At 38.2% G+C, this 72089-nt stretch overlaps 2 protein-coding genes, 1 long non-coding RNA gene and 1 pseudogene across 3 annotated transcripts in view; 1 reads left to right on the top strand and 3 right to left on the bottom strand.

Annotated features, from left to right (window-relative positions):
* Positions 1-32252: 32252 nt before the first annotated feature.
* On the bottom strand, positions 32253-34811 carry LOC137730948 (tetraspanin-8). The gene is made up of 2 exons (XM_068469967.2): positions 34131-34811; positions 32253-32761 (listed from the first exon to the last, which is right to left on the bottom strand). The coding sequence occupies exons 1-2, from the start codon at positions 34632-34634 to the stop codon at positions 32462-32464; spliced, it is 804 nt and encodes a 267-aa protein (XP_068326068.1). The 5' UTR covers positions 34635-34811; the 3' UTR covers positions 32253-32461.
* A 7427-nt stretch (positions 34812-42238) lies between these two features.
* LOC148690183 (uncharacterized) lies at positions 42239-43255 on the bottom strand (annotated as a pseudogene).
* A 3197-nt stretch (positions 43256-46452) lies between these two features.
* LOC148690182 (uncharacterized) lies at positions 46453-49483 on the top strand. The gene is made up of 3 exons (XR_015957586.1): positions 46453-46839; positions 47246-47691; positions 47787-49483. It is a non-coding gene; the product is annotated as an uncharacterized LOC148690182 (long non-coding RNA).
* A 22309-nt stretch (positions 49484-71792) lies between these two features.
* LOC137732863 (uncharacterized) overlaps positions 71793-72089 on the bottom strand; it is a 708-nt gene continuing 411 nt past the window's right edge. The window contains exon 2 of the mRNA XM_068472124.1: positions 71793-72089. This exon is cut by the window's right edge and continues 78 nt beyond it. Coding sequence (XP_068328225.1) covers positions 71793-72089 — 297 coding nt within the window.

Genomic DNA, 72089 nt, shown 5'->3' with positions numbered 1-72089 from the left:
AAATAACTAAAGAAACATAACGTAAATGTACGAGAACAAGCCATTTAAGTCGCATGAATATGCTCCTATCAGCGTTTCATAAGTTGTGAATTCAATTTGTTTAACTGTTTGATTGATAACTTATTTATGTATGTTTATTGAGAGTGCACGCTTAATTTTCATGCATGAATATGACGCTAGAATATAAGTGAGTTTCACCTAATCGTTACAAACTTATATTCACAAGTAGTAAAAGTTGATGAGCTCAATTGCGTTAAGTAAATTCTTGGCATAAGTTTCATGCAATTCATAGTAACGAGTGCTTCGTCAATGCTTATGGTTTTCAAAGAACTTAATGATTCTTGCTTGTATCTCTATTATGCAGTTCATATAGGGAACTTGTGGGGAATGCTTTGGGTTGTCGTATGCAATCATCCAATTCAATAACGTTAGGAAAATCTGAGGGTTAATTAGTGCAATTCACGGTTAATCTGGGGCGTTGAGAATTCATGGTTTATTGAAAAGCAATTGGAAATCGTTTTATATGCAAGTATAACATGTGTGGAGATGAACCCCTTAGCTACCATTCATCCATATTTTCATCATATTCATATTTTCATTCTGCCTTTAATTACAATCTGTTCATTTAGTTTAATTTCGTCAAAACCTAAATCCCCCTTTACTTTATTGTCCAATTTAGTTAGAAAGTGTCTTAGTTTGTGTTTATAAGTGTTTTGATTCAATTTGTTACACAAATTCGTCCAAATTCACCAAAGTGCTCAAAACTGCCCAGAAAGTGTTTTTAAGGCAGTTTTGAGTGTTTTGGGTGATGTTTGAGTCTTTTGATTTGTTTTAGTGTTTTAAGTGTTTAGTTTCGCATTCTTTGAGTCTAGGTTAGTGTTTTAAACTTTATTTTACGTTTTTGAGTCAGTTTCCAAGTGAGTTGCAATCCCTCCTAATCCCCGGTTAAGAACGATCCCTACTTATACTTATACTTATACTACAATTGTCAAAAAGAGGGTTTAATTTGTGTGCGTATAATTCTCGCATCAGTGTTGTAGTTTATCGAATACCATTCGTAAATCCTTCAAGTGATCGGATCTCTTCTTGGTCTTGGCAACTACATTGTCTATGTAACATTCTATGTTTTTGTGTAGCATGTCGTTTAATATCTTTTGCATTGTGCGTTGATATGTAGCTCTAGTATTCTTCAAGCCAAATGGTATTACCTTGTAGCAGTAGATACCTTTTGGAGTGCAAAAGGCTATTACTTCCTTATCTTCGAAAGCCATGTAGATTTGATTGTATCCATAAGAGTCGTGCTTGACTTGAGTTCGCCAATGGTTAACTCGACGCGGACCATACCTATTACTCTTTGTCCTCCTTGGTTGAAACCTTAGATTAGTAGGCAGCTTCAGGTCAGTTCACCCACCTTGATGCCGATTGTAGTCATTGTTGAAGATGATTGCATCATAGGCGGCACAGCATGTAGCGTATTTATGTGGCCGAAGCTCCAGGCTTTTTTCCTTTCTTTGTTGCATTTCTTGGTCGTCGGGACTCGCCAAGATCACTATTAGTGTTCTTCCCATCTCTTTGGGCAATTGCAGAGCCTCCTTGATGCTAAAGTAAGACACCAGGCTTACTTCTGGTATAGGAGTTTTTCTTCCTCAACGATGACAGTTTTTCCTTTTGAAGGCTCTTCTATCTCTACTTCAACCATGTGACAGGCAGCGGTAGTGAACTGTTGGAAAAAATCCTTCGGGAAGTACTTGTGCAAGGAGACAGGAATGCGTGGCTCTTGCTTTATAGGTTCCCCAACGTACGTCGGCGTAGCAGCTCTTGCGTTTCTCTTGGGCTTCCTATTGTTGTGGCGATGGTGCTTTTTAGCTTGTTCCACCTTTTGCTTTGCAGCTTGTGGTTTTGGCTTCCTTGTCCTTTTGTAGGTCACCAATGTCCACCCTTCTTCATCATCGATAAGTGCATTTTGGTCACTTGCCCCTAATAATGGCTGTGTAGGAGGTGCCGTGTTGCTTATGCATAGACGGGAATGAGCATGCGTTACTTGGAGAGGCACGGGATGAAATGATCCGAACATAATTGCAGTAGTGTGAGTTGTGGCTAAATCTTGAAGGTCGAGTTCAATTTGCCCTTGTTGTGCTAGCTTCATGATAAGCTCCTTGAGGATGAAGCACTTGCCCACCGGATGGCTCACGATACGATGATATTTGCAATACCTAGGATCGTTAACGTGATTCATCTCTTCGAGGTGTTTGTACCTAGGTAGCTCGATCACCATTTTCTTTAGCAGGTCGTCTAGTATTACGGCCACGTTAGAATCCGAAAAAGGGTTCGTCTTTTGCTCCAGCTTCTCTAAGGTGTTTTTGTACCTATCTTGGGTGTGAAAAGGCTCACCTCTTTTTATCTCCTTCGCTTTGTTCTTGGAGGAGATCTTGATGGGCGCAGGGGAGGTCTTGATAGTGGTAGTATTGACAGTAAAAGCTTCATTAGCAAGCTTCTTCCCAGTCTTGTCTACCTTCGAAGCGAACACCTTGCCCTTCTTGAAGTCGGTGATTAGCTTCTTTTTCCTATAGTTGGCGATACTCAGCTCCATGTCGTGGGAACAAGTCACTAATTCCTCAAATGTCCTTGGTTTTATACCTTAAAGGATGTAGTGTAACCCCAGTACATAGCTTGAATGCACATCTCAATGACGGAGGTTTCAAAAAGGTGATCCTTGCAATCTAGACTTAATGAATGCTATCTGTTGATGTAGTCGACGACCGATTCATCCTTCCATTGCTTCGTACTCATTATCTCTAGCATGTTTACGATGTGGCGAATGCTATTGAAGCGGTTGAGGAATTCCCTTTCAAGTTGGTCCCAGCTGTTGATGGATTTAGGCACGAGGTTGGTGTACTAGTCAAAGGCATTACCTTTTAGCAAGCACATGAACTGCTTAATGAGGTAGTCTCTCTCTGTCCTCGCGTTGTTGCAATTTTCAATGAAATGGGCAATATGTTGTTTAGGATTGCCCTTTCCATCGAATTACATGAACTTTGGCGGCCGATAACCCTTTGGCATCCTTAAGGCATCAATATTCTTGGAGTAGGGCTTTTAGTACAGCACGGAGTCATGCGATCTTCTTTGGTACCCTACCTTAATTGTGCTAGTGATTATCTCCTACAACTGTTGGATAGAGAGAGATATCCCATGAGTGTTGTTGCTTGGTCCAGTTTCTCATTCGCTTTCTCCACCAAGGGTTCTTCTTTTTTGTCGGTTTCCTCCTTTGGTGGATCAACCTTTAGGTCAGTTTTGTCACCATGCTGCATCTCCAGACGGTTGATGAGCGTAGCAATTTGCAAGTCCTTATCTTCCACGGTCATTCTCAGTCTAGCAATTGCTTCACTTATTTAAGCTAGTTGTTCCTTGACAAAAGTGGCGCCAGTGGTCATGACTTGCATGGCTATGGGACACGAGCTGCTTGAATCGACATCAGAAATCAAAGACTCAGAGTCTTTCCTCCTCTTTGGGCCCTTGGCGAGGCCAGGGTGATCACATATTCGTGCCTCAGGTGCTCTTACTCCTTTGGCAGGGTTGATGGAGGGGATGGAAAACACGGCAGAGAAAGTTCTTGCATTGCTTTGGGGTTGTGATGCCTAAAGTGCCACCATTTGGGGCAAAGATACCCTTGTTCTTCCCATTGGTAGCGAGAACAACTTGATCCTCCCTTGATGCAATTTGTGCTTTTTGCGGGTTTGAGGACAGAGATAAGAGGCAGAGAGGTCCCACTGGGCATGCCAAATTTGTAAACGCGAAAATTCTGTATCAAATAAAACGAGAACATATGTACAAAGTAGACTTGTATTGATTTGAATTTGTAGGTTACAATCTCTGTTTCCAACTTTTCCTCTGATTCAGTCTTCAAATTTGTCACATCCCGGCCCGGGGTAGATCACTTCCCGGGCTCGCTCCATCACCGTAGCACGATATTGTCCGCTTTGGGCTTACCATTCCCTCACGGTTTTGTTTCTGGGAACTCACGAGCAACTTCCCAATGGGTCACCCATCATGGGATTGCTCTAGCCCCCTTCTCACTTAACTTCGAAGTTCCTACGGAACCCGAAGCCAGTGATCTCCCAAAAGGCCTCGTGCTAGGTAGGGATAGGAATATACATATAAGGATCACTACCCTGGGCGATGTGGGATGTCACAAAATTTGATGTAGATGCGTGATTGTTGATCTAAGGGTAACGATGACTTGATCTCGGACAAACGGTCCAAGGGTAGCGATGACTTGATCTCAGACAAACGGTTTAACGATTGCTTCAAGTTTTGAGCTTGAAAACAACACGTGGATGATCTTCACCTCAAGGGTGCAGCAAAGGTAGTATTTGATGCGGAAGTTTGCTGCTTCAAGGGTCTTGGCAACTTGATCTTGAAACGAAAGTTGCTACAAGTTTATAAGCTTATAACAAAGTCTTGAAGGAATCGTCATGAGCGCTTCTTGATTCTTCAAGGAAGTGCTTCGGCTTTGGTCGAGAGAAAGCTTTGGTAGCATATTAGTCTTCAAAGGTTTGGCAGAGGTTCTTCTGTGTAGAGATTTTTTGACCTTTATGCTTGTGGGATGACCTTGTATTTATAGGCTTGCTTCTCAAGGCTTGCCTTTGGGATGATTTTAGGCATGTTTTGTGTCTTAATTTCAGCCACTTTACTCCATTGGTTGAATTTAAGGATCTTGTTGCCTATTTGGTGAGCAATCTTCAATTCTTACTTGTTTTATGAAGATGCTTTAGTTTTCTTTCCAGTTCTAGGATTAATTTGATTCCCTAGCTGAATTTAAGGGGGATTCTCCCTTATTGCCCAATTTTGGAGAAGTTTTATACTTCCTTCGCTTGATTTGTGCCACATGTCATTGATGACTTGTCCATTTGTGATGAGTCATTTGCCACGTAGAGCTTTGTGATGCATCATTTGTATGCAACAAAATTTACATGTTTACAAATATCATTTGAAGTGCTTAACTTCTCTCATCAAAGGTTTTTTCATTCACATGCATTTCATGCCATTATTTCCAGTACATTCTGTCTAGTGGTTTTGTCTCGTCAAAACTTCTTGATACTTACACATGTGCTGGGCACATACTTTAAGACAATCCATATGAGTTATTTGACAGCTTTTTCCAGAAAATGGATTTTAAGCCTAGAACTTTCCCGATTACTTTTGCACATGACACGTGGCTTTTCTTTTCTTATTTCTTGTAAAAAACAAGCCCTCAAAACAAGCCCTCTATTTATTTTTGAAAGAGTTGTTTTCATCTTGTGCTATCTCTTTGTTCTTACTCGAAAACCCTAGCCACAAAATCACACTCATGCACCAAAGACGCACACTATTACATATTAGGGTAACATTGTTTTTTTGTGATTTTGATCATTGTTTTAGTTCAAGCTTTTCTAGTTTCAAATCTTTAAGCTGACCATTTTTTGGATTCACATCAGTTTCATCTTTCAAGTGCTTGACTGGTGAAACTGACTAGACATCGAATCCTGATTTGCATCAACTTCATCATAACATCATTTGCATGAGTTGATTTGATTTCGATACCACAAGGTGAAGAGCTCAAGAGGAGCTGCCACTTCATAAAGACGCAAGGAATCTACCTCGTGAATGGCAAGGTTGCACAAAGGTATAAGCTTCTCCATAGATTAAGATCTAGGAATTGAGCTAGTGTGGTTACTTTGTAAGAATCTTGATTTCACTAGTGGATTGGATTTAGTGGAGAGTCCTCAGTTTTTTAACCCAGAGGTGGTTTTTCCAGCCAAAAGTATCCCATTCAATATATTGTTTTTCTCTTATACTTATCATACCCTTGACTTGTGATTTATGTTCATCATTATTTGCAAAGAGATAAGTCCATACAACTAAGCTTGTCAAAGTTAAAACGTGCACTAAACTTGATCTTAGTTAACTTGGAACATTTTAATAAACTAAGCTATAATTTTTCTACTTCCGCTGTGAGTAAATTAACATATTTGATCTTAGTTGATGACTGTTGTTGACTAGTCAGACAAGCACATGTATAGATTTTAAATTGCAAGTTATTCCACATGGTACCAATTTTAGTATATATACCTCTGAGTAAGAAGAATACAATAAACATTGAAAAGCATTATTTCTCCTTGGCACCAGAGCCGAGTTAGAAAAAAGAAAAAACATCGAACCCTAACTAGGTTGGTACTATCGTGCCCAGTGCAATACTACTACGCATCTGTTCCGACATCAACAACAAGCAACTTACATCGTTGTTGCCCAAGTTCTTTATCTAGTCCCTCATCAACTACAGCGAGCGACTCAACGTCGTTACTACCTATGTTTTGTCAATTTTCCTTATAGCCGATTCCCACTACAGCCCTACCAAGTTCTAATTCTATGCTAACATCAAGATTAATGGCTGAAGAGAAGAATGTTGGTTTCGTGGTTATCCTTGCTACTATTCTAGTGTAGGTGCAGTCGGATAACTCAAGTTTCAACATTGATATGGTATTGCGTGAGAAGAAGTATGATTTGTGGGCTCCTCACATTCAAATATATATCGCTGGAAGGAAGAATACATGACATCTTCATGGGTCTATCAAGGCACCCAACAAGGATGATCCTAAATATGATGATTGGTTCTCTGAGTATCAGAAAATCAAGAGTTGGTAATTGTCTTCAATGAAGCTGTTATGAAGCGATATATTTGATTGTCTACTTCGAAAGCAATTTGGGACTCGTTTAAGACAACTTACTTTGATGAGAATGACGAGGTTAGAATCTACTCTTTGAATTAGAAGGCATCACATCTTCATCAGAATGGCCGACCTTTGTCTACCTATTTTAGGGAGCTAACTAAGGTTTTTCGGGAATTGGACCACTTTAATAAAGTGACCATGGAGTGTGAGAATGACATCAAAATGCTTCACAAATCGATTGAGAAACAACGAGTCTGCTTGTTTCTTAGTGGTCTTGATGATGTTTTTTATCAAGTGCATGAAGAAGTGTTGCAGAAGGATCCCCGCTTGGGCTTCAAGCTTCTTATGCATATGTTCGGCATGAAGCAGATCGAAATGAGGCAATCAAGACAAAGGTTGACAAAGATGAACCTTCTCCTATGGCAGGTAAGACTTGTGGGCCTTTCTAACAGTCTGACCGAGGTGGTCAGAAGGCCAGGCAGGACAAACTCGCACTAGCCTGACAAGCCGGGACCGTCATTGTGGAATGATGGGACATCCAAAAGTCGTTGTTTTGAACTAATTGGGTATCTCAAGAATTGGGATAATACCCATGATCCTCATTGCAATAAATCTTGAGCCTCCATTGCAGAAACCAAGAATGATTCATATCATATAGTGGACAAGGCATCATCTATGATTGATGCGGCAAGTAATGATGGTAAGGCACTCAGTATCTCCAGTCTTGTTACAAATGATATGTGGATAATTGATTCGAGGGCTACGTACTGAACATATGACTTGTGATTCTAAACAGGTTCCATCACTAAAAACCTCAACCCAAACCATAGTCAACGTTGCTAATGGTAAAGCTGCCCCAGTTATAGGGGAAGGCACTGTTTCCTTTTCTGATACCGTGAAACTTGATACTGTTCTTGTTATCTCCTCCTTAAATTATAATTTGCTATCCATTGCCCAAATAACCCTTACCTTCACTGTTTGATTGTTTTATTTTATTTTATTTTTTAATAATTTTTTTGCCTTATTTATCCATCCAATTAATCAGATAGAGTCGCACATCGTGTAAGGTAATGAATGAAGGAGATAAAGAACATAAGTAAGGAAAGTTAAACAGTTTAATTGTATATAGTCAAGATTAATTAATTAATTAATTATTTAATCATACAAAAGGTTCGTATTGGGCTTTAGTTAGTTTTGGATTTCAGGGCTCGAATGAGTTTTGGTCCACAAGGACCATTGAGTTTCACTGAATAAAATCATGGGCAGTAATGTAATTTCATACAAACGAAATTTTGTTGATTTGCTTTTCCTTCACCCACTTATCATCATAGCATCCCACCTACTTCCTATATCTACCCCATGTTTTCACAAACCTTGCCAAAAACAACAAAAAAAAAAAAAAAAAAAAAAAAATAGCAAAAAGGACTGCTCTCACATATGAAGTGTTTCATGTGTGAGATTAGGCTAGTTTTTATTTTGAACAGTAGAGAAAATGGAGGGTTGGCAAAGAGGAGATCGAGTGAGAGTGAGTTCTAAGGTTATTTCATGTGTAACATTGTGCCAAATTCTCACAAATTAGCTAAAGCTATAAACTATGTAGATAGCTATTTCAACATGAGGTATAGTTAACCTATGGTGCAAGGTATTGTAACTTTTAGGTTAAATAGCTAAAAAAATGAGTTGAACTAGTCTCTTGCAGATGCCCCTAATCCTAAAAAAAAATGAGTTAATCCGTGGTGCAATGTTTATGTGGATTTTGTCTCTGCCAGGCGGCTCTCGACCAGAAAATCCGTGGGGGTATAGAACATTGCTGAAACAGTATGCATGTAGAGTCAAATGCGTGCTCAAGTAGAATCAAAACTAGTGAGGTGATACGAAACTTTCAACAAGCATTATATGCATAACCATATGGCAGCCACGGGCTAATTCATATGTAATCCAAATGTATTGTAACTTTTAGGATATCATTCTCTCTCATACATGGTGTGGTAGAAACTAACACATAAATTAAATCCTATATATTATGCAATCGTAGTACGAGTAAGTAGGGATCGTTCTATTCCGGGGATTAGAAGGGATGCTAATCAACACAAATTAAACTTGTAAAAATGAAAACTAAGTTAAACTAACATCAAAACAATGAGGGGGGAGATTTTGGACAAATTTAATGAAAACAAAAGTAAATGGCAGCAAGTAAATTAAGTTGTGAATGAAATATGGATGAAAGGATAGCTAAAGGATTCTTCTCCACACATGAATCATATGCATACAAATCGATTTCCAGTTATTCTTTCTATAAACCACGAATGACAATGTCCAAAATTAATTGTGAACAACACTAATTAACTCTTAGATTTTCCTAAGTTCATTGAATTGGACTCAGCAACAAAATTATTCTTCTCAAGTTCCCTAACTATGAAAAGCATGATAGAGATACATCTCAAAGATCAATAATTTCGGTGAAAATCATAAGTATGAACAAAGCATTCATAACTATGAAAAGCATGATACTCTTACCAAGAATTTACTTAAGTCAATTACGACTAGTGACTTTTACTACTTGCAAATATAAGTTCACAACGATTAGATGAAATTCCATTATATTCTAGCATCAAATCCCTGCATGCAAACTAAGTGTGCACCCTTAATAAACATACAAGAATAAGTTCTCTATAAAGCAGATAAGTAAATCACATTCATGTTTTATGAAATAATAACTGGATGTAATCAATTTATATAAAACGTATCATTATGGCTTCGACTTCACCTCTAACTAAAATGAAACTTAGTTATGCATGTTCATCATAATTGAAAAGCAATCTAAAATACACATTGAAACTTAAAACAAAGAAAGAACTCTGAAAATTCCAGCAACTTCAATGGATGAATGGTAGGTGCGGCCCTCTCTAAATCTCTACAAGATACATACATACATACATACATACATACATATATATATATATATATGGGGGGTGAAACGGCTTAATCCAAGGAGGAAAAGGTTTTGGCATTTTGAATTATTTTAGGACTCTAAAAATCATGTAGAGAGTGTTGGAATGTGATTAGGATTCTTCCTTGCAGCTGGAGATAAGATAAGATTCGATAAGATAAGATAAGGTTGGATAAGATAAGATAAGATAGGATAAGATAATGTTCCTCTCCAACTAGGATTCCTCTTTCTTGTGAAATCCAATACCTTCCAAGCCTCAACTTTAATTTCTCCAGATTTTAGCACATATCTAGCACCATTTAAACACCAAAAACGTCCGGCCCATATGCTATCCACGCATGCTATCCAATCCAAGTCCAAAACTGCTCCAAATTGCTCCATTTGGCTATTTATTGTCATCTTTACCAACTGGACCTACAATAATACGAAAATAACTTAAATTACCAAAATAAATGGAAATTAACTAAGTAAATGCAAAGAAATAAAATAACAAAGTCAGATAAATATGCTCTTATCAAATTCCCCCACACTTAACTTTTGCTGGTCCCCGAGCAAAATAAAGAAAACAAAACAAAACCTAAACCTTCCAACAATTGTCTCAGGGATTTCCAATGAAACATGACATGTTAAAAATCATTACTGACATACATTTTAGCAATCTTTACTCTTCAGCTTATACCACTCATTAGCTTGGAGAAGTAACATCTGAATCGCCTATATTTCCTATAATCTTAAGAGTAGATTTTGGTTGCTACGTGAGAAGTTTTAAGTTCAATTCTCGCCAAAGACGAATTTGAACCACATTATTGCTAGCCCATTATGAGGCTAAGCTCACCCCCTCTCCTTAATGTAGATACTATCATTTATTCGGGAAAAAAAAAAACACTACAACCTTCTTCGATCAAATATGAATTCACGTTCTGCGAACAAGTCATTATATATTGAGAACCATCAGACTTACATCAAAGGGGAAGTAACATCTTTATAGGTTCTTGGTCTATATGCTAACTATTGCATTTGATCATTTTGAGAACTCACATCCTGTTGATTTCATTGCAGGAGGACACTACAAAAGTCAGTCCAATTTGTTGATTGGCTCTGATTGCTTGATGATTATGATTAAATTGATCACAATATATAAATATATATTATACTATATATTTTTTTCTATTTTTTTTTAGTACATCGATATTTTTATACTAAAGGGAGGGGAAGTTTGACTAAGCCACACGATGTGCAACCTAATTTGGTATCAAATTCGTCATCCACGAGATTCGAATTTAAGACCTCTCACTTCTAAGTGAAGAGGAATATCAACAGACCATAATACTGAGTGGTCCCTATTATGTCTAATAACTTACGTTTTATCACCCATTGGTCTTTATATTAATCCTTTTGGTTGCTGCTGTATTGCCTTGCTTCACTATACCAATATAATTTAATTGGACTGTTTTTTTTGTAGAGAGTTGAAATAAGAAATGTTTTTGGCATATAAATTTTATAGCATCTTTAAGCTGTGGGGATTATAAGAGAGGCCTTTGTGAGGAATATTATTATTAAAATTAATGACGTATTTTAAATTGTGGGTGTTTCTTTTATTCATTAAGTTACATTAACTTGTGCATTATTTATTAATTTTTAGCTTTATCTGATAGTGTGCAAATTCCTACACGATCACAATTCGTTTATGGCAATGACATTTTTACTGTAAATATTTTGGTTTGGTGGAGTTATATTATTTTCGTAATATGGCTTTGATTATATTATGTGATTATTTACTTATATGAGTTTATTCTTAATCTAGTAGACGTCATCACTGATGAATTTTTTCCAAATGAATTTCAGAATATCATTCAAATTGTGGGTTTAGAAAAATCTCGTGTACCGAAGTCTATTTGCAGGGATGACAAGGAATTATGGATATATGACAAGGAAGTAAGAAGATGAGATGATAAGAATTGTGAATTGGAATCGTGAGACATACAGGGAAGTACTCTTTAGCTGTTTTGGTAAAAGAAAATTATGCCATTTGATTATTGAGTACCCTCATAATTTTATGGTTTTCACTTAATCTAATTTACTCAGCATATGAACTTTGGTAGGGCCTGTAGTTTCTGCTTAGTTAATTTATAAGTAGTTACCATTTGATAAAATAACAAAATGAAACACTTGTGGTGTCACATCCCGACCCTTCAACTCCGAAGATATTGTCCGCTTTGGCATTCCCCGCCCGAAAGGGGGCTACCGCACGGTTTTGCTTCTGTGGGCCGGTACTCAGGCCGAAGCCCAGCGCCTGCCACACCCCTACTGGGCGCCCACAAAAGGCCTCTTCAAAGTTAAGGAGCCAGGCATGGACATATAAGGCCAGGACTCGACCCTCGTGTGGCCGATGTGGGATACTACAATCCACCCCCCTTAGGGAGCCGACGTCCCCGTCGGCCGTAGCCAACGACAACGTCACACACCGAACCAGCACGAGTCCGGCTCTGATACCAAATTGTCACATCCCGACCCTTCAACTCCGAAGATATTGTCCGCTTTGGCATTCCCCGCCCGAAAGGGGGCTACCGCACGGTTTTGCTTCTGTGGGCCGGTACTCAGGCCGAAGCCCAGCGCCTGCCACACCCCTACTGGGCGCCCACAAAAGGCCTCTTCAAAGTTAAGGAGCCAGGCATGGACATATAAGGCCAGGACTCGACCCTCGTGTGGCCGATGTGGGATACTACATGTGGTCCTTAATCAGTGAATAATTCAAGTAATCTTATGAATTTTGTGTTAAATAAGAATTAATCTTGAGCATTTAATATGCAAGTTAATTTGAGAAATTATTGTACTATCATAATATTATGTTTTAAAGAGATTCCAATACCATGAGCATGTGGAGGTACGTGTGAAGTTAAAAAAATTTAGGAATATTACATCAAAATATTACTTCAAAAAGATAATGTCTGGTTGAGTGTGATTACGTGTTTCTTCTCTAGGTGATGGAATGATACCAGGGAAGTGAACATAGAAAATTATAATGACGATCCACCATGAAAGATGAATTCATTGAAAAGGACGCATATGTCTTCAGAGAAAAGTTATATAAGGTCATTGCCGAGGCATACTTTGAACACTAAATATATTTGAAGTACTATTAATTAGAAATTGACGTCTGGTGAGTTTTACATTATTCTCTTTGCATATGGCAATGCATATTAATTGCAACTCTTTTATTTGTCATGACATTTTAATGTGATGTATCGGAGATATTCTAACTTGACAAGAGTTGAGGCTACGTGACTTAAAAACCTTTCAGTTACATCCAAATGCATAAGAGACTAATTTTGTCTATTAATGAGATTTTCAATTCGTTTAAAGCGTGCAACTAATTGATATATCAATGTCTCTGTACTGTATTTATATAATCAAAAGTATATTTTCATGTATTTTTCATGCTTGAAATTATTTTTAAATTGTATGGAACTAATAATGATATTGCCTTTGAGATTTGTTTGATGCTTAAGTAAAAGCTACTATAAATTAAGGAGAAGGTGAAGGGATTTTTAATGACCCTTGTGACAAGTGAGATTATAAGGACACGAACTGTGTGCTAATGACATTTACAAGGAGCTGACATGACATTTATACTTGAAAATGTGGGGGTATTGCTATGTTTCCGTAAGTTCATCTATGACCTGTGATCATTAATATCATCTTATGTGAATATGCATGCAATTTTGAGAATAATTTCCTGTCACTTATTTTATACGAAAATGAGTGTGTATATTACCCTGTGATATTGAAAATTTTTTTTGGTGGATCCTTGATTTGCAAATTATGAATATAGCTTGATTTATTTGATCAATTGTACAAGAGTTTGCAAATAATATATTTGAGCAGGTTCACTAAGAAACACCAGCTGCTAATCTTATAAAGAAGACAATATGAACGACAAGAGACGAGTTCTTTCTATATCTATTATTGAGCTGTCCTACTCTTTGTGGAAAAGACCACTTTGTCTGGTTTGAGATATCCCACTATTTGTAGAAGAGATTAGCTGGTTCATTGTGTGTGATATCATAGCTATGAGGGTATTAAGCTAAATGCTTGTGCATATGTACTTGATATAATTGTTTTGAGGTCAGAATTGGATTTAGCTAATCCTCTAAAACATCCACTAAGCTAAATGCTAGTGATGAGTATGACATCGAGAGGAATGAGACGTATGCCTATAACATCGGTCAAGAGTGATGGTAACCCAACCTATGTGAATGGAGATCCTATGAAGTAGGTTCATATGTGTAAGAACAAGTCAATTGTTGATTGGGCGTGCATTATCAATTTATATCTAATGTTATTATTGTTGAGAGTATATTCCTATGGTGTAGATAATGCAACTACAGTAGCGTCCAAGGTTGAACTTATGTTCTTAATGAATACCATAGCCTATATATGGGTGGTGTGCTTGACTTTAGTGCACACTTGATGGATTCACTTATTTGAGTGTGGGAGTGGGGCCACTTCCTATGAGAGCTTAGGAAGGTTCTCTAGAGCACTCATGAATATCTAGGTGGGTGTATGCCATATTCGCGCCAACCTGCTAGAACATGCTCGATTCCGAGGATTCAATGTGGATGGTTAGTCTTATGATTCATGCAAAGAAATATTGGTTCATAGAAAATTTAATTTTCACCAAATTTCTATGAGTTATGGCTAGGTCATCCTAAGGCTGGTTCATAGTCCAAAAGACACCAGTTCTGATGCGTTGGATTCTCATTTTCCTTTGGTATTTCCTTGTCCTCTTTAAACTTGTCTTACTCAAATTCCTTTTGATATTCGATTTGTATTTTGAAGTATGTGGGGAATTGTTGGAATTTTTTATTGGGCATTTCAAAATACAACTCCTCATTGATCATGTTAATATCATTCTTAATGATTTATTTTAATCTCACACTACTAAGAATAACTTCTTGGGTGACGAAGAGGAAAGCATCGTGCGAAGGCCAATACCGTCGTTGGAAACATTGGGCGGTGAAGAGTGTATCGCACAAAGCTTGTGATGTCAGGCATTGCGTGACAGAGGGAAACTCTTCGTCGCACAAAATGAAGATTGCGTGATGGAATTAGTGGTCACTGCCTGTACCGAGCGAAGAAATTGGGGTTCAACCCCCAAACTCTTGCACGATAGACATACAGATTCGACCCATAAACTCTTGTGCGACGGATATAGAGCCGTCATAGTAAAATTTTAAAATTAGTTTTTTAAATAATTTATTATTTATTTATTTATTTCATTTTTCCTTTTAAATGTTGCTAATATTGTTTTATGTAAAAACGAATTATGAAACTAAAAATAGAAAATGTAAAGAAGAATATTGAATTAAAAAATTATTGTAAATGTACATACAATGGAAAAAAGTATTTTTAAATTTGAAAACAATTTAAAACAAAACTAAAAAAGGTAGTCTTCGATGTTACAATCGCCGACTGGTGGTGTTGCTGCTGCGTCGGAGGGCTAGGAGGTCGTAGTTGCTACGGCGGAGGGTTGGGAGGTCGTTTCTGGGGGTGGTTCAACATCGGGGAAGTGAATGCCATAGATTTGAAGTGCGCGGCATATTTGGTTCATCAAATTGTTTTGGGCCGCAATCTTCTCCTTCATGTCCGCCACTTCAGATTCAGCATTTTGACCTCTTCAGTTCTCTGCCTGGAAGATGAGGTAGACGGGTCCCGAAGGCAGGCTTTCCCAAGCCCCCAGTGAACATTCCTATGCCGATGACCAAGGGTCTGATCAAGTGTGTCTGTCATGATCTGAAACCTAGCATCCTCAGGGGGGTAACACCTCTTCGATCGGGGTCTCTTGGGGAAGCTGGGAAGCCACCTCCTCCAGAACGGTCTGGCCCTTCTACACCATGGTGGACTAGAAAAATGAAAAAAATAAATTAATCTGAATATAAATATAATTAATATTAATACTAATTCAATATTAAAATTTTGAAAAAACGTACATGAAGCTGCTCTGTCAGCTCATCCCCGGACCAAGCGTACACCTCCTTGAACATGTAAATTTCAGGAAACTTTGACCCCATGAAAAAATTTAAAATGTGTTAACATAGATTACCAATTGTGTAATAAAGAGTAAAAAAATTGAAAAGCTTAAAAAAATACATGGTTACCTTACGTCGCTCCTCCAACCTATAAGAGAAGTGTCGTGAGCCGAATCTGTGAAGAAGTTTCTTCTTCAATCGATTGATTGAGTTTGCCTTCACTTTTTTCTATTGAATTAATAAAAAAAAAAAAAAAGAAAACGTATTAGTTTAGATATTTATAACAAATGAATGAAAAAATGAAAATTTTATTTAAAATTGTAAATTTTTTATTAATATAGTAGTGAAATATATATTATACGTACCATGTGTTTCTCGTATTGAAAATAGCCGCAGAGCAACGGTCCACCAACTTTATAGGGCACCCAACTACTAGAGTGACCTATGGACTGTCATATAGCTCATAATGCTTGTGGAGGTCGCTCTTCCATTGAGTGAACCTACCGGAGCTAAGGTCGTTGATGTACTGCATTTGATTGGCATCGAAGTTGGAGAGCTCATAGTTATGCTGCAAAACTCAACAAATAAATAGTAGTTAAAATTTATAATCTTTGTATACTTTAATAAAAATTTAGTATTTGAGATTGAAAATACTTACCAATAATTCATGAAGAACGACTTCCTTGACTTCTTATGGGACAGCTCTCCATGACTCCCACCTGAGGGGCCAATGACTCCTGATAACCGAGTCAACATTGGTGGCCAACGCACTGTACTGCTCCTTTGTTACAGTTGCATGATGTTGAGGATCCCACGTAGTGGTGATCTTCTCGATCGTGATGTGAGTGGTCTGTGCTGTCTTAAGTAGCCTACAAAAGCCCCTGATTTTTTTTTGACCTACCAAATTAAAAAAGTAAACATTAGACGAATTCTAGTTTCTACTGAAAATTCGGCAGAACCTCCCCTAAAACTATAACATTTCCTAAAACCTGGAGACAATATAACAACAAAAACAACACGTCCACCCAACAATTCAAATAGTTTATACCAATTAGGGATGTTAAAACAAAATTTACAACTTGTTGATATGACTTCAATTTACTCAGTGCTACTTAACAATAATTAATATAGGTCAAAATAACAATTCAAATTAACTAGCTAGCATGCATGTTATTCTATGCACAAAAGGGATCATCTCATCGTTGACAAAGAAAGACGTAAAACATGTTGATTGCTATTTAGGATAGCATATTCAGAAGAACATAACAATCTTTTACAGCTATAGATCAAACTGTTCAAACCAATAAAATCCACATCAATTTTTCTTAGTAAAATTAGTTGGAAAAATGGTTGTGTGCGTGTGTGTGTGTGTGAGACAAACAGTTCAAAATAATAGAAATACTCTAGTTGAAAGATAGCTTAAGACTGGAAAACATTTGTATCCATTAATGGAGACTATTTTGAATAGTTTGCTGTCAATTTGCAAGCCAAAACTTGAGAAAATATTAGAAAGCACATGTGCCACTCGTATATTTATAAGGAACATATTATTATGGCTATGAATAAAGATGAAACCAGAAGCAAGCTTATCAATGGACAGAGCAAGCTTACCTGTCTAGGACCCCTCTCCATGGACAGGGGAAGCCTCACCAAACGGCTGAGCCTCCTTAGAACTTCGAGGCTGTCCACAAGTCCATTTGGCACTTAGGACAAGATGAGTCACCGAAGAAGTTGATGACACAGGAGCCGTAGACATCGTTGGCCCCAAATGAGTGATCGAAGGGACACCCATCATGCCCATATCAGGTGTGGAGGTGGCAGTACCATTACATCCTGGAGAAGGTGTCTGACTGCCCCTACTAACTGCCTGACGGTTTGATATTAAGTTCGACATCTACAAAAACAATCATGAATCTATTTAGATATCATCTTATTATATGCATTTCATTTCACATATATAAGGTGAATGAAAACATGAGATAGGAATAAAAAAGCGTATTGCAAGGAACAAGTTTATTCATAAAAACAAACAAACAAATTGACCCATCTTCAATGACATATATGATGCAACAAATATATTGAAGGGAAATCGAACGATAACCTCAAGGTAGAATCCATTAGCAAACCCTATAATCCACTAATAATAATTGCGAGAAAACTCACGTTTGTCATGGAAAACCCCAGAAGGTCTTAACAATGAAATAGGTAAGAAATAAATAAAATCATAAACAAAGTTCCAAATACATTCCTAAGTAACAAAACTTGTACAAATTATGAATGGAAGACAATTACAAGACTTCCAGCAAAAGCATTCTTAAAATGACATGATGAAATTATTAGCATTCTTAAAATGAGATGATGAAATTATTTCCAACTAATTATCAAGTGCATGCCATGACAAAGTGAAAACCAACATATTATCAAATCAATAATCTTCAAACACTTTTGGGCATACAACATTTTTATGCATTTAACTAGTTAAAAAATAGAATGATATGGTATAAAATTATCATATAAAAGTACCAAGAAAAAACTAAGGGCTATTTCAGATCACTTAGTGAAAAAGAGCAAGTTATCAACTCTGCAGCTTTATTCCTTGATCATTCCTATTTGTTTAAATTATCATATAAAAGTACCAAGAAAAAACTAAGGGCTATTTCAGATCACTTAGTGAAAAAGAGCAAGTTATCAACTCTGCAGCTTTATTCCTTGATCATTCCTATTTGTTTATGAATTGTGAAAACATATACTATTATTTGTTTGATTGACATCCAAATGAACTCCACATGTTTGTTAACCTTCATAGGAAAAGGAAATAAGTAAGCCACTTAATTATTTTGTCAAAGAAACAAGAACTAGCCAATCCACTTTTAGTATAGACAAAACTATGTGACATCCTAATAGTTTTTTTTAATTATGCATACCACAATATAACACACTGTGTGAAAAATATATACAAAACTATGAATTACGTCAACATGCAAGATATGATTGAGTCCAATGCAAAAATCAAAAGCACCAATCCAGTTTCAGTCAAGCATGAGAACAATGTGTAATGACAGCTACAATCAACCCATATTTAGTTCATTATTTGATGCACGTGTACAATAATAAGCCAAGAAAAAAAATTTCTTTTAAATCAAAACCGTGAATTACCTGAACCTTCAATTCCTTCTTCCCTTGCACGGTAGAAAAGTTCCTGGATGGCTACAAATACAAATGCAAAACAAGTATCAAGGAGAAGAATAGTGTATAACAATTCAACAAAAAAGTTGAGAAGAATAGTCGACAAGAATCACACTAAGGGTAATATCATTCAATGTTTTAGACCTAGAAGCCCACTAGGACTCAAAAAATGATTGTCCTAAGGTGAAGCCATAGTGTCTTCTTTATTCTTAAAGTTTCCCTATTTATACTCCACCAAACCACCAAAAAGAAAAGCCAAAAAAGCACAATTTCACAAGGTGATCAATATCTTGTTAAAACCATTAACCAAAAAGAACTTGCAAAGCAAAAAGTAAAAGTTTCTTGGAATCACCTGTCCACCCCAAAGGAATGAAGCACAATGCACCAAATTTGAGTGGCAATGGAAAAAAAATGTAAGATGTGATCCAAATATTCACCATTAGAGCTGTATTGTATACACCAATGAAGAAACAATGAAGTGTAGGGCTTTCTTTTTTTGAACCATATCCAAGGTTTTAAGTTTTTCATGAAACCAACCAAGCAAGAATGTGAACTTTAATGAAATAATCTAATAAGGAAGAAAGGCGAGAAGGAAAGGAATATCAAGGTAAGAAAGGAAGGGCAACTAGCCCCTTGGCTAACGTAAATTCTTTTATCAGGACAACAAGGAAGAATCACAGCATTGCTAATGCACATCACACTGATGAGAAAACTCATTAACCTCCCTCTTACTTATTTTGTTTACTTTCCGATGAGCCTTTTAGGATTTTAATGAGCCATTTAAAATTTGTAGCAGCCATTGAGAATTCTATTTCCCTATAACTAAGGCTATTCCTTATAAAGCAAAATCAATATGGCTTAATGAAAAAGTATGTCATGTTAAAGGCTAGCTACACCTCCTCCTTTACTTTCTTCTCTCTTTGTCCTTCCTATTATTTTCTATTTTTCCAATTTCTTTAAAATCACATTGACCCTAAACTTTCTTGCTTTAAATCATATCTATTACTTAGTCCATCATAATTATCGACAATGACCACCTTACATTTAATAACAAAAGTACAAGTGTTGAATATTGATTGGTTAGGATGTAATAAGGAGAGGTGTAGAGGAGTGCCACATAGGCAAATTAGTTAGGAATGGAGTGTTATAAAAGCTACTGTACAAATGTTTACAATTCATTCAATTCAGTTTGTTCTTCTTTCTTTCCGCTGTTTATCTTCTTTCTCTCTCTAAAACCTCTCTTTCTCAAACTTCTTGAATTCTTCGATCTTCTCGGGTCTTCATCTGCTAAGAGTAGAGTTATCATGGTATCAAGAGCCAGCGATCGTGCGTGGGTGTGTGCTCGTCGGAATCAGTGATGGAAGTGTGATGGTCTGCAGATCTGTCTAGTGATTTGGAGTATTTTTCTTGGCGATTTGGGGCTTTCTATGTGTAATCAGGGCGAAGCAGGAATTTCAGGTTTTGTGTTTGGTGTTTCAGTATAGTGTTTTTTCGTTCTCTTGAAATGGTTTTTGGGCGATTCTGGTGGTTTTTTTTTTTGAGTAGTTTTTGTTCCATCATTTTGTTTGATTTACGAAGATGAAGTTCTAGAGGCCAAAGCCATTATTAGATAGTTGTTGAGCATTGGGTAGTTAAGAAGGTCAATGCCCTTACTCTGTGCTAAGAAGGAGTCTAAAGGTCAATGCCATTGATTCAAGAAAGTTGAGTTAGTCAGGAGTTTATTTCAAGAACAGTGTTGTGTTTTTCTGAGAATTATTCAAAGAATTGTTGAAAGGTTGATTCTTGAACTATATTTGGTATGGCTCCCTCTGTGAAAATTGAGGGATTGTTGGGCATGTTGACTATTCGTCTTGGTGAGCACAATTACACCAAATGGTCATTTCAATTCAAGTCTGTGTTAAAAGGGTACAAACTGTTCGATCATTTTGATGGTTCAGCTCCTTGTCCATCGAAATTTGTGGTTAGTACAGAAAGTGGGGTTACTAAAGAATTGACTGCTGCTTTTCAAGATTGGGAGACCACAGATTTGTCACTATTAAGTTTGTTGATAGCAACGTTGACTGATGATGCTATAGAATATGTTATAGGGTGTAAGACTGCTGCTGAAGCTTGGACAAATCTTGAGGAAAGGTTTGCATCTGTGTCTAGGATAGGTATTAATCACTTGAAAACAAAATTACATACAGTTCAGAAAGGTGGGGATTCAATGGATAAATATCTGTTACGGATCAAGACAATCAGGGATCAATTGATGGCTGCAGGGGAATATGTATCAGCTAATGATGTGATGATTGCCGCTCTTGCTGGGTTACCCAAAGAGTATGCAACTATTAGAACTGTTATACTTGCGAGGGACTTTAATGTCACTATGAAGGAATTTAGGGCATTATTAATTGGTGCTGAAAGGGAAAATGATGTGGTAATGAATTCATTGACTCATAACATGGCTGCTTTGTATGTGCAAGGAAATAGTGGTGGTTCAAGTTCTTCTTTGTATACTAATGGTGCATCCAGTTCCAATTCTTCTGCAAATGAACCATCTAGTACTGGAGGTGTTCTTGCTGCTACTCTGCTACCACAACAAATGTCATTCTTTCCACAGTCTCAAATGATGTAACCTGCTTATGTTCCTAATCAAAGTTCTTACGGCTCAAGTGGTGGTTATGTTGGTAACTTGGAGCAGCATCCACAAGACAACTCAAGGCAACATCAGTCTTCAGCACCGTTTCCTAGAACTCAACAAAGGTTTTACAGTGGAGGACAGTGAAGGGGAAATAGTACTTATCGATCAGGGTTCAAAGGTAGAGGGTCGAATTACAGGAATAATAGTGGTTGGAATGGAAATATTGAGTCCATAACTACATTACATCTAGAATGTCAAATCTGTCAGAGAAGAGGGCATACTGCTCCGAACTGTTTTTATAGAACTGCTCAGAGTACTTCACCACATTTTAATACTGAATGTCAGATTTGTGGTAAAAGGGGACATAGTGCTCTGGAATGTTATCATAAGGGAAATTACTCCTACCAACCCTCTGGGCTTGCTGCTTCTCTTGGACCTACATTTCCTGGTCAATCTTCAGTGATCCCTCCATCACAGGGTTGTGTTCCACAGCCTCCGAATTTTGCTGCTCATTATTCATATAAGGGGCATCCACCTGTCATGCAAGGGATGAATGGTTCACAGAGCATACATGAACCTGATCTTTCATATCAAGTCCAACCTGCAGTGCAAGGGATGAGTGTTCAAGGTTCACCATCATATTCCAATGCTGCAAATTGCGTTGTGGACACAAGAGCATCACACCACATGACATCTGATCTTGCTAGCTTACAACAAGTTTCTTCTTTTGAAGGTTCCGAGAAAATTAAAATTGGCAATGGTCAGGGTTTGCCAATTCAGAATACTGGTTCTGCAATTATTAAAACACCTTCTCATTCTATTATAATGAAAAATGTGCTACATGTTCCATCTCTTGCTGTGAATCTAATGTCTGTAAAGCAACTGTGTAAAGATAATAGATGTTGGTTTATCTGTGATGACGTCAATTTCTTTGTGTAGGACAAGGTGACCAGGGAGATCTTGTACAAAGGAAGGAGTAGATCTCACGAGTTATTTCAGATTCCCGTGTCATCATGGACAGTTCCAAGGGCTTTTATTGGACAGTTGATAAAGTCTTCTCTCTGGCACCAACGACTAGGGCATCCTACAAATGAAGTCATGGCAGTTATGTTAGCTAAGGCTCATATTCCAATCTCTAGGGATAATAAGCATACCATGTGCACAGATTGTATTCATGGGAAGATTACTCGAAAACCTTTTGATAATGAGTCATCTAGATGTATCTTACCTTTTGCTAGAATCCATTCCGATGTTTGGGGACCCTCTTCAGTTAAGTCTATAGAAGGGTATAGATTCTATGTTGTATTTGTTGATAACTGTACAAGATACATGTGGATTTTTCCATTATATAATAAATCAGAGGTGTTTTTGATATTTGTCAAGTTTTACAAGTATATTGAGGTTCAGTTTAGAGCCCAAATAAAGTGCTTACAATCAGATGGGGGTGGTGAGTTTGTCAGTCATTCATTTAAAGAATTTATGCAATCAAAAGGAATGGTTCATAGAATTTCATGCCCATACACTCCACAACAAAATGGATAGGTTGAAAGAAGGCACAGGCATGTAGTTGAAACAGCAATAACTTTGATGAATGCTGCTGGGTTATCACAAGAGTTTTGGTATCTGTCTTGTGCACATGCTGTGTACTTAATAAACAGAATGGCTTCTAAGTCATTACAAATGAATTCACCTTATTTCTATTTATATGATAAGCATCCATCCTTGAAGGATTTGAAAATATATGGCTCAACTGTGTTTCCATACTCGAGAGATTATAATGACAGTCAATTTCAGCCTAGATCCTCAATGTGTATATTCTTAGGATATGCTTCGGGTTACAAAGGGGCTATCTGTTACAACTTGTAGACGCAGAAATTGGTCTAATCTAGACATGTTATCCATGATGAGTTTGTGTTTCCTGCAAAGTGTAAACCCTCTGTGATGTCGAGTAGTCAGTATGTACCACTCTCGGTCAACTCTACTCCAATTATAGTTCCATTCAGAGCTTCAAGTGAACATGACAGTATATCTACAGAGCAAGTTCAGTCACAAAGGCAGGAATCTGGAACACAGGAATCTGAGTCATTAAGCTCACATCCTATACAAGATCTCCATCAACCCTTGTCACCTGTCTTAGGTCCAGCACATCCTCAGGTATTACTTCCCATCTCTGTGAGTGATTAGAATCAATCCTCTAGTTCTATTCCTGCTAATACTTCTAGAATACACTCTATGACAACAAGACTTCAAACTGGAGCAATTGAGAGGAGAGATTATGCTGCTTTTTATGCTAGCTTACCTGAATTACAATCTTTGGAAGTTGATGATGGGTCTATGTGTTATGATGGATTCTTTTTTCTAGCTGAGAGTGTTGATTATGAAGAACCAAAGACTTTTAAAGTCGCAGCTACAAATTCAAATTGGCAGCAAGCTATGCAAGATGAGTTTGATGCTCTTAAAAGGCAATGAACTTGGGTTCTTGTACCTCCTCCTCATAACAGAACTATTATTTGGAGCAAATGGGTATACAAATTGAAGAAGAATCCTGATGGTAGTATATCTAGATACAAGGCACGTTTGGTGGCTCAAGGTTATACACAAGAACATGGTCTGGATTACTCCGAGACGTTTAGTCCAGTGGTACGACACACTACAGTGTGATTAATCCTTGCACTTGCTACAAGTTACAAATGGGAACTTCGACAACTTGACATCAAGAATGCATTCCTGCATGGTGAGTTGCAGAAAGAAATATACATTAAGCAACCGCAGGGCTTTGTCGATTCCAGAGCATCCAACCATGTTTGCAAACTTGTTAAATCCTTGTATGGTCTTAAACAGGCTCCACGAGCCTGGAATGCTAAGTTCACAGGTGTGTTACCATCTATGGGGTTCACTGTTTCTCAGTCTGACACAAGCCTCTTTATTAAGACTGATGGCGAGGATATTATCATTTTACTCCTGTATGTAGATGATATAATACTTACAGGTTTGAATATCACCAAAGTTCAGGTTGTGATTACTGCTCTTAGTGAAATATTTGATTTAAAGGACATGGGAAAGCTCACATACTTCTTAGGGCTGCATATTCAGTATAAAGGCAATGGAGATATGTTTATTAGTCAGACCAAATATGCACAAGAGCTTATAAAAAGAGCAAGAATAGAGAATTGTAGGCCTGCACTAACACCTTCAAAGCCTCATACTCAGTTACTTTTATCTGCGGGTCAACCTTTGTCTGATCCAAGTGTCTATCGAAGTATTGTTGGAGGACTTCAATATTTGACCTTCACTAGGCCTGATATTGCTCATTCTGTCAATGTTGTGTGTCAATATATGACAACTCCAACTGATGCACACATGTTCCTCGTAAAACGGATACTCAGATATCTTCAAGGGACACTACAGTGTGGAATTACCTATCATTCAGGTATTGATATTCACATTTCTGCCTATTCCGATGCTGATTAGGCTTCTGATATCAACACCAGGAGGTCAGTCACTGGTTATGTAGTCTTCCTTGGTTCCAATCCTATTTCGTGGCAATCCAAGAAGCAATCGTCTATGTCTCGAAGCTCAACAGAAGCTGAGTATAAAACTCTAGCTAATTGTGCAGCTGATGTGTGTTGGATACGGTCCCTAATGAAAGATCTCCATCAGTTCTTACCTGCTCCTCCTGATTTACACTGTGATAGTATCTCAACATTGTCCCTTAGCACAAATCCTGTCTTCCATTCCAGAATTAAACATCTTGATATTGATTATCATTTTGTTCGTGAACGGGTGCAGAAGAAAGATATCGTGGTTCACTATATTTCCACAGACAATCAAGTTGCAGACATTTTTACTAAAGGACTTCACAGTCCTGTGTTTGTTAAGCACTGCATCAATCTCAGCCTCAGTGTTCCTGGCTGTGATTGAAGGGGGTAATAACGAAAGTATAAGTGTTGAATATTGATTGGTTAGGATGTAATAAGGAGAGGTGTAGAGGAGTGCCACATAGGCAAATTAGTTAGGAATGGAGTGTTATAAAAGCTACTGCACAAACGTTTACAATTCATTCAATTCAGTTTGTTCTTCTTTCTTTCCGCTGCTTATCTTCTTTCTCTCTCTAAAACCTCTCTTTCTCAAGCTTCTTGAATTCTTCGATCTTCTCGGGTCTTCATCTGCTAAGAGTAGAGTTATCAACATTGTCCTACATCATAAACACTTCGTAATCCAACGTGTATGCAGATGGTAAGGCCTTATATGAGGATAGCAAACACCTCAAAAATCCTTGACACTACAACCACAATTACCAATTCCAACCCAATTCCAACCCTAAATCCCAAACGCAAGATTCTCAATTCCAACCTTAAATCCCTAAATGTTATAATTAGAACAATTGAACAAAAAAATTGAGAAATTTGCACTTATAAATAATTGAATTAAGGGATATTGGGTGCTTACCTAGTAATGTTGCAGCGGCGGGGAGAGGGTGTGGTCAGAGTGACAGGGAGACAGAGAGACAGAGAGACTGCGAGAGAGGGAGAGAGGAGCTTGAGATAGTGAGTCTGAGATAGAGAAAGTGAGAGAGAGGGATAGAGGAGCTTGAGAGAATCCAGAGAGAGGAGCTTGAATTAGACAGAATCAAGAGAGAGCTTGAGTGAGTTTGAGGTAGAGAGAGAGAGAGTAAAGGCGCCGAAACAAAAACGCGCCCAATTTTGGCAAAAAAATCAAATTTTTACATGTTTGCGCAATGAAAGTGTTTAAACCTTCGTTGCACCACCAACTTAAAACAAAAAACAAATTTTTTAATATTTGCGCAACAAACATTTATAAAAAGTCGTCACGCATATCTGTAAATTTTATTTATTTATTCATTTGAATAAATAAATAATTTTTTTTAAATTAATTTTGTTCCAAATTTTAAAGGAAACTTTTGTTTGTATACAAAATACCATTCAATACATATCATTACATTTACATCACAATTTTTCATTAATTCTCATTTGAACTAGAATAAATATCAACACTATCGTCAGATTCAGATTCCCATTCCTCCTCATCTGAGGCACTTCAACATCGTCGTTCGCGCGCTTAGGTGCATTGTATCACGATAGATCCCCAAGGTCAATCATAATGGAGTTTATCGGCATTTCGATTTTAGGACCTCTAGCTACCTGATACAGTTCTTGTACAATACTCATATCCCGTATTGTATCTGCACCAGGTGCCGTTGAAGTCTTGAATTGTTGGTCAGCAACCTCACCATAATTGTCATCCGCAGCAGGATCTTGGTCCGAAATATCATACATCCCTCTGTGCTCAATCTTCTAAACTACTTTCCATCCCCTCTCGTCCCTAGGGTCATCTATATAGAAAATTTGTTTAGCCATCGCTGCCAAAATGTAGGGGTCGTCGTTATACCAACATCTGTTAGTGTTGACCGATAACAAATCATCGTCTTGCTTAACACCTCCAACCTAACGTGGGTTTGTATCAAACTAGTGACACTTAAATAGGATAACTTGACACCGGTCTTTGAAAAGCAATTGCACAACACTTGCCAGTTTCCATAGAAATCAATGTCTACAATGTTGTGATGCGTAAATTAACTTAACACACAAATTAACCCTCTTTTGACAATTGTAGCATATAAAATTAAGTAGGGATCGTTCTTACACCGGGGATTAGGAGGGATTGCCAAACACTCTAAACTGACTCAAATAAATAAAACTGACCTTTTGAAACACTTAACTCACTTAAAAAGACTCAAACAAGTTCATAAGACTCAAAATAACCTAAAAACACTCAAAACTGCCTAAAAACACAAACTGGGCAGTTTTGAGCCTAAACACAAACTTGGACGAAAATTGGTTCTAACTTGACTCAAAACTCTTAAAAACACAATCTAAAACATATTTGAACCAATTAGACACTCTAAGACAATTGGGGATTTGGTTTTGGACGAAAATAAACAAAACAAAACAAGAAATTAAACTAGGTAGATTTGGACAAAATTGATAGAATCAAGTGGATGGTGAGATGGCTAGGAGGTTTTTCTCCACACATGGCATACTTGCATACAACACAATCTTCAGTTGCTTATTCGATGAATTATGAACCTCAACACCCCAAGTTAATTAGGTACGCTTAAATTAACTCTCAGATTTCCCTTAGGTCATTGAATTGAATGGAATTAGCGCATTGCAATCAAATTATTCCTTAAAAGTTTTCTATATGAAAGAGCATAAAAGAAAGACAATCAAAGATCATTAGGTTATATGGAAATCATAGGTGTTGACGAGGAATTCGTAACTCTAAAAGCGCATGATACTTATGCCAAGAATTTACTTAACATAATAGTGACCAACAATCTTAACTACTCATGAATATAAGTTCCCAACGATTAGGTGAAGTTTCCTTATACCCTAGCATCATATTTATGCATGCAAATTAAGTGTGCACTCTCAATTCATATACATAAACAAGTTTTAATTAAAACAGATAAGCAAATTGAATTCATCATCGCAACTGAAAGTAATCAAATCATCATGCAAATATAACCATGGTTTCGAAATTCCCCCTTAGCCAAAAGGGGATTAGTTCCTCATGCTTGCACAACAAAAAGTATTGAATTTAAACATTGAAATCATAAGAAAGATTACACCTAAACGTTCAGCAATTCCAAGATGGATTCGATGCACAGATTGGCTCCTCTTCCTCCTCCTTGCTGCGGCACAAAGTGTGGGTGATGGAATTGGGGGTTTTGGATGGTGTTTCCTCGCTTGGAGGGATGGAGGATGGTTGATTATGGTGGGAAGGGTGCGGCAGATGTGTATGGATGTGTAGGGAGATGTATGGAGGTTGAGAATGGAGAATGGAGGTTGCGGCACAAGGGTTTCTGAATAGCATAAGGGGGTGTACGAATTTATGCCGGAAAATATGTTTATATAGTCCTAGGGTTAAGTAGATTAGGGTTAGGCTTAACAGATTTTATGGACTAGGGCCCTAGAATTCGGCCATAGGTGATCAAATCCACCTAGGAAGGGGTTTGGCCCAATTAGTTTCATAATAGGCTTGTGTAACCCAAATCCAAAAGGGATTAGGCCTTAGAAATCAGAATCCAAAGAGAATTAGGTTTAGGAAATTCGTCCAAAATTGGGCCTTCTAGAAACTAGGTGTTTTGTGGCTGATTTTGGGTTTTCTAAAAGAAATAAAAGGGGTAAGGGTGTGGCACCCTTTTAGGGTCAGATAAGGCTTCTAGAAATTAGGTTTTTAGGTCCACTTGCAGCTAGGATTAAGGTGGAACAAGATTAGGTTAGGATAAGATATGATAAGGTTAGATAAGGTTAGATAAGGTTAGATAAGGTTTTGGATAATGTTTCCTCTTTTGAGCTGATTCCTTATCCACTTTGTCTTGAGTTTAATTTCTTCATCTTCTTATCATATTTCTAGCCTCTTGAACTCCAAATTCGTCCATCTATGTTAGCCCATATACAAGCTATCCACATAGTGCCCAAAACTGCTCCAAAATGCACCAAAATGCGCCAAAATGCACTTTCTTGGTACTTTAACCCTTTGGACCTACAAACACACGAAAATGAGTTGTAATACGACATTAACTAAGAAATAATAGCACAAATGCACAAGAATAAGCTAGCTAAGTCGCCTAAATATGCTCCTATCATGTTGCCCACACCCGGGACATGTACCCACTATTTTGTGTACAAAGCTTGTCATCGTGATCAGCCGCCAAAAACTTGATGCCATTTACATGACAACTGGAGTACAATTCTGCGCTTCGGGGCCTAATCGCGAAGTTGTACAATTCTTCAGTGTAAGCGAGCGAATTCATTTCCTTCAATTTCTTCACCTAAATAAATGAGAAAAAGTTGTCATGTTAGTTTAACATTTACAATTATGCAAATAACCCAAAACACGAACAACTTACTTTTTTACGAAACCATCGGGGAAACAATTAACGATGCTTTTTGGCATATGAATGTGAAGTATGTTCCCGCTTCATCAAGTCTTCATGCTCATCTAGGTAGGTAATTGTCTCGTCACAATTGTTAAGTACAAACTAACGTGCTACCTCCATGTCCATTTTGTCAAACGACTCCCCTGTGATTGGCTTGCTAAAGAGTCGTGCAATTTGGGCAAAAACATAAAGTTTTTCACTTTTCACACCATTGTCATTATTGTATTGCTGTCGGTTTAATGTAGAGTCAACGCCTTGTAGGTACATTGCACAACACGTAAGTGACTCAAATCCGACCCATGCCTCCACGATTGATCCTTCGGGCTTTGCCCTGTTCCGTACATTCTTTTTTAATTCACCCAGTAGTCCGCATCAATAAACAAAATATCATAAAAAATTAGTCAAATTGTACATACATCATGAACTAAAGTATTTATGGCGATTATATACCTTTTTATTGGATACATCCATCGATAGTTGACAAGTCCAGCTAGAAGTGCCTTATCCGGCAAGTGAATCATCACATGGATCATGCTTGCAAAGAAAGCTGGAGGAAATATTTTTTCAAACTTGCATAACACTTCAATAATATCGTCGCACAACTGTTTAACATCGGACTTGCGCAAAGATCTTGCAGTTAATTGAGAAAAATATCTCGCCAACAACATAATCGACTTCACCACGTCTTCGGGCAAGAGGTGTCGAATTCCCACTAGGAGAAGACGTTGAAGTATGACATGACAATCATGACTCTTGAGGCCGAAAAATTTGCCTCCATCCACGTTTGCACAATGGCCAATGTTTGAAGCATACCTATCTGGAAACTTTATAAAAGATAGAAATTGCAAAAACTCTTTCCTCTTTTCTGGTTTCACCGAAAACAATGCAAGCTTCTTTCTGGCTATGTCTCCATCCCTTGTCATCCATAAATCTCACCTAATGCCCATTTTTTCCAGATCGATCTAAGCTTTTATTGTGTCTTTTGTTTTTCCTTCGATGTCTAGTATAGTTCTGACTAGTGTATCAAACACATTTTTCTTAACATGCATTACATCGATATTGTGTCTCAATTGTAATTTGGACCAGTACGGGAGCTCAACCAACCTTGTCTTGTGTGTCCAGTTTAGATGTGTGTCTGGTCTTGCCTTATTTACAAATTTTCCCAATGGAGCAAAATCAAACCGATTCACCTGAGGTAAAATTTTATCTCCGGACCATTCTCTAGGTCTTGGCCAAAGCACTATGCCATTGAAGAAGACTATCTTGTTCTGACACCACTCGTGGTCCCACGGCAACCATCTAGGATGTCTTAGGTAACAAACTTTTCCTGCATGCCAACTAGACGTTATGTCCTTTTTGCAAATTGGGCATGCGTAATAGCCCTTAGTGCTCCACCTAGACATCATAGCGTACGCAGGAAAATCGTTTATAGTCCACATCATGGCTGCTCTCAAAGTGAACATCTTCCTGGTAGATTTATCGTACGTGGGAACACTGTTTTCCCATAATTCTTTTAGTTCATCGACCAATAGTTGTAAATACACATCAATAAATGTGCCCGGATCTTCGATTATGAACACCGTCATCATCATATATTCTTTTTTCATGCACTTCCAAAGTGACAAATTATACAGAATTGCGAAGTCTACTCTTAAGGACAGTGAACTTACACTCCTTAACCTGAATCTTGTTCTAGTCAAGCATCGACCAAGAGCATTTTTACCTTACAAAAGATATGTATTTTGTTGTTATTAGATTATTTTTATCTATTTTGTTATTTTAATGTGGAACGATATTTACTAATATTTATCTTATGTAATTTATTGTAGAAGACGTAGCATCCGGATCTCCTATATTTCCTACATATGGTGCAAGGTTATACATCTTTTAGGTCAAATAGGTAAGAAAAATGAGTTGAACTGGTGTCTTGCAGATGCTCTTAATCCTAAAAAATTAGATAATCTGTGCTGCAATGTTTTTGTGGATCTTGTCTCTGCTGGCTCTCAACCAGAAAATCCGTGGGGGAATGGAACATTGCTGAAACAGTATGCATGTAGAGTCAAATGCGTGCTCAAGTGGAATTATAACTAGTGAGGTGATATGTAATTCCAAACATGTATGATTAGGTTTGGTTCCCCACTACTGTTTGGATGTTGAAACTTGAACCAAGAACAACAAATCAAATTATACATTAGTGGATTAGTGGTCCTTTAATATCAAATCAAACCCAAACAAATTCTGTGGTGCTCCACAGTATAGTATAATTAAAGATATTTTGAGCATTTTGGATGTTAAATCTTAATTTTTGTATTTTTAGTTAAAAAAAATTCGATTACAAAGCTGAAATATCCAATACTCCGAAGACCTATAGACGCTGAGGTTGGAAGATGTGATTACGAAATAGAGACCCAAGGCCAAAGGAATAGAAGAAGACCTATGAAGGATTGGAAAGAGACTCTAAGAAAAAACTTGAACTACTTAGATATGACAAAATACATGACACAAAACCGAGCGTAGTGACGTAATATAACCTACCCTACTTAGTAGGATAAGACTTTGTTGTTGGAGTTGCATTTTCTCTTGTCGCTGTAAAGCGTAAGCTTTTTTAACCACCCCCAAATTCTCTCATCTCCAATTGTCCCACAAGTTCGTAGTTACTGAAATAAAATATCGTTTTCTATAGAACAGAATAAAACACGTAACCCTCCACATGCCATAACAAGTATTTCTTGAATAATAGTTATCACCACTACTCAGTGAACAAATGCCAAACGTACGATAAAACGACCAATTAAAACAAACAAATTCACATAGGAGCTGAAAAAACATCAAAGTAGCAGCTGAACAACGTTGTATTCTTAAACCAAATGTGATCAAAGACTATATACGAGATTTATATCAATAACTAGGGAATAAGACCGACGTATGTTCCAGTAATAAGAGCTAGTGCCAAACTATTCTCTACATACATGTCAAGATCCGATGGAACCCCAGCGTCGCTTACTGTTTCCAATATTCATTGTCCCTCCTGCTGTTCCTAAACGCGCAGCATCCAACTGAATACACCACAATCAGGAAGATGAGGAAGACAATGTTGACAATCGCCGTCTTCTTCCAATTACTTTTTATGTTGTCCAGCAGTCCAGCCTTGCACGACTGACAGTTGAAGCACAGAACCTTCTCATTATTCTGCCACGCACTGCAGTCAGGGTTGGAGGAAACGGTAGTACCGTTGCTGGTCCAGGAGATGGGGCCTTCGTAAGTAAATCCACAATCATCTGATGGCTTACAGCAACCGGCCTGCACATAGGTAAAGTAAACACATTAGAAGACCTGTTATATTCGAGAAGATGGCAAACGAAATAACTACACACAATGCAATCTAAACTACACACAGCGCCGCACAACCACAGGCAGTTCCGTTTTACTTGGGTATACATGTTTCAACATATACATATCTACAAAACTAAAAAAAAAAAAAACCTCAAAGATAAGAATAACCTTTCAGAGCAATTTCTACTAAGGATCTGTATTAGTCCTTAGCCCGTTTTAATGAAGGAAAATTTACTACAGTGAAAAGGTAATCTCAAAAGGCATTGTTTAAAGCACAATTAACGGATTTAACTTTCTTAACATGTCAATATGGCTCATAATACACGAACGTATAAATACACATGTGGATGTGAATGTGAATGTGGATGTGGATGCACAGCTTATTTCCGAAAGGGATTCTTAATTTCTTTCACGACACCAACTATATGCACTTTCAAAAAAAGCAGGATGCTACCGAATATGCACGATTAGGCACAACTACCGAATTGCTAAAAACAAAAAAACCAAAGCCATGAAATAACATCATTATTCGCCAAGCACAATCAATTTCTGGACAATAATTTGCCACACAGGAATCTAATCAAAAGTGCAACCGGAAACCAGTAATGTAAAGCATAACGAGACTCGAACATAAAGCATAGCAATGGGACTTTAACGGAGGCAGCCCCATCGCCGGAATTTACACCAAACAAGAACAGAGACAGCTGCACAACCACAAAAATGACTATTAATATGGTCTGTAGGATGGGATTTGGTTTCTCTTTAAGCATCATTTGTACAATTACGAGCAATTTTCAAGTATAAAGTTTGTATATATAATTGACTTTAATTTGAAAAGGGGGAATTTGCAAAGCATACAAAAGTTGCAGACTGAAGGGATAAAGAAATAAAGAATACAGCCTTTTTGTCCATCAAGTTGAAAGCTTCAAAGAATACGGCCTTTTAACTTTTCATAAGTCATTACATACAAACACAATTAAGTATCTCCAAATTACTTGGTCCAACAAAAAGTCAGACTCCAATGCCACCATGCAACACAGAGTAAACATAATCAAAACAAGTTGAAACAACTTTCAACCCGATTCAAATTAATTTGATATTATCATCCCACATCTTTTCTTTAACATACAATTCAGATCTCAAAAAAATTATCACACAGATGAGAATAATAAGTAGCAAAAACCCAAATAAAATCTGAGAAATTAGTTCATCCCAGACACTCATAAACCACAATTCAAACCCAAAAACATGAACAAAATTTCGGATCTCGGGACAAGGATTAAGCAAAGTTAAAATAAAAAAAATCCCCAAAAGAAAATTGAAGAAAATATGATACCTGAAGCGCTGACAGGTTCTCAGAATAGAAGGCCTGGAGTGTTTCATTGGCATACTTGTCCTTGAAACTAGAGCAGACCTTGCTGTCAATGAGACAGCTCTTGATCTTGTTCCAGTTCTTGGTGCTGTTAACCCTCTTCTGCAGCCACTGCGAGTAGTCCCCGAGCCTGTACTCCTTGTACCCTTTCCCGGAAAGTACTTTTCCGGCGCCTTTGTTGGTGACGGCGAAGGCGAAGATGGTGACGGCGAAGAGGACCACGATGAGGAGGAACATGACGAGGAGGTAGACCCACAGCAGCCACGAGACGCGGCAGCAGGCGCCAATTAGGCCGGCCAGCGACACCAGCATGAGGAATCCGCCGAGGATGATGATGGGCTTGTCTAGGAACTTCTCGCACTCGGTACTGCCTTGCTTGCTCAGCCATACTCCGGCCACCACGATCGGAATCGACAGCAGGAACGTTATGAAGTTGAGGAGACCCACCAGGTTGTTGCTTATCCTCATTCTCGCAGACGAATTCAAAAACCCGCTTAGCGAAAATCAAATTTTTAGAGAGAGGAAGGAGAGAGATAGGTGCAGAAGTCGAATGATAGATTTGTGAGAACTGAGAAGGAGGAGAACGTAAGCGGTGTTTATATCGTGAGTATTACGGAAGCGTATCGAGGATAAAACTAAGCCGTGCCAAATGTCATTTAAATTTTCCAAAATGGCACGGTAATTATATTTCCAATAATGGCATGTAAATTTCCAATAACGTCACATGACTCACATGGCAACATCCAAGAAAGTCACCAGCATTTACATGTAGACACTCCTCAATTCAAACTTCATGGTTCGTTTGCTAATCGTAATTAAAATATGAAGAATTAAAATAAGAAAAAATTGTATTGAGGAGAAGTTGGAATGGATAAAAATTATAATTTATTCTTGTTGAAATTGGTTACTAAAACTTTCTGAAATCGAAATAGGAGTAACGTTGCATGAGTCTTTTGTTAGATGAAGGGCAATGTTGGGCAACATTGTGACAACCCGTTCTAAATTTTAAGTTTTTATTTTATTTTAAAACCGTGAATTTACAAGAATGCCCTAGAGGCGAAGGTTTTGACTTTCATTGACCCACGTGTTGTGAGACGTACTAAATATTCTTTTAGCGTATTCCTGAAGTACTCGATGATATGAACGAGTAAGCGCAAGCATAAGTGAATTTGTACTTACGAACCGAAAGTATTTTGAAGAAATAACTATTCTATTTATATTATATGAATGTATGCTAAATTAGGAGGGTGTGTGTGTGTGTGTGTGTGACGGAAAAGGAGAAGAAAAAGAAAAAGGAATGTGGGAGAAGAAAGGAGGAGAAGGGAAGGGTTGCTGCCCAATCAGAAAGTGAAGAGAAGTGAGGGACCAACCAGAGAGGAGAGCAAGGAAGAGAAAGGAGGAGAAAAGAAAAAGGGGGAAATCGGGTTTCCCTCAACCCGTGACCCGACCCGATGAATTCTCCCATCTCCGGCCACCTTGGACGACAAGGTTAGTGTCAAAATGACCCTTACCTCGAGGCCAACCGATCCCTCTTCCATTTTCATGTGAAAATTGGGTGAAAGTTGGTGAATTTTGGGTAAAACCGTGCAAAAAGGGGCGCACGGGTTGGGTTTCATTCCGCCATGATTTGAACCTACCTCCTCCCATTACCACCACAAATAGACTCCCCTCAACCTTAGGAACAAAGCCCATACACTTGTGGAGGCATTGGAGTGAGCATGGAGGTCGAATCGAAGCACACCCTCTTTAGGGTTTCCGACGGATTTATGTAAAATTGAAGCTCTTACTGGCCAAATTAGCCTTGGTCATAGGTATGAAAGTTACGCTACTCATTGAGATCTTCATTCCTGTAAATTTTGGTAATTTTTGGAAATAGTTAAATTTTACGGCGAGCCGGGGCGGCTGACCGCCACAGGTGGCGACGCGTGGTCAGTGGGCCGCCAATGCTATTTGTAGGCTATATTAAATGTCTTGAATTCAGTTTTGATATTTGAATGACGTAGGGTGATCATTGGAACCTAAATTCTCTACGATACATTAACATTTATTTATGTGAATCGACGATTCGACCGTTGGATCGTCACCAAACTTTGTTACATTGTAGTACGTAATATTTGAAGATTGTAGGAACTTACCAATTGGGAATCCCACATACGGATCTTCCCAAATTGGATTTGTAAGTTCATAAAATAAAATGTTGACCGCCACTTGGTTGTGGCAATTGACGGAGATCCGACCGTTGAATCATAATGAAACCTTAGGACGTGGTTCTAGGAACATAATGTGAATCTTTGGAAGTAACGAATTGGAAATCCGTGGTGTTGATCTTCCAAAGTGAATTACGTAGGGATGTGTTTTATGTAAATTATGTATTCTATTGGTAAGAACTCTGAGACGTGATTTGATAATTATTCTAGGCAACATTGGTTCATGATGTCTAGATACGCGTGCTAGGGAGTCGTAGCGCGGACCTCAGGTGAGTGGGTCTTTTCCTTCCTATCGTGTGTGTGTGTGTGTGTGTGTGTGCATGTGTGTGTGATTGAAAATTCCACAAACGTTTATAAATTGATTATTGCTTATAATTATTGTGAATGCTTTGAAGTAATTATTGTGAACTACGAATAGCTTGATCCCTGTTTAGGGTACGTAGGCAGTCTAACGAGACGTTAGATGGAGCCATACAATAAGTGAGATTAAATAATCGAGACAAAAGTTTTGTTTGGGAAAATGAGCAATGTGAAGGAATCTGGTGAAAAACATGAGATTTAACCTTATGTCTTGGTGGTTAAATGTTGGTTATAAATCAATGTATGAAGAATCGAGAAATTGAAGTAAGGAAACGTAAGTAGTGATAGTTAATTTAACTAGTGTTTAGTTGAGCTTGTCACCAATAAGTATTCCCAAAACTAAGTAGTTTGGAAGTGGGGTGTTACAGATTATGCATTTCACGCTATGTTATATTTTATATATTGGGAACACTATGAAATGTTTGGGTTTAAATTGTGTCATGGCATATTCATATTTATATTACCTGAATCTAATTATTGTGAATGCTTTGAAGTGCCAATTGACGCTGTTGACGCTCAGGTGAGATTCAGGTAAGTACACTTTGATGATAATGATGGTAGTGAGTACGATTGTGTTGAGATATATTAGAGCTCGTAAACCTACACCTCAGTGTTAGTGTTCCCGCCCATGGCCAGGGCCTAGCCTTCACGTGATCGTTCACCTCCCACACCATACGCTCACCTTGAATCCAAGGTAGGTGCCAACCTGTTGTACAGACCACTATAGGTGGTTCCAACTCGTAGGTGACTTGTGATACTTCGTACAGCCTTCACGTGATCGTGGCACTAGAGCATATTTATTTACACCCAGCCTATCGTACAAACCACTATACGTGGTTTCCAACTCGTGTGCAGGGATATGTGATGAGCTATAGGTTCAGCCGTACAGACCACAAGAGATGGATCCAGCTGACATATTACTAAGATATGAATAAGTCGTACATGTCACTATAGGTGACTTCGACTTATATGTTAGCCATGATTGATGAGATATGTGATGAGATATGAATAAGTCATATAGGTCACTATAGGTGACTCTGACTTATATGGTAACTCTGACTTATATGCTAGCCATGATCGATGAGATATGAATAAGTCGTACAGGTCACTATAGGTAACTCCGACTTATATGCTAGCCATGATTGATGAGATATGTGATGAGATATGAATAAGTTATACAGGTCAATATAGGTGACTCTGGCTTGCGTGCTAATATGGTTTATTAAGCACATGATTATTTATATTGCTAATGAGAGGCTGAGTAGTATTATACTTCTGAGTTTACTGTTAGTATACTTTTGATTTCATACTTCTACGTAGTATGATTTGCTGGAAACTATTCGAGCTTTACGGTGAGGGGTTACTACCTTTGATAATGTAAATGATTTTGAAAATCTTTGTTTTGAGCACTCACACTTTTTATTTTTTACACCCCTCCAGGTTCTAGTAGCATGGTTCTGTATCAACGAGGACATGTGGCACTCCCAGTTCTGGTGCCATATATTGATGGTATAATTATTATCTTTGTTTACTGTACTTGTTTTATGCTCTGTATCATGTGTGAATGGATCCATACCTGCTCACCGCGTAGTTGTGTATATAGGCACTTTTAAGTTTAAATTTATTCACACTTTACACATCATCACATTATATGGCTTCGTCACCTTCCGGGTGTCGCCCAGCACAGCTTGATTCGGAGTCCTAGTGGACTTTTCGAATCAGGGTGTGTCAAACGTTGCATGAGTCTTTTTGAAATCAAAATAGAAGTAGACTTTTATTATGTCTTATATAATAAATTTAATTAAAGTTAGAAAAACAACCTAAGCCATGGCCTAGGCACTAGGCCCCTACCCGCCACCTGACTAGTGCCTAACGCCTTTTAGAACCTTGGTCCCAACTACTGGTAGCTTGTTGGCGGGACAACTAGAGCCCAAAGACTCTTTTCTACATCAAATGACTAAAATCAATGGGTCGTTGTGACACACCCTGAGCGGAGTTTAGGCGTGTTGGCCGTCACGTGAAAGCGACGTAGCCCAAAAGTGCAAAAGAAGTAATTAAAAAAAATGTGAACAAATTAAAACCAAACTAAAACTTATTCAACTAAAGATAAGTGAGCATGCGGAAGTGGTCAAGCCCAAATTACAAACATTCAGAGCATAGGTTATAAAAAAGTGTAGTCGTACATAAAAGAGCACAAAATACAGAACTAGAGAAAAAAAACCCTACATCATTTAGTGGAATACCAGAACCGCCGTAAATCCTCGTGTGCCACCAACAAGAACAGTTATCTAGTACCTAGAAGGGCGAAAAATCGAAGGGTGAGTGGGCAAAAACAAAGCTTTAGAAAACACATTTATCTTTTCTGAAAGTACTAACCCCTCACTATAAAACCTGTATAGTGGCCAGAAAATAATACTATGTATATGAATGAAAATCTATGCACCAAAAGTAGTGACAACAATAGCATGCCATGTCACGATATCTCAACAATAATAAATGAAAGTTAGGTGTGAATCAATTTAAACTATCATACCAGTCGAAGTCACCTAATGTGACTTGTACGACTGGACCTATTGCTCATCAGTCTATGCTTGCACACGAGTCGGAGTCACCTAGTGTGAGCTATACGACAGGGCTGGGTGTAAATATGTACGCTTTAGTGCCACAATCACGTGAAGGCTAGCAATAAATCGCGGGTCGCCTAGTAGTTGGAGTCACCTGATGTGACCTATATGTAACATCCCACATTGCCCAGGGGAGTGGATCCTATAAGCCTTATATGTATATTCCCATCTCTACCTAGCACGAGGCCTTTTTGGAGCTCACTGGCTTCGGGTCCCATAGGAACTCCGAAGTTAAGCGAGTTCGTGAGAGAGCAATCCCAGGATGGGTGACCTACTAGGAAGTTGCTCGTGAGTTCCCAGAAACAAAACCATGAGGGCGTGGTTGGGGCCCAAAGTGGTCAATATTGTGTTACAATGCAGTTAAGCCCGAGATGTGGCGGGGTCCTAGGCTGGGATGTGACAATTTGGTATCAGAGCCAATCCCTGGCCTGAAATATGCCAACGAGGACGTCAGGCCCCTAAGGGGGGTGGATTGTAACATCCCACATCGCCCAGGGGAGTGGATCCTATAAGCCTTATATTATGTTCCCATCTCTACCTAGCACGAGGCCATTTGGGAGCTCACTGGCTTCGGGTTCCATAGGAACTTCAAAGTTAAGCGAGTTCACACAAGAGCAATCCCAGGATGGGTGACCTAGTAAGAAGTTGCTCATGAGTTCCCAGAAACCAAACCATGAGGGAGTGGTCGGGGCCCAAAATGGACAATATCGTGCTATGGTGGAATTGAGCTTAAGATGTGGTGGGGGGTCGGGCCGGGATGTGACAATTTGGAGTATCACAACAAAGACCAACAATTTTGTAACCATAGTTACAAGCATTTCTAGCAAAGATAAGTATCAAATATGATCATGCTACAACTATAAAGCAGATAAACATAACACATTAAGAAAGTCTAGATAATCCGTTCAGACTGGTTGTTAGTCTGATGGAGATTTGGAATCGAGATTCTTTGCTTAGCACTAATATTTTTAAACCTACTGGTGTCGGGTAGCACAACTCGATTCAGAGTCCAAGTGGACTTTCCAGGTTGGGGTGTGTCACTGTACGACAGGGTTGGCACTAAACTTGGATGCAAGGCGAGCACGCGATGCGGGAGGTGAACATCCCATGAAGGACCGGCCCTAGCCCAGGGTGGGAGCACTAACACGGGGGTGTAGCAATGATGAACTCTACAGGAATATATGCACACCAATATAATGCAACCATTTCAATCACATAATAACTCACCTGAACTTACCTGTGCCTCTTGTAGGATTATATGGCATATTCACAATCTCATAACAATGCATATTTAAATATAACTCAATTAAACCAAGGCATGCTATGCATAAATTAACTTTAAAACATTTCTGGAAATAGTAAAGTTTATATATATATATACACACACACACGAAAACAAATGCCCACTCACTGATATGTCGAAGGGTCGTAGCCCCTTAACATCGCTTGTCCGCGTTCATCCGCAGGGTAGGTCTCCTCTATATGCGAAACAACTACTTCCAATTAATTAAAATAGCACATAAACCAAAATCTAGGATAAACTTCTCATAGTTTGCTCAAATGGAAGGTTTGAATATACGAAAATGATCTACTCGAAATCACGAACCAGCACATGAAAACCACTCGGTTGCCGGAGGCCGGGTGCGCCCTCACGCACCATCTAACCCAAGGCCATATGCGCAACCACATGTAGGCACATGCACGACATGTGCCAACGGAACCTTCATGGACGTTAGGAATATTTTGTCAGAATATATGAAATATTTCGTTAAATAGTAAGGCATTACCTAATGCCGTCAGAATATTCTATCAACCTTGATGGAACATTTGTCTTCTTCTCCGGTGAGCTTCAGCATCTACCGTCTGGTTTGCCAGTTTCTAGAAAATCTTGCCAGATTTTGGGAAAATTTTTAAACCTTTATATCTTTGTCGTTTCTCAACCAAAATCAATGAAATTTATACGGATTTGAAGCTCTTAAGGAGTAGAACAAGTTTGTACCTTTGAGAGTTTAAAATCAAACGGAAAATGGCTTGAAAATCCCTCGAAAGATTTGGCCACAACTGAAACTTCTCAAACTCGCTTGATCCGACGTCAACTTCACTCCAAACTTAGTCTAGGGTTCCTATGGAGTTGAATAGAAACTTCCCCACGTCCTAAAACCTTGCAACCTCGCTGGAATCGCGTCGGAGTAAAGTGCACCGAATTGGAGCTTCCGAGTTGGCGAGTTAAAACTCGTCCCTTCGACAATCAGGTGGTACAACTGGGTTTGTGAGGTCAAGATGAACACTATGGTGGTCTTTGCAAGTTTGATCTGTGATGATTTGATGTAAGAGTGTGGTGATGGTGGCTCGGGTGTGAGACGGAAGAAGAGGAAGATACGAGATGGAGATAGAGAGAGCTTCTGATTAGGTAGAAGAAAGAGAAAGATCTAATTTGATTGGGTTAGAGAAAATAGGAAATAAAATAATTGGTGGATAAGGATAGGCAAGGGTCAACGCTACAACGAGAAAAGCGATAAAGTTTCATAAAAATGTAATCTAACTTACTCTATCCAAAATAGTGTCCCCAACATTGATTAATTAATGCACCCGTAAAAATAATTCTACCCGTTTGCGCACTTGAATTATTTGTATCATTACGACTCCAATTCGAGTCTAACTTGCACTAACACACTCATGACGTCGAGGCCAATTTAACTACGATAACAAGAAAATAATTTAAAACTGCATATGTACATCCACGTCACTTAGCCAACTAGGGTAGTAACATCACTTTACACACTCGGGGAGAAAATTACATAGAAAATAGGGACGGGTTGACACAGTCTACCCCCAAAATTTCCTAGAGGGGAACCAGGCCCCTGAATCTGCTAGAGGGGAACTAGGGGTGGTAGCGTATGAGGCTAAGGTTTCTGCTGATTCTGTGGACACTAGTTAGCTCTATGCCCCATCTGATCACAAGTGAAACATCCACTACACCTCTTCTACACTTCCCAAACTAACGGTTATTGCGTCTATGACATAGTAGAGCACCAGAACTGCTATAATTCTTTTGATTCTGGAAACGAGAAGCACTTGTGGACCTGCCGCCCCTTCGCGGTGTATTAGAACTTGAACCATCACTGGATGAACCAGAACTATTACCACTACGCTTGAAATTATGAGTTTTACGAGGACCATAAGATGACTGCCCTTTATTATTATTATTTTTCCCAACATTACCTTTTTCCTCATCATCATCACTATCATCTGGAGCATTCTCGGAGTCTTCAACCCGAAGTAAAACCTCGAAGAATTCTTGATATGTAGAACAGGGAGTCGAAGTCGCCATAGAACGTAACCGCTTGCGAGTCCCCTTCTTAAAACGTCATAGCATCTTCAAAAGATTTGCAGCAATCTCTAGACCATACCGAGACAAATCAGTAAAATTTCGATGATACTCAATAGCTGACATTTTCCCTTGCTTCAACTTTGAGAATTCATCCCTCTTATGATCCAAGTACTCTGGTGGTATAAATCTGGCCTAAAACCGCTGCTTGAAAACCTCCAAATTCATATCATCTTGCACAGACAACGGGCGTGATTCTTGAGTCCACCAGGATGCAGCCTCCAAACGTAAAAACAAAGTGGTTGTCTCGACCCACCTTTCTTTTGAAAGAGTTCCCTGATGCTACATAACCCGAAAAGTTTTCTCAACATGATCGAGCCAAAGCTCAGATTTCTCAGGTCCCTCTTTGCCCAAGAAATTATTGATCTTAAAGTGGGACATTGCTTCCAAAGTAGTCCTTTGAGGAGGATGAAGTGATGACTGAATAGTATTAGCAATAGCTTCACCAAGTTGTCCAAAATCAGGAAAACTAGACTCAGAGGGAACATGTGGCTCTCTACGGGGCAGCATGATTGTGACATACTAGATAAAAAATAATTAGGGCTTATAATGCAAACGAAGAATGCAGGATTGCCAAATCTAAGCTCTGATACCAAATTGACACACCCCGACCAAAGTTGAGGCATGCTGGCCGTCACATGAAAGTGACGTAGAACAAAAATGCAAAAGAAGTAATTAAAAAAAAATGTGAACAAATTAAAACCAAACTAAAACTTATTCAACTAAAGATTAGTGAGTATGCGGAAATGGTCAAACCCAAATTACAAACATTCATAACATAGGTTATAATAAAGTGCATTTGTATAGAAAAGAGCACAAAATACACAACTAGAGAAAAGAACCCTACATAATTTAGTGGAATGTTAGAACCGCCATAAATCCTCGTGTGCTACCAAGAAGAACAGCTATCTAGTACCTGAAGGGGCGAAAAATCGATGTGTGAGTGGGCAAAAACAAAGCTTCAAAAAACACATTTATCTTTTCTGAAAGTACTAACCCCTCACAGTAAAACCCTTATAGTTTCCAGAAAATAATACTACGTATATGAATGAAAATCCATGCACCAAAAGTAGTGACAACAATAGCATGCCATGTCACGATATCTCAACAATAATAAACATAAGTCAGGTGTGAATCAATCTGGGCTGGGTGTAAATATGTACGCTCTAGTGCTACGATCACATGAAGGCTAGCGATAAATCGCAGGTCACCTACTAGTCAAAGTCACCTAATGTGACCTGTACGATAGGGCTGGCACCAAACTTGGATCCAAGGTGAGTGTGCGGTGCAGGAGGTGAACATCACATGAAGGACTGGTCCTAGCCCGAGGTGGAAGCACTAACACCGGGGTGCAGCAATGATGAGCTCTAAATGAATATACGCACACCAATATAATGGAACCATTTCAACAACAACTCATCTGAACTTACCTGTGCATCTCGTAGGATTATATGGCATATTCATAATCTCATAAAATTGCATATTTAAATATAACTCAATTAAACTAAGGCATGCTATGCATAAATTAACTTTAAAATATTTCTGGAAGACAATAAAGTTTATACATACATACATATATATATATATATATATATATATATATATATATACACGAAAACAAATGCCCACTCACTGATATGTCGAAGGGTCATAGCCCCCTAGCCTCGCTTGTTTGCATTTGTCCTCAGGGTAGGTCTCCCCTATATGCGAAACAACTACTTCCAATTAATTAAAATAGCACATAAACCAAAATCTAGGATAAACTTCTCATAGTTTGCTCAAATGGAAGGTTTGAATATATGAAAATGATCTACTCGAAGTCACGAACTTGCACATGAAAACCACTCGCCGATCGGAGGCCAGATGTTCCCTCATGCGCCATCCAACCTATGGCCATACACGCATCCACACGTAGGCACGTGTATTGCATGTGCCGATGGAACCCTAATGGACGTTAGGAATATTCCGTCAAAATAGACGGAATATTTCGTTAAATAGTAACGGTGTTACTTGACGCCGTCAGAATATTTTGTCAACTTTGACAGAATATTCGCCTTCTTCTCTGATGAGCTTCGCCGTCCGCCATCTGGTTTGTCGATTTCTAGAAAATCTCGCCGGATTCTAGCAAAATTTTCAAACCTTTATATCTTTGTCATTTCTCAACCAAAATCCATGAAATTTATACAGATTTGAAGCTCTTGAGAAGTAGAACAAGTGTGTACCTCTTGAGAGTCTAAAATGAAACGGAAAATGGCCTGAGAATCCCTCGAAACATTCGGCCAAAACTGAAACTTCTCAAACTCACTTGATCTGACGTCAACTCCACTCCAAACTTAGTCTCGGGTCCTTGTGGAGTTGAATAGAAGCTTCCCCATGTCCTAAAACCTTGCAACCTCGCTAGAATCGCTTTGGAGCAAAGTGCACCGAATTGGAGCTTCCAAGTTGGCAAGTCAAAACTCATTCGTTCAACAATCAAGTGGTACGACTGGGTTCGTGAGGTCAAGATGAACACTATGGTGGTCTTGCCAAGTTTGATCTGTGATGATTTGATGTAAGAGTGTGGTGATGGTGGCTCGGGTGTGAGACGGAAGAAGAAGAAGATACGAGAAGGAGAGAGAGTTCCAGATTGGGCAGAAGAAAGAAAGAGATAGAATCTGATTGGGTTAGAGAAAATAGGAAATAAAATAATTGGTGGATAAGGATAGGCACGGTTCAACGTTTCAACGAGAAAAGCGATAAAGTTTCGTAAAAATGTAATCTAACTTACTCTATCCAAAATAGTGTCCCCAACATTGATTAATTAATGCATCCGTGAAAAATAATTCTACCCATTTGCGCACTTTAATTATTCGTAACTTTTCCTTACGACTTCAATTCGGGTCTAACTTGCACTGACGCATTCATGATGTCGAGTCCAATTTAACTACGATAGCGAGAAAATAATTTAAAACTGCATATGTACATCCACGTCACTTAGCCAACTAGGGCATTAACGTCACTTTACACACTCGGGGAGAAAATTACATAGAAAATAGGGACGGGTCGACACATGTTGGTTAATCCAATGGTCAAGATTAATTATTTTTGTTGCTATATTTAATCCAATGGTTCTGAATATGAGCATATCTAATGTTAAAAAATAAAAAATAAACAACTTGATGACCTAAATTTAAATCTATCAACTAATACAATTAAAAAAAATTATTTAACTCAAATTTCACCCCAAAAAAACTCTATAAATATCTATATATTTGTTCAAATATCCCTACAAAAATCATTTTTCTCATACAGTTCCAAAACTATTGCTTTCAATTTGCAAATTTTGAAGATGTTTGATTAAAGGTTTCTCATAGAACCTTTCATCAAGAAATTATAGAACTCAATGCATTTGTGAAGAAATTACTTTTTATTTTGTACTTAACTAACATAAAAGAAACAAAGTAGTTTAGGAATCGAGTACATTTGCTTGCAAGAATCTGCCCATTTGATTGAACATCTCGCGTATTTATACATTTAGAAATCCTAAAAATAATTAACTAAAATAGTAAATTATTTTAAACCATAACAAGTATATGGCTTAAAAGATTTTACGTAGCCAAACCATGCATAGTTGGTGGCTGAAAAGTAAATGTGTTTTAAACCACAAATTATTATATTAAATATATTAGTTTTAATGGTATGATCCTCCTGTAAGAGCCTCCTGGATCGTGGCTCCCCATTTTGAAGAAACAGAAGCAAGGGAACTCACAAGTTCCTTTCTCCTTGCTAAAGCACTTTGACTTGCTTGGCAATTGACCTTTCCGACCAATGCGGTATGTTTCTATCTTACCACGCCGAGTCTGAGTGACTTTCTTCTCAAGAATGCAATCCTCTATCAAGGGATCTGCCCTCTCAAAACACAAATCATCAAGTGAAGGGAGTCAACAATTCTTAACGTCTTGTCATTATGGAGCCAAAAATAATCAAGAAAAATATGGAGGCGACATGTGGATTCTAGGGTGAAAAGGACAAAATTACCCTCGAGGAACACCAGAACTCCTACGCACGAGCAGTGGACAATCATCCCTCAATCAAGTCAAAAGTGCCCAAAATAGGTATTTATTTAAAACCTATTTCATCCATCCTCATCAAATCTTCTCCACAAGATAACCCCCAAATCATTCCTTTCTAATTATATTAATTAGCTAATTAATTGATTTATTACCTAATTAATTTGTTAATTAGCTAACAAATCATGAACCTCACCCAAAAAACCATCCAAGTGGCCGGTCTTCCTCCTCCCAAAGTGGCCGGCCACATCCCTATATAAACACCCTTAGTTTCCCTAAAGCCTAAGTTCTACACTTTTGCTAAATTCTCTAAAAACTTTTCCCTCAAAATTCTAACTTTGGCACAGGAGTTTGTTCAGCCAAAGCCACCCCCGCCCCCGGCCGCCGCCGCCAATTCATCGTGGGTGAGTGAAGCTCTTGGCCTTGACCTAAGGTGTTGTTTGTTTTGTAGGTACAATTTTGTCCAAGAACAAGGAGGAAGAAATTTGCATCCACAGTCATCCAATAACAATGGCTCAAATGGGTTTAAGCAGTGGCGAATCCAGGAAAAATTATTCGGAGGGTCGTATGTAAAAGTTCACGAACACTTTTTGTGACAGCCCGTCTCGGACTTTTCGTATCGTAGGGGTGAAATGATGATTTTGCCCCTATCATGTTTGTTTTGTTATGTGGTCATTTTTGGATTTTGTTTGGCTGATTTTGGACCACACACACTCTCCCACACCCCCTCACCCTTTTCCCTGTCCCGTATCCCTGTCCCTTTCCCTCTCTCTTTCCCATTTATATCCCCATATGTACGGACACACCCAAAAACCATTGAAACCTACACAGATCGAGGAAACAAATTACATATTCGTGCTCGTGAGGTCCGTAGGAGTTCAACCATACCCATTTCAGGTAAGGATACTTTCGTTTTCACGTCGAACTCGGGATACCCCGATTTGGTCACTGTTCATGCACACGTTAATTCTCATGTTTTTGGGAATTTCAAGCTTGTAGGAAGCTTGGTGAGGTCCTTAGGAGGCTCGGGGTGGTTCGTTTGAAGGTTTTGGACGTTGAGATTGTGAGTTACAAGCTTGGCCGGAGTTGGTGGTGTTTTCCTGGCGAGATTCCGTGGGTTTTAGTGCTTGAAAGTGGTATGGATTTGTTCCTCTTGTTGTAAGCTTCATTTTGGTACCAATTTTGTGAAATTTGGTTGAAAAACGAAGAAGATAAAAGGTTTTAAAGTTTTCCCGGTTTTCCACCGCCGACGACGGCGCCGAAGTTTGACCGGAGAAGATGACGGAATATTCCGTCAGTTTGGACGGAATATTCCTAACGGCGTTAACGGAATTAGTTAGATTTAACGGAATATTCCTGACGGCGTTAACTAACGCCGTCAGTGTGCCAGGCACATGCCTACGCGTGGGCGCCGCGTGTGGTCGTGCCTTGGCTGGCGCGTGGGGGCGCGTGCGGCGTCGGAAAATTTTTCTAAAAATATGGGGATGTTCCTGAGGTTGAGTAGATCACATTGGTGTATTCATACACCCAATTTGAGCATTGTATGAGAAGTTATTTCGTGATGTTGGTTATGTGTTTTAAAATTAACGTTTTTATAGTTGTTTCGCATATAGGTGAGACCTATCCTGAGGACGAGCGCGGTCACTCGAGGCAAGGGGTTTACGACCCTTCTACATACTAGTGAGTGGGCTTTTGGTTTTCCGTATATACCTATATACTTACGTTTTTCCCAGAAAGTGAATGGAAACGTTTATACATTTATATGCCATGCATTATGTTTGCCGTTTGTTTATGTATTATTAGTAGCATATATATGTTTGTATGTTGGTGCTGCGGGCGCACAGGTAAGTGTCAGGTGAGTATGGTTTATGCTTATGTTCAGTAGTGATTTGAGATGCATAAAGAGCTCATAACCTGCACACCCGGTGTTAGTGCTCCCGCCCAGAGTTGGGCACAATCCTTCACGTGATGTTCACCTCCCGCACCACACGCTCATCTTGGATCCAAGTTAGGTGCACAGTCCTGTCGTACAGACCATTTTAGGTGGTTCCGACTCGTAGGTGACCCGCGATTATTCGCCCAGCCTTCACGTGATCGTAGCACCTGAGCGTACTTATTATACACTAGTGCTGTCGTACAGACCACTTTAGGTGGTTCCGACTCGTGTGTAGGTATAGTTAGTGAGTTAGAGATTTGAGCTCTAGATTCAGCCGTACAAGTCACGTTAGGTGACTCCAGCTGACAGATTACATTGCATTGATTTGACATTTCCTGAGCACTTGCATTCTATTTAGAGACCTTTGACATGGCATATTTCCAAGCATGATTTATATATATGTATATATCCTATTTTTCTGGGAAGTATACAGGTTTTACGGCGAGGGGTTAGAACTTTGTTTATGAAATTGTTTTTGAAAAACTTTGTTTTTGCCCACTCACACTTTCTGTTTTGCGCCCCTCCAGGTGCTAGTTTGCTAGCACTTTTGGTGGCTCCCCAGAGGATTTCCCCCGCATATCTGACAGATTATCACCAGTGTAGGACCACCTTTGGGTGTGTTTTTGTAGTGTTGTTTCTCCCAGACTGCATTAGGTCTTCGTGCTCTGAACTTTGTTTTCACACTTACGCTTGCACATGTATGTTCTTATGTTGTGTATAGCTGGTTTTTATTTATTCGTACTTTTATTATTATTTTATTAGCTTCCGCACTGTGCACATGGTTACGTCACTTCCACGTGACGGCCAGCATGCCCTAATCTCGGTCGAAGTGTGTCACTTTTTTAGACACATAATAACTTTAAAAATTAAACCGTAGTTCCCTTATTCATAACTTCTAGAATAAATAACAATATAAGTAACAATAGTCAACGACGCATTTTCAAATTTTGAAAACATCCATCATAGCTTAATTATCAATGGAAGATAAAACATTGCTCTCAATATAAACCACCATACTGTTACTTAATAATTGATCTCTCATTCGGCTATGCAATGGACTCTACATTATTCATAGCGGAAATGACTTTCTCCACTGAAGCATTAGCAACCGGTAAAACCAAAGCAATGTAATTAGCAAATGGAGAAATTAGGTTCCCATCCCTCTTTCTTCTATTGCATTGATTAAAACCACATTTCTTTTTAATTTTTGGTCAAGGTTCCTAACTTTAAATCAACGTCATTATTTCAGTTATAAATTACTTACATATCAACATAATTAATTTTATTTCTAAAATATATTCATTTAGTATTACAAACGTTAAATTTGGTATATTTATATTTATGGTTAAACTTTGCATCGTATATTTCTATTTTTAGATTGTACAATTTTTAATTTGCAACCATTTTTTAATTTGTACCAATTTTCTTTTTAGCTTTAAGTTGTACCCATATATTAATTTCACTTTGAATCCATATTTTTTAAATATTTATTTATACTCATAATGATACACCCCGACCTGGAATGTCCACTAGGACCTCGAATCGAGCCATGTTGGCCGACACCTAGAAGGTGACGAAGCCATAAAATGTGAGATTGTATAAAATGTGAATAAATTAAAATCTAAAGTGCCTAAGTACACGAGTGCGCGGTGAGCGGGTTTGGACCCATTCATACATGATACAAAGCATAAGTATAGTACAGTAAGGTAAGATAATGATTATACCATCATAAGAAGACATCTGTACTGAAAAGTGCCACGAATCCTAGTTGATACGGAACTCTGTTGCTAAAACCTAAAGGGATGCAAAAATAGAAAATGTGAGTGAGTGAAACAAAACTTTTCAAACCAATTTCAATTACCAAAGGCAGTAGCACCTCGTCCTAACACCTGTATAATTTCCCAGAAATAACAACCAAAATAATAGTCTCACAGTTAAGCCGTGTCAAATATCTCAACAAGAATAAGTAACCCAGGTGAAATAAATCAATATGAAATGGTATGTTAGCCGGATCCACCTATTGTGGCTTGTACAGCTGAGCCAATAGCTCATTGATCAATGCCAGCATATAAGTCGGGAGTCACCTATAGTGACCTGTACGACTTATCCATATCTCATCAATCAATGCTAGCATATAGGTCGGGAGTCACCTATAGTGACCTGTACAACTTAATCTATAGCTCATCAAACATCCCTGCACACGAGTCGGAACCACCTCTAGTGGTCTGTACGATAGGACTGCGTGTAAATAAGTACCCTCAATTGCTACGATCACATGAAGACTGTGCGAATAATCGCAGGTCATCTACGAGTCGGAACCACCTATAGTGGTCTGTATGACAGGCCTATGCACCTACCTTGAGTCCAAGGTGACCGTAAGGTGTGGGAGGTGAACATCACGTGAAGGACTATGCCCTGGCCATAGGCGGAAGCACTAACACCGGGGTGCAAGTTTATGAGCTCCCAATGCACCTCAATATAACATGTACAACTCATGGGCAACCTGTACGACAGTGTCGGAGTTGCCTAACATTGCAACCTGTACGACAATGTCGGAGTTGCCTAAAACATAAATGTAGTCATGCCATAACTCCATCAATTCAACTAATACCATAAACTCACTTGAACTTGCCTGGGTGTCCTGCGTTCACCTTTGCACTTCAAAGCATTCACAATAATTGTGTGCAGGTAATATACATATGGATATACCATGATGCGATCTAATACTCAACCATGTCATAGCATTTTCAATTATATATATATATATATATATATATATATATATATATAATATGGCATAAAATGCATAAGCTGTAATGCCCTACTCCCGAACTATTTATTTTCGGGAAGAATTATCGATGATAAGCCCAACTAGACACTAGTTTATTTAACTATCATTACTTACGTTTCCTTACTTTAATTTCTTGATTCTTCACACATTGATTTATAACCAACATTTAACCACCAACACATAAGGTTAAATCTCACAGTTTACACCAATGTCCCTCACATTGTTCAATTCCCCAAACAAATCTATTGTCTTAATTATTTAATCTCACTTCTTGTATGGTTGCATGTAACGTCTCGTTAGATTGCTTACGTACCCTAAACAGGGATCAAGCCATTCGTAGTTCGCACTAGTCCTCCAAAGCATTCACAGACATTATATGAAATATTGAATTTATAAACGTTTGTGAAGATTTCAATCTTACATATATATAATATACAATAGAAAGGAAAAGACCCACTCACCTTAGGTCCGCACTACAACTCCCAATCACGAATATCTAGACATCACGAACCAATGTCTCCTAAAACAATTATCAAATCACGTCTCAGAGTTCTTACCGATAGAATACATAATTTACATAAAACACATCCCTACGTAATTCAGTTCGGGAGATCTGCATCACGGATTTCTGATCCGTTACTTTCATGGATCCACATTATGTTCCTAGAACAACGTCCTAATGTTTCATTACAATCCAACGGTCGGATCTTCGCCAATTGCCAAAACCAAGTGGCGGTCAACATTTTATTTTAAGAACTTACAAATCCAATTCGGGAAGATCCGTACGTCGGATTCCCAATCCGTAAGTTTCTAAGGTCCTCATATATTACGTACTACAATCTATTAAAGTTTGGTGATAATCCAACGGTCGGATCGTCAATTCATACTTTTACCAAATAACGTAACGTAGAGAATTTAGGTTCCAACCATCAACCTATCTCATACAATTACCAAGACTGAGCTCAAGGCAACTAATTTAGCCTAAGAATGACATCAATCGCCCCCTGCCGCACGCGCCGCCGTGGGTGGCGGTCGGCCGCCCCGACTTGCCGTAAAATCCAACTATTTCCAAAAATTCCCAAATTTCGCAGAAATGAAGATCTCAATGATTAGAGCAAGTTTTATACCTGCAACCAAGTCTGATTTGGCTGAGAAAAGGTCCAAATTGCTATGAACCTGTCGGAACCCTATACTTTGGGTGTTGGTGATTCGTCCTCAAATCAACTCCAACGCTTCAACCACTATTTGGGCTTTGTTCCTGACCTCTTGAGGAGTATTTTAGTGGTGGTAATTGAAGAGTAACACTTCAGAAATGGCGAATTCTGCCGTGGCAACCTTTGGAACCCCCATGGATTTGATAGCTCAATTCCCCTCAAATTGGGGTTAAAAGAACTGGGTTTTGCATGGAATTGGAAAAGGGGAAGGATGATGATTCATTTTTAGGTGGTGGCGAGGATTGAGTCGTCGAAAAATCGACGGAAAAAGGATGGAAAACCGCCGGGTCGCACGAGTCTAATGGGGGACAAACGGGTCAAGGAGATACGGCACATCTCCTCTCCCTCCTTTCCCCTCCTTGCTCTCTTCTCTGGTTGGTCCCTCACTTCTCTCATCTTCCTGATTGGGTAGCAGCCCTATCAGCTTCCTTATTGGATTGGGCAGCAATCCTCCCCTTCTTTTCTGTTTCTTCCTTTCCTTTTTTCCTCCCCTACCAAATATAATCTTCCCATAATATAATAGTACTTATGAAAATATATAAAATAATAATTATTGGTCACACCATTACTCCAAATCCACTTTTCCATGCCCTACGCGCCCATATTGCTGAGTACTTTAGGAATACACTAAAAGAATATTTTGTACGTCTCAGAACACGTTGATAAATGGAAGTCAATACCCTCGCCTCTAAGGGCATTTTCATCAATTCGCTTGATTAAACTAAATAAAAACGAAATTTTAGGGATGGGTTGTCACAATCTTCTACCCACCTAAAAAAAATTTCGTCCTCGAAATTTGAAACCATTTGCTAAACATAATGTACTCCAGAAGATAAGAAAAAGTCTATATACTTGTATATGTATATATACGGAGAAAATCAACTAGAATGCCTCCAAACTCAAACTTTCATTCTTTTTTTAAACAACATTAAAGTATAAAATCCTTTACAAAAGCATCAAGTCAAATAGATATATTTAAATTAAAATTGAGCATTGAAAGTTTTCACCCACACACTTGTAGCTTTACCTAGTTTGAAGGTAAGTGTACAATAACATTGGGTTAAGCCCATCAATAAGTAAACAACTAAATGTAACCGGATGAAGTTGCAATATTACCATCTTGTCCCTCATTGGAAAAGTACACATATCTCGTCTGAATGAGCCTCAAACGTGCTCATGTACTACTTTTTCAAGCAACATCGTGAATACCATAAAATTTCTGTGTCACAATCTCCATCATTCTAATACCTACCCACAACTCTCTACTGCAAATCACATACTGCTACATATCTCAAATGATGTCGTACTCATAACCAGGAATATAACCTCAGTTACACATAACTCTAACAAGGCTAAGTGGCTAGCAATCATGTACTGTGCATAAAATTTTTGTATATTGACCCTAAAGGTTTCATAGCTAAGCATAGTTACAAGCAACTAAAATAGAGATAATTGTATATTACAACCATACAACTCATGGGATGAACACAATGCAACACGTCCACTAAAGTCTGAGTAACTTGCTTGAGTTTAATCGTTAGTCTAGGGGTGGAAATGTGATACTAAACAACATCTAATACTTCCAACCTTTAAAAAAACTTCCAAAGGCTTGGAAGTGAAACACGTAACACGATGAAATATAAACACCAAGATGATAATCTTATTGGGTTTCCAATTGCCTGTACTTGTATATAAATCTAGAAGCAGCTTTCTCATAATGCCATCATCCTCTGAAAGTAAACAGAGAAGAACTGTGGTTATCCAGAAAGTTTGGACTTTATTTCCTCAACATCCTTCTACTTTAACCAAAGGCGAGATGCCTAGACTGAAAATTCTCTTCAATCACCTCAAGTGGAGCTTAAATTTTAATTTTTGTTTTATCTCCACATTTGATCATATCACGAACAAGGACTTTTAGATCACGTTCCATGGATAAGTTAACAATATCCCACTTCTATCTTAGTTATCTTCACAAGTGTCTTGTTGTTGGAAATCCAACGCCCATTTTAAGGAAATAAACCACTGCCAATACTTTAAGCTTTGAGGCTCGAAGAATACTGCTTTCTACTTAAGTAAAACTACCACCAATTGGAATACCACATGAGTGTAACCTTGGTTCAACATCACAATTATTGATTTCCACATTCTCTACATATACAAAATACCTCAAACTGAGAATGAATAATGATACTTCTCAACTCCTTTCATAACAAAAATGATTATAATCATTCGAATCATTTCTTGATAGGTTAAAGGAAATTCCATATCGATACTTGTATTTTTCAATTGAAATAAGATATGACAAGCTAAAACTGTTCAAGAGTAAATATGTTCTTTTTGTACAACTGGATACACGATAGTACACTAATAGCTGTTGATTAAATTCTTCTACTGCCGCTATCAGAAACTTAGCCCGTTCCAAAAAGTAAGTGTATTTAAGAAGTTCTAAAGTTGATAAAGATTTTGAACACTTTCTCCACAGAGAAATGTCATTTGACTTCTGAGCAAAGATGATAATTGTTAGCTTTAAATCATGGATAAGATAGTTCATGCCAAATGGTTCTACACATTGGTAATATAGATGATAATCCATTAGGCTGCCCTTACTCGATTGACACATCCAAAGGACGCGTCATCATAAATTCCAAAAGATCAATGTCAATGAAAGACGTAGAACAGAGATGGGGTGAGACAACACTTTGGTTGTCTTCCTTGGTTGATAAATGGAAAAACACCATAGCCAAAAGATCGTTAACAAATTATCAATAAAATTGACAAAATCAAAGATATCCTGAAATTCACAATACTTTGTGAGAATTTCCTCTTTCTTCTGCTACATTCTCTTTCGAAAGAAAATAGAATATCGTCTGTGGAGATCATGTCTTCTCAGAAAAGTACCAATCCCAACAAAACTAATGTTTGAGAAATTTTGGCATACAACTAACTATAAATTCAACAAGCTTCACGAGAAAACTCTGAGTTTCAAAAATTGGTTACATAGACCACCAATTTGGAGTAGGATTTGTGCGAAAAGATGCAAGAAAACTAATGTAGTACGAAAAAGTGGAATGGTGGTATACTCCCGAATATCGCCAAAGAATCAAAACTATTTTTGATTTCTACTCTCAAAAGGTTTAATAATGACAGCTAACAATAGTGATGAGATTGACCCATAAATCCCTAGTGATACACCAATAATGATACATTAACCCCAGGTTAGGGCCATCAACTAGTCTCAATTCCACATCTTTCCTTGGCAGGACAGTTCTTTGCTTATAATCTAGAGACACTCGCCAAATTGATCCAAAACGTAGAAACAACTAACATATTTTCTGTATTCGACGAGGTGGCAAGATTCAAACATTAGACACAAAAACTAAGAATGCTCACATCACACGTGTGATGAAAACAATACTGCCCAACTTATGCTCTAATACCAAACTAACACACTCCGACCCGGAATGTCCACTAGGACCCCGAATCGGGCCGTGCTGGCCAACACCTGGAAAGTGATGAAGCCATAAAGTGTGAGATTGTATAAAATGTGAATAAATTAAAATCTAAAATGCCTAAGTACATGAGTGCGCGGTGAGCGGGTGTGGACCCATTCACGCATGATACAAAGCATAAGTATAATACAGTAAGGTAAGATAATGATAATACAGTAAGGTAAGATAATGATAATACAGTAAGGTAAGATAATGATTATACCATCATAAGAAGACATTTGTACTAAAAAGTGCCATGAATCCTCATCGATACGGAACTCTGCTGCTAGAACCTGGAGAGGTGCAAATGTAAAAAATATGAGTGAGTAAAACAAAACTTTTCAAACCAATTTCAATTACCAAAAGTAGTAGCCCTTCGTCGTAACACCTGTATAATTTCCCAGAAATAACAGGAGTGAATATAACTCAAAACCATAACCAAAATAACAGTCTCATAGTTATGCTATGTCAAATATCTCAATAAGAATAAGTAACCCATGTGAAATAAATCAATATGAAATGGTATGTCAGCCGGATCCACCAATTGTGGCCTGTACGGCTAAACCAATAGCTCATCAATCAATGCTAGCATATAAGTCGGGAGTCAACTATAGTGACCTGTACGACTTATCCATATCTCATCAATCAATGCTAGCATATAAGTCGAGAGTCACATATAGTGACCTATACAACTTATCCATATCAATGCTAGCATATAAGTCGGGAGTCACCTATAGTGACCTGTATGACTTAATCTATAGCTCCTCAAACATCCCTGCACGCGAGTCGGAAACACTTCTAGTGGTCTGTACAACAGGACTGGGTGTAAATAAGTACCCTCAACTGCACGATCACATGAAGGCTGTGCGAATAATCGCGGGTCACGTACAAGTCGAAACCACCTATAGTGGTCTATACGATAAGCATGTGCACCTACCTTGAGTCCAAGGTGAGCGTAAGGTACGGGAGGTGAACATCAAGTGAAGGACTGTACCTTGCCCACGGGCGGGAGAACTAACACCAGGGTGCAGGTAGTATGTATATGGATATACCATGATGCGTTCACCTTTGCATTTCAAAGCATTCACAATAATTGTGTGTAGGTAGTATACATATGGATATACCATGATGCGATCTAATACTCAACCATGTCATAGCATTTTCAATTATATACATACATATATATATATAATATGGCATAAAATGCATAAGCTGTAACGCCCTACTCCCAAACTATTTATTTTTGGGCAGAATATCAGTGATAAGCCCAACTAGACACTAGTTTAATTAACTATCATCACTTACGTTTCCTTACTTTAATTTCTTGATTCTTCACACATTGATTTATAACCAACATTTAACCACCAACACATAAGGTTAAATCTCACATTTTACACCAATGTCCCTCACATTGTTCAATTCCCCAAACAAATCTATTTTCTCAATTATTTAATCTCACTTCTTGTATGGTTGCATCTAACGTCTCGTTAGACTGCCTACGTACCCTAAACAGGGATCAAGCCATTCGTAGTTCGCACTAGGCCTCCAAAGCATTCACATAAATTATATGAAATATTCAATTTATAAACGTTTGTGAAGATGTCAATCTTATATATATATATATATATATATATATATATATATATAATATACAATAGAAGGGAAAAGGCTCACTCACCTTAGGTCCACGCTACAACTCCTAGGCACGAACTTGACATCACGAACCAACATCACCTAGAACAATTATCAAATCACGTCTCAGAGTTCTTACTGATAGAATACATAATTTACATAAAACACATCCCTACGTAATTCAGTCTTGAAGATCTGTACCACGGATTTCCGATCCGTTACTTTCATGGATCCACATTATGTTCCTAGAACAACATCCTAATATTTCATTACGATCCAATGGTCGGATCTTCGCCAATTGCCAAAACCGAGTGGCAATCAACATTTTATTTTAAGAACTTACAAATCCAATTCGAGTAGATATGTACATCGGATTCCCGATCTGTAAGTTTCTATGGTCCTTAAATATTACGTGCTATAATGTATTAAAGTTTGGTGATAATCCAACGGTCGAATCATCGATTCATACTTTTACCAAATAATGTAACGTAGAGAATTTAGGTTCTAACCACCAACCTATCTCATACAATTACCAAGACTGAGCTCAAGGCAACTAATTTAGCCTAAGAATGACATTGAATGCCCCCTGGCCAAGCGCCGCCGCACCCACCGGCATGGGTGGCGGTCGGCCAACCCGGCTTGCCGGAAAATCCAAATATTTTGCAAAAATTCCCAAATTTCACAAACATGAAGATCTCATTGATTAGAGCAAGTTTTATACCTGTGACCAAGTCCAATTTGGCCGAGAAAAGCTCCAAATTGCTATGAACCCGTCAGAACCCATACTTTGGGTGTTGGTGATTCGTCCTCAAATCAACTTCGACACTCCAACCACTAATTGGGCTTTGTTCTTGACCTCTTGAGGAGTATTTTGGTGGTGGTAATTGAAGAGATACACTCAGAAATGGCAGATTCCGCCGTGGCAACCTTCGAAACCCCCACGGGTTTGATAGCTCAATTCCCCTCAAATTGGGGTTAAAAGAACTGAGTTTTGCATGGAATTGGAAGAGGAAAGGGTGATGATTCATTTTCAGGTGGTGGCGAGGTTCGAGTCGCCGGAAAATCAACGGAAAAAGGATGGAAATCGCCGGGTTGCGCGAATCCGATGGGGGACAAACGGGTCGAGGAGATGTGACACATCTCCTCTCCCTCCTTTCCCCTAATTGCTCTCTTCTTTGGTTGGTCCTTCTCTTCTGTTTCTTCCTTTCCTTCTCTCCTCCCTTACCAAATATAATCTTCCCATAATACAATAGTGCTTATGAAAATATATAAAATAATAATAATTGGTCACACCATTACTCAAAATCCGCTTTTGCATGCCCTACGCGCCCATATTGCCGAGTACTTTAGGAATACACTAAAAGAATATTTCGTATGTCTCAGAACACGTTGATCAATGCAAGTCAATACCCTCGCCTCTAAGGGCATTTTCGTCAATTCCCTCGATTAAAGTAAATAAAAACAAAATTTTAAGGACGGGTTGTCACACATAATCTATTTAAAATGTACCCATTTTTCTTTACAAATGTACCACTTTGTTATATGTAAAATGTACATTTTTTTTTGAGTATTTTCTTTTTTTATTGTAACCGTTTTTAATTTATATGCCATATAATATGATTTTGAATTCCATAACATGTCAAGTAATTAATATCAAACATATGAAAATACGTATTAATAGCAATAATTTTAGTGGCTAGGGACCAGATTCAAAGTCTCCCTTAGCAAATACACATGATTATTATTACATTTTTGGCTGTTGTTGTTGTTGTTTTTTTTGTTTTTTTTTTATTTTATTTATTTTTTTAATTTTATTAAACTAATTTGGCCTAAAATGTGATCGTTTTGGTCAGATAATATTTTAAAAAAAATAATAAGAAGAAGAGAAACACTTAAAAACAGCTTATTTTCACAGTTTTGGGTAGGCCTGGCAAACGGGTTGTGTCTGTCGTGTTTGTGTCGTTTTCGTGTAACACCTGTTATCTTAACGGGTCGTGTCGTGTCACACCCATTATCTTAACGGGTCCTTAACAGGTCGGGTCACTTTACCCGTTAACAGGTCGGGTCACTTTACCCAACGGGTAAAGTGACCCGACCCGTTATGACCCGTTATGACCCGTTAAGAAAAATATTTTTTTTCTTAAATTTGCACATACCACACATTGCCACATAAATATTACTTCAAAACATTAAAACACATTTATCGTTTAAGTACTACATCTACACTTGAAAATAAAAGCCTAATAAACAAACATCCATACACTACTAATCTATTACAAAATATTAAATGTGCAATGATATGCAAAATGAAAGAGTTTTTGTTTTAAAGGTTGTGAAGCCTTTCTCAAAAGTTTAAACATTGCCAATGGAACTCAAAGCTTGCATGTTATTCATTTTACAAAATCCTCAATTTTCTTCGATCATCATGACATAAGATTTTGTGGTATCCACTAGTGTAAATATTTTAAGTTGAATATCAAATTCATCTCTGAATGTTTATTTTTTGCGATTTTTGGCGTATGCGATCTTGAAGCATATACAAACAAGTTTGACGGTTGGATCATTGAAATTATTTTCGTAGAATGCGTGTCCCATCAAAACGATAGATTCACTAACACTTGGAGTTTATTTATACTTTCATTAAGTATAACATAAGATTTTGTGGTATCTACTAGGGTAAATATTTTAAATTGAAGATCAAATTCATTCATTGTATTCATATAGGGTCATTACTTGATCTCTGAATGTTTGTTTTTTGAAAATTTTGGCGTATGCGATCTCGAAGTATATACAAACATGTTTGACGGTTGGATCGTTGAAACTAGTTTCATAGAATGCGTATCCCAACAAAACAATAGATTCACTAACACTTAAGAGTTTATTCATACTTTCATTAAATATAACATAAGATTTTGTGGTATCCACTTGTGTAAATATTTTAAATTGAAGATCGAGTTCAATCATTGTATTCGTATAGGGTCAAGGAGTGTAGCTGTAAAAAAACCATCAAAATCGGAGTTAAAATAACCGTTAAATCGTGATTTTTCATTGATAACCATCAAAAGGTTTTGTCCCTTTACTTGATCTCTGAATGTTTATTTTTTGCGATTTTTACCATATACGATCTTAAAGCATATACAAACAAGTTTGACGGTTGGATCGTTAAAATTAATTTCGTAGAATGCGTATCCCATCAAAATGATAGATTCACTAACACTTAAGAGTTTATTCATACTTTCATTGAGTATAACATAAGATTTTGTAGTATCCACTAGTGTAAATATTTTAAATTGAAGATTGAGTTCATTCATTGTATTCACATAGGGTCAAGGAGTGTGGATGTAAGAAATCATCAAAATCAGAGTTAAAATAACCGTTAAATCGTGATTTTTCAATGATAACCGTCAAAAACTTTTGTTCCGGTACTTGATCTCTGAATGTTTATTTTTTGCAATTTTTGGTGTATGTGATCTCGAAGTATATACAAACATGTTTGACGGTTGGATCGTTGAAATTAGTTTCGTAGAATGCATATCCCATCAAAATGATAAATTCACTAACACTTAAAAGTTTATTCATACTTTTATTAAGTATAACATAAGATTTTGTGGTATCCACTAGTGTAAATATTTTAAATTGAAGATTGAGTTCATACATGATATTCATATAGGGTCAAGGAGTGTAGCTGTAAAAAATCATCAAAATCGGAGTTAAAATAACCGTTAAATCATGATTTTTCGTTGATAATCGTTGAAAACTTTTGACCCGTCACTTGATCTCTGAATGTTTGTTTTTTGAAATTTTTGGCGTATGCGATCTCGAAGCATATACAAACATGTTTGAAGGTTGGATCGTCGAAACTAGTTTCGTAGAATGCGTATCCTATCAAAACAATAGATTCACTAACACTTAGCGTTTATTTATACTTTTATTAAATATAACATAAGATTTGTGGTATTCACTTGTGTAAATATTTTAAATTGAAGATCAAATTCATTTATTGTATTCATATAGGGTCAAGGAGTGTAGTTGTAAAAAATCATCAAAATCGGTGTTAAAATAACCGTTAAATCGTAAATTTTCGTTGATAACCATCGAAAATTTTTGTCCCGTTACTTGATCACTGAATGTTTGTTTTTTGAAATTTTTGACGTATGCGATCTCGAAGCATATACAAACATGTTTGACGGTTGGATCGTTGAAACTAGTTTCATAGAATGCGTATCTTATCAAAACAATAGATTCACTAACACTTAGAGTTTATTTATACTTTCATTAAGTATAACATAAGATTTTGTGGTATCCACTAGTGTAAATATTTTAAATTGAAGATCGAGTTCATTCATGATATTCATATAGGGTCAAGGAGTATAGCTGTAAAAAATCATCAAAATCGGAGTTAAAATAACCGTTAAATCGTGATTTTTTATTTATAACTGTGGAAAAGTTTTGTGATGTTACTTGATCTCTTAATGTTTGTTTTTTGCGAGTTTTTGCTGATGTGATCTCGAAGCATATACAAACAAGTTTAACGGTTAGGATCGTTGAAATTAGTTTCGAAGAATTTGTATCCCATCAAAACGATAGATTGACTAACACTTAGAGTTTATTTATACTTTCATTAAGTATAATATAAGATTTTGTGGTATCCACTTGTGTAAATATTTTAAATTGAAGATCAAATTCATTCATTGTATTCATATAGGGTCAATGAGTGTAGTTGTAAAAAATCATCAAAATTGGAGTTACAATAACCGTTAAATCGTGATTTTTCATTTATAACCATCGAAAAACTTTGTCCCGTTACTTGATCTTTGAATGTTTGTTTTTTGTGATTTTTTGCTGATGTGATCTTGAAGCATATACAAACAAGTTTGACGGTTGGGATCGTTGAAATTAGTTTCAAATAATTTGTATCCCATAAAAACGATAGATTGACTAACACTTAGAGTTTATTTATATTAATTAAGTATAATATAAGATTTTGTGGTATCCACTTGTGTAAATATTTTAAATTGAAGATCAAATTCATTCATTGTATTCATATAGGGTCAAGGAGTGTAGTTGTAAAAAATCATCAAAATTGGAGTTAAAATAACCGTTAAATCGTGATTTTTCATTTATAACTGTCGAAAAGCTTTGTCCCGTTACTTGATCTCTGAATGTTTTTTTTTTTGTGATTTTTTGCTGATGTGATCTCGAAGCATATACAAACAAGTTTGACGGTTGGGATCATTAAAATTAGTTTCAGATAATTCGTATCCCATCAAAACGATAGATTGACTAACACTTAGAGTTTATTTATACTTTCATTAAGTATAACAGAAGATTTTGTGGTATTCACTTGTGTAAATATTTTAAATTGAAGATTGAATTCATTCATTGTATTCATATAGGGTCAAGGAGTGTAGCTGTAAAAAATCATCAAAATCGGAGTTAAAATAACCGTTAAATCGTGATTTTTCGTTTATAACCGTCGAAAAGCTTTGTCCCATTACTTGATCTTTGAATGTTTGTTTTTTGTGATTTTTTGTTGATGTGATCTCAAAGCATTTACAAACAAGTTTGACGGTTGGGATCGTTGAAATTAATTTCAAAGAATTCGTATCCCATCAAGTTCAATGGTGTGTGTATATATCTATATATATTTATTAGGTAGATTTAAATCTATTTATTTTGTACGTATAATTGATTGGTACACGGAGTAGTACATCATGTGAGTCATTATAAAAATAGTGAGATATGTTATATGTGTGATAAAAAGTTAATAACTTAAAAAAAAAAAAAAAAAAAAAAAAAAATTCTCACCACTTCTATTAATTTTCATTTTTCCCTCTCATTTTTGTTTCCTTTTCAACTTTTCTTATAATTTTCACTTTTCCCTTCGGCAGCCTATGGTGTCTACCCATCTTTCCCTAATTCCCTCTCTTTTTTGTTTCCTTTTCAACTTTTCTTATCATTTTCATTTTCCCTCCCTTTTTCTTCAAAAATGATTGCACTGCAGGGAATGGAATGGAATTATCAATTATGGAATCAAATCAATGGATGCATATTAATTAATAATTATTATAGTTTTTATAAAATTTAATTCAAAATTTAATATATATATATATATATATAATTATTATAGATAGTTAATATTTGGGGGGTATAATTATTATAGTTAATTTCATATATATATATATATATATTATAGTTTTTAGGGGTATAAAATTGTTAAATTAATATATATATATATATATAATTATTACAGTATTTTTTTAGGGTTATAAAATTATAAAAATAATATTCTGCTTATTGTGTATCGTGTTACCCACGTGTATACCCGAATCAACCCGTTATCTTAACAGGTGCTTATCGGGTTACCCGATAACGACCTGATTCGTTATCGTGTCGACTCGAACACCTATTAATTTCGTGTCGTGTCGTGTCGGATTATCGGGTCGTGTTAGGAATTGCCAGGCCTAGTTTTGGGTGAAAAAAAGCTGAAAACGTGAAGCAGAAAAAATTAGCTTATTCTCACAGCACAACAGAAGCAGTTTTTTTTCTTCAAAACATAGCAATACCAAACCAGCCATTAGTCCGTCCGTTAGTGGGGTTAAGTATTCATCATTTGTTACTGAATACATTTGCATGTAAGGTGGCAACTCAAGTCAAAATGCATTATCTCCAATCTTTTCTAAGATCTTGAATGGCCCATACCAAATAGGCTTTAGCTCCTTTCCTGTACCAAGCAATTGTTCCTTACTAAGCTTTAACCAAACCATATCACTTTCATTGAAGTCATGTTGGAGCCTATGTTTGTCATGACGAGCCCTATATCGTTGTCGTGACTTCTGTAACTGCTCCTCAACTTCTTTATGAACCTTTGAAACACACTCCAAAAGTCATTGTGCCTTTAGTCTATCTTCCTCTTTTTTTCCTTTTCGCTTATCATCAAGTGAAAAGGTCATATCAAATGGACACGAAGGTAGGTAGCCCAAGCAAACTTCGAAATGCGAGTTCAAAGTAGAACTATGAATTGCCCTATTCAAGGCAAATTGCAAATATGGTAAAGTCGCATCCCAAGTACGAGGATGTCTAGAGTTATACCCTCACAAGCGGTGTATCATGGTTCGATTGACAACTTTTGTTTTCCCATCCATTTGAGGATGAAATGCGGTACTATGTTTCAGCTTTGTGTCTATCGTCCTTCATAAAGACTTCCAAAAGTGACCAAGAAATCTATCTCGATCCAAAATGATAGAAGTAGGTAACCCGAAATGTTTCCAGACATTATGGAAAAATAGTTTGGCAGCTCCTTTCCCTGTGATTATCTTTTTGCAAGTGTTGACCCTAAAAATGCGTGGTAAGGAAAACCTTGATTTGCGTGAAAGCCGCTTGATGTTCTTCTCGCCATTCAAACTTTCTGAGTTCTTAAGTTTCAAGAGTGTAGATAATGCTTTCATTTTGCCTGCCGAATTAACTATGAAACAGTGGAGAAAATTTATCTTCCAGAGTCATGACTTGAGTTGCTTCTTGGTCGCCGGGGGTGGAGCGTGAATGATTGCGCGAGCTTTATTTTTGTCGACGTCGATGCCACGATGGTGCACAAGAAAACCCAAAAAGTTACCGGCCGATACACCAAAGGCACATTTAGCCGGGTTCATTTTGAGATTATGTTGGCGTATACAAAGGAATGCTTGTCGAAGATCATCCAGGTGCGTTCGGCGACTTTTTGATTTCACAACCACATCATCGATATAAACTTCTACGATCGTACCGATCAAATCATGGAATATCATATTCATAGCTCGTTGGTATGTGGTGCTGGCGTTCTTGAGGCCGAATGGCATGACAACCCATTTGTAGGTGTCGAGTGCCCCCGGGCAACGAAAGGCGGTCTTATGAACGTTAGCTTCAACAATAAAGATCTGGTTGTAACTGACATGGCCGTCCATGAAGGACAACATTTCATGATTGGCTGCGACATCAATTAGTAAATCCGAAATTGGCATCGTGTATTCATCCTTGGGAGTTGCCAGATTCAAATTACGGAAAGCGATGCAAATGCGTAGGGCTCCATTTTTCTTTAACATCGGGACGATATTGGCCAACCATTCGACATACTGAGCAGTTCGAATAAACCCGGCTTTCAAAAGCTGAACTAATTGGTCCTTTATGCCGAGCTGTACTTCTGTCGAGAACTGGTGTGGGGGTTTTTAGAAAGGCTTACAACCCACATTGATGCGTAACTCATGTTTGATGAGGTTTCGGTCAAGGCCTGGCATCTCATAATAATTCCACGCGAAACAATTTTTAAATTCATGGAGCAGTTCACAAAGCTCGACCTTCATGGGGGGCGGCAACAACGCACTAATAAACAACTGTTGAGGCTCGTCGGCTGTGCCAACATTTATTTCTTCTAATGGGTCTTTGACTTAGGGGCAATTGTCTTCGAGTTTGGCCAGTGCGGCCTGAACTTTGTCTAACGATAAAACTGGGCCGTTATCTGCTTCGGCCAAAAATTTGATTAAGTTTATGCCCGAGTGTGGTTGCTTGGCAATGGTATACCAATGAGCCAGTAGACGTTCCATGGTGGATGAACCCGTAGCTCGACGCCTTTCTTGTTTGGCGGCGTCAGTCATCAGCATTGGTAATTAGATCTGCCAAGCCGAGTCTCGTTGAATCCTGCTGTACAGTCTCGGCGCCTACCTCGATGGCTTTCTGAACTGAAATTTGAGTCTGCTATCCGTCCTCATTAAAACCCTGTAGGGTGATGTAACCGAGGTGATCGTCATAATAGCGAGCCTAAATCATGTTGGTTTCAAGCGGTTAATTATTGGCTGGATAGACTACGACCGATTTGCCGTCCCAAAATATGAGAACGTGGTACAACGATAGAAGGAATGCAACTTGTTTGATGGAAGGAATGCATTATAGTCGGTCTTTGAGTCAAGTATAAAGAATGCAGTCATATGGTTGTGACCTGCAACGATGACTTCTAATGGGAGCACTCATTTGGTTTGAGACTTGTCGCCGATGAAGCTGCTCATCGTAATCCCTGATGGTATGAGCTCGTCATTGGAGCGGCACAATGCCTTCATGATGGAGATCGGCATAATGTTGAATGTGGCTCCACAGTCGACAAACACCTTGGAAATAGGGTATCCTTCAATATGACCTGTAACGTATAACGACTTTAGATGTTGGAGATTAACAGAAGAAGAATGGGGGAACAATTTGGCCAGTGCTGCCTTAAGCTTGTCGCCTTTACTGATTTTCTCATCTTCCTTAGTAGCCATGAACTCTACTTATGTAGCTTCTTCGGCAACCACGTCCCCATCCAAAATATTTGATTGGTAGGTTTTTGGTTGAAATTCAACCGGGGGGACAATGTCCATGCTGATTTCCATGTGATCGAGTCCCGAAAGGCCTATCGGGTTTTGGTCGTCGACTTCCAGATTAAGAGATGTAGTATCAGTGTTTGGAGTGTTTTCAACTGGATTATTTATTGCCTCAGTATATACCTACTCTTGGGGCGCGTTGACTGAACCTATTTCATTATGGTCATCGTCCTCGAGCTTGTTTATTGCCGAAGAGTGATGTTGTTCTTGTAATGCTTTATGGGCTCGTTCTTCGTAGGCAATTCGGGCGTTCCTTGTGTCCAGGTATGCATTTAAACGCGCCACACGATTTTCCTTATCGGCCGTAAGGCCGAAAAGCGACACGTCTGAGAAGACTTCGAAATGATATCGCAGGTGTTGAAGGTCTTCAAGTGTAAAAGGTAGCTCGACGTTGTCTATATCTGTGTATGGGTTGACCTCAAAGCCGAGGACTCGAGCCTCACGTATATGCTGGAACCTAGCTTTTATTGCCGGATCAGTGGTTTTCTGAATAATTTGTTCAACATCAGGGCAAGTTAATGTTAGGTCAAGGGCTTCCTGACATGCCTTGGGCAGTCTGTATAAGTCATTGGCGGTATATTTCTTATGAAATTCCCGCATGTACTCTAAGGATTCACCAAGGAATGAAGGGTGCAGATTGCGCCGTACTTTTATTAACGGTTCCTACGGCTTACTTTCGGCTTCTTGTCTGAAATGCTCAAGACGAACTTTCATCTCTCTGGGTTGAAGAAGGAGCTTGATGCATTTCTCAGACTCTTCAATGGTGGTTTCAAAGTTGTGATCAACTGCCTTTTTTTCTTGCAGTATTTGGCCATAATGGTTAGGGTAGGTCGATCGTCGCTGCTTCCTGATGCCTATTTTGGCTACCATCAGGTAGTTGAATTAGTTTGTGATTCTTGTCGTCGAGCCATGCAATCTATCTGCTAGCGACGACGTTTTTGAGACTTAGATAACGCCGTATACAGGCCAGTTGGAGAATTGTAACTATACCAACGTTGGTCACGAGGCTTAGGTGGCTTGAAGGTTTTTCGACCCACCGATGAACTCGAACTGCTGGAGTTACGCAAGTAATAATCTTCATTATAGAGTGGCACGTCAAAGTCAAGACGTTGTCTGATTGGGGTTTGGGTCTTTTGCTTGTACTTGTGGGCCGAGTCTCTCAAACACTTGCTGTCATTGGCCAGCATCGAGTTCCTTCAGAGCTTTCACTGCGGCCGTGGACGGTGGACATGAAGTTAGAGCTGGGGGTGTTCTCTCTTTAGGTTCAATTCATGTTTTACTGTGGCAGCACAAAACCATTGATTCATTAGTTTCTTCGAAACTAGAACCTGACATGGGTTCAACGATGGCCGGCCCAGAAGCCTCCGTGGGTGGTGCATTTGAAAATAAATCAATCTTAAGTCTCGGCTGGCCACCCTGCTTATGGATATGTTGTACCGGGACGAATTTGACCTTCCCTTTTCCTTTGTTTTTAGGGAGATGAGCATCCACCATACCAATTGTTGTCAAGGGGAAGGGATTGACGTCAATCGCCATCTGTTTCTCAGGAAATTTTAAGTTACCCTTCTAGATCCAACTTTGAATCGCATCACGGAACACGACGCAATATTGGTAGCATGCTTGTTTGAATTATGGTACTTGCAATATGTTTTGCCTTTCAATTCTTCGACCTTAGGAATGTTGTGTCCTGGCCGAAGTTTTATGATCTTTGCTACCAACAACTGGTTGAAAATTACATCGGCCTTGGTGATATCGAAGGTGTAAACTTTTGATGGTTTAATCATCTCTTCAAAGGCTGAGTGGGTTTTGGCATCTTTAGGGCTGATTTGAGCTAATGCCTTGCAAACGTATGGTTTATCTATCACTATTTCAGCTGCGTCCACACTGGCTTATTGGGGATCCTCACTTTCGGCCAATGCGTAGCTGACCGTGGGATTCTTGTATATCGTTCCTCGGGATGGGGACTTTGATATTTTTCCCTTTCAGAGCAAATAATCATACTGCTCAACGTACTGAGCAAGTTCGTACATATCTCAGATATTTGGCCCCAGGAATTTCTTTTTGTATTCCACGTCCAGGCCGTTTAGAGCGATTCTGACGAATTCAACTTCAGAGAGAGGTACTCGGCACCAATTTCTGGCCGATTTGAACCTTGTTAAGTATTCCATTGGTGATTCGTCTGAAGCTTGAGCCATCCTAGCTAATGATGAAACGGACATTTCCATCCCTGGTCGATAGAATTGTTCATGGAACTTCTCGACCAATTCCTCCCAACTCTGGACAGAGTTCGTTAGGAGGTTAATATACCAAGCAAAGGCTGAACCCATTAATGAGAAGTTGAATAGCTGTAGTTTATGGAAGTCGCTATTAACGTCTCCACATTGCGCAGTGAACCGAGCTACATGTTCTAACGAAGATAAGGATGATTCTCCAGCGAAAAGACTGAAGTACGAGATCTTGAAGCCTTTAGGATATTCGAACTTTTCTACATAAGCCGGGTACGGATGGATGAACTTTGGGAACTTTGGCCCCTTTTTTAATGCCGAATCGATCATCCTTTGGACCTTAGTCATATTGATGGATGTTGTTTCCACTCCTTGGTCGGGTCCATCAGATTTACTGCTTGATCCGCCTCTCTTTTCCAAGTCACTTGGTTGGAGCCGCACGGATCATTTCTCGACTTGTAATGGAACATTCTTAAGGGGAAACCGTCGAAGTTGGCCAACATGACCAATAGTTTAAGCATCCTCGTCTGTGTATCACTATTGCTTCGTATTGTGTCAACAAATCATTCATTTTTTGGCTAATCGACTGCTCGACCTGCTGAGATTATTCATCAAGTCGTCTTCAAAGAAACGACCTAGTTGGCGGATCAGAACCTTCCCCTCATCTTCGTCGCAATCCTCTACTATCCTTTTGACGAAAATGCCTGCCATTTGGTTGGGAATTTCTGGGTTGCGAGGCTGTCCACCGAGACAATTTTCCTTCTCTCAGCGTGTCGCACTTGTAGCCTCGGGTGGCACGACAATGAGAGGGTTTTGTACCTGAGACAAATCTTGTCCAGGGCCTTGTACTGGTAAGTCGCTTGTTGACTTTCCCATGACTGTTTTCTTCTTTACGCACCGTGTCTCAATGGTCATGAACTCCAAAGGTCTAGCATAGGATCCCACTGGGTGTGCCAAAATGTGGACCCTAAAAATTACAAAGCCTACGTGGCTCGCAGGCCGAATAACTAATAAGCTAACTACATCCTTCGGTTGAATGCGAAGTGTGCCAACTCGTTAGCCAACCTTGGCCGAGGAGTAAAATTTGTTGATGCTGCGTTAAGCGCCATGTTGACTTCTTAATCTTGTGATTGCGGTCGAGGAAGGAACAAGTCTTGGCCTTTGGATTCTTGAAACTGAAGACAAGGCTGCTAGTTCTGCGAAGTTCACGAATTATCAGTGCCGGATTGGGCCATGGTGATTATATTCGTGAAAGTATAAGCACGTTGAATCGACACCATACTATATGGGCACAAATACTCGAAGGAGATGTATGTCTTGATGATGAATGTGGTTCGGCCATCAGAATGCCGAACTCTAAAACCCACTTGTGAGTATTCAATCATAAAATCACTCGGCGTTTAATGTGCCGAATGTCGTAACTCGTAACACCTTATTTCACTGAGAAGGCTAATAAGATGACCTCAGTTGATAAGGTTTCAGAAACCCTTCTCGACCAAGACTTGGATAGGTAACCAGTCGGCCTCGATGCAGTGTTGTTTATCCAAACTGAAGGTGCTCCTTGGTCGATTGATTCTACGGCAACAATACTGTTTATCCAAACTAAAGATGTTCGCCGGTTGCCTCCACAATGTTGTTTATCCAAACTGAAGATGTGTTGGTGGAAAAAGAAACTGAAAAATCTCAAGTTGTTTGAGAGGTTTGCGTAGGGCAATTGTATGCTGAATTGGAGAGAACTTGATTGTTGCATGATGCCTTGTATTTATAGCACCAAATCCTCCTTGAAATCAAGTCAAAATTATATCTAGATTGGGACTTCTTGTTCTGTTCCAACTCCACTTCGACTAATCCTACCCATATTAGGACATTGAACTCACCCCTTTTTTGAGGCCATATTCATTTCTGGTCAAGAATCCAAATTGGACTAAGACCCCTTACTATATTAGGACTTCTTCGACCCCTTTGCTCATCCGAAGTACTCCTTCTTGCGACAGGACTCGACCATCCTTGCTAAATGGCTCGGGACCACCAGGTAGCCCATAGTATATTCGATTTAGCTTTGGGCTGAACCTAAACCTACACTCGGCCCAATAATATTATTTTGGGCCTAAACAACAAGGAATTAAGATCACCACCTTGCTGAATCTATCAACCACGACAAACAAATAATCAAATCCGGTTATGGTGGTAGGTAAACCACCCAAGAAATCCATCGAAATGCTCTCCCAAGGTCTGGTGGGAACCGGTAATGGTGTGTATAATCCCAACTTCCTTGAAGGTTTTGACGTATTACGCAATACCCAACCTCGAATAAGGCGAGAAATATCTACATGCATTCGCAGCCAATATACATACCGTTGTAGATTGAGTAAGGTCTTATCAACTCCAAGTGTCCTGCACATCTTGAATTATGAGATTCTCTAATCCACTGTAATTGGTCTCCATTGACAGGAATGCATAGTTGTTTTCCTTTGAACATCAAATTATCCTTTATCTCAAATTGACATGTCTTCCCATGTTGAAGCTTTTCAAAGGGTTCTTTGAAATCATGATCATTGTCATACTTTTTCGCGTACTCAGAAAGAACAACAGGTTGGATTTGCATAGCCACCAGCACAGCGGA

This window comes from Pyrus communis, chromosome 16 (genome assembly GCF_041283825.1).
Source record: "Pyrus communis isolate YQ-2024b chromosome 16, ASM4128382v1, whole genome shotgun sequence".
Classification (NCBI taxonomy): Eukaryota; Viridiplantae; Streptophyta; class Magnoliopsida; order Rosales; family Rosaceae; genus Pyrus; species Pyrus communis.
Note: the sequence above shows the minus strand (reverse complement) of the source record. Positions and strands in the feature narration are given on the sequence as shown.

Bases quoted from the DNA above. Each gene is read 5' to 3' on its own strand.
- LOC137730948 (XM_068469967.2), bottom strand. From the start codon at position 34,634: ATGAGGATAAGCAACAACCTGGTGGGTCTCCTCAACTTCATAACGTTC. The intron at 32,762-34,130 runs GTATCATATTTT...ACCTATGTGCAG, and splicing joins AGAACCTGTCAGCGCTTCAG to GCCGGTTGCTGTAAGCCATC.